Source organism: Coregonus lavaretus, assembly GCF_964263955.1.
Source record: "Coregonus lavaretus genome assembly, chromosome: 23".
In the NCBI taxonomy this organism is placed as follows: Eukaryota; Metazoa; Chordata; class Actinopteri; order Salmoniformes; family Salmonidae; genus Coregonus; species Coregonus lavaretus.
The window spans coordinates 5,055,752-5,127,840 of record NC_140010.1 but is presented as its reverse complement, the minus strand read 5'-3'; the positions used below and the strand labels follow the sequence as shown (position 1 = coordinate 5,127,840).

At 43.0% G+C, this 72,089-nt stretch overlaps 3 protein-coding genes across 3 annotated transcripts in view; 2 read left to right on the top strand and 1 right to left on the bottom strand.

Annotated features, from left to right (window-relative positions):
* LOC311098837 (kin of IRRE-like protein 1) overlaps window positions 1-8,447 on the top strand; it is a gene marked incomplete at its 5' end in the record, with an annotated part of 28,444 nt that extends 19,997 nt beyond the window's left edge. The window contains 6 exons of the mRNA XM_084139405.1: window positions 2,132-2,232; window positions 4,507-4,723; window positions 4,985-5,092; window positions 5,494-5,621; window positions 6,390-6,464; window positions 7,195-8,447. Of these exons, the coding sequence (XP_083995531.1) occupies window positions 2,132-2,232; window positions 4,507-4,723; window positions 4,985-5,092; window positions 5,494-5,621; window positions 6,390-6,464; window positions 7,195-7,977 (1,412 nt within the window). The 3' untranslated portion in view covers window positions 7,978-8,447. The remainder of the gene's footprint in view (window positions 1-2,131; window positions 2,233-4,506; window positions 4,724-4,984; window positions 5,093-5,493; window positions 5,622-6,389; window positions 6,465-7,194) is intronic.
* A 10,203-nt stretch (window positions 8,448-18,650) lies between these two features.
* LOC311099037 (NACHT, LRR and PYD domains-containing protein 1 homolog) lies at window positions 18,651-40,455 on the bottom strand. The gene is made up of 14 exons (XM_084139638.1): window positions 40,249-40,455; window positions 39,878-39,955; window positions 36,050-36,298; window positions 33,880-33,909; window positions 32,019-33,753; window positions 31,119-31,199; window positions 29,162-29,329; window positions 26,214-26,273; window positions 25,951-26,043; window positions 22,145-22,228; window positions 21,505-21,660; window positions 19,600-19,755; window positions 19,422-19,517; window positions 18,651-19,307 (listed from the first exon to the last, which is right to left on the bottom strand). The coding sequence occupies exons 2-14, from the start codon at window positions 39,903-39,905 to the stop codon at window positions 19,124-19,126; spliced, it is 3,120 nt and encodes a 1,039-aa protein (XP_083995764.1). The 5' UTR covers window positions 39,906-39,955; window positions 40,249-40,455; the 3' UTR covers window positions 18,651-19,123.
* Window positions 40,456-68,358: 27,903 nt separating this feature from the next.
* Window positions 68,359-71,920, top strand: LOC311099040 (uncharacterized protein). The gene is made up of 4 exons (XM_084139641.1): window positions 68,359-68,477; window positions 70,135-70,434; window positions 70,597-70,878; window positions 71,546-71,920. Exons 1-4 carry the CDS (start codon window positions 68,429-68,431, stop codon window positions 71,665-71,667), a joined length of 753 nt encoding a protein of 250 aa, XP_083995767.1. The 5' UTR covers window positions 68,359-68,428; the 3' UTR covers window positions 71,668-71,920.
* The last annotated feature ends 169 nt before the right edge of the window (window positions 71,921-72,089 follow it).

Below are 72,089 nucleotides of genomic sequence, written 5' to 3'. Positions count from 1 at the left end.
GTCAGTTGTTTGGAAAAATTGTTAATGCGGTTACTAAAATAGCTGTATAATTAGATTGGTATCAGATACAGTGGGGGAAAAAAGTATTTAGTCAGCCACCAATTGTGCAAGTTCTCCCACTTAAAAAGACAAGAGAGGCCTGTAATTTTCATCATAGGTACACGTCAACTATGACAGACAAAATGAAAAAAAAAAAAAAAAAAATCACATTGTAGGATTTTTTATGAATTTATTTGCAAATTATGGTGGAAAATAAGTATTTGGTCAATAACAAAAGTTTCTCAATACTTTGTTATATACCCTTTGTTGGCAATGACACAGGTCAAACGTTTTCTGTAAGTCTTCACAAGGTTTTCACACACTGTTGCTGGTATTTTGGCCCATTCCTCCATGCAGATCTCCTCTAGAGCAGTGATGTTTTGGGGCTGTCGCTGGGCAACACGGACTTTCAACTCCCTCCAAAGATTTTCTATGGGGTTGAGATCTGGAGACTGGCTAGGCCACTCCAGGACCTTGAAATGCTTCTTACGAAGCCACTCCTTCGTTGCCCGGGCGGTGTGTTTGGGATTATTGTCATGCTGAAAGACCCAGCCACGTTTCATCTTCAATGCCCTTGCTGATGGAAGGAGGTTTTCACTCAAAATCTCACGATACATGGCCCCATTCATTCTTTCCTTTACACGGATCAGTCGTACTGGTCCCTTTGCAGAAAAACAGCCCCAAAGCATGATTGTTTCCACCCCCATGCTTCACAGTAGGTATGGTGTTCTTTGGATGCAACTCAGCATTCTTTGTCCTCCAAACACGATGAGTTGAGTTTTTACCAAAAAGTTATATTTTGGTTTCATCTGACCATATGACATTCTCCCAATCCTCTTCTGGATCATCCAAATGCACTCTAGCAAACTTCAGACGGGCCTGGACATGTACTGGCTTAAGCAGGGGGACACGTCTGGCACTGCAGGATTTGAGTCCCTGGCGGCGTAGTGTGTTACTGATGGTAGGCTTTGTTACTTTGGTCCCAGCTCTCTGCAGGTCATTCACTAGGTCCCCCCGTGTGGTTCTGGGATTTTTGCTTGTGATCATTTTGACCCCACGGGGTGAGATCTTGCGTGGAGCCCCAGATCGAGGGAGATTATCTGTGGTCTTGTATGTCTTCCATTTCCTAATAATTGCTCCCACAGTTGATTTCTTCAAACCAAGCTGCTTACCTATTGCAGATTCAGTCTTCCCAGCCTGGTGCAGGTCTACAATTTTGTTTCTGGTGTCCTTTGACAGCTCTTTGGTCTTGGCCATAGTGGAGTTTGGAGTGTGACTGTTTGAGGTTGTGGACAGGTGTCTTTTATACTGATAACAATTTCAAACAGGTGCCATTAATACAGGTAATGAGTGGAGGACAGAGGAGCCTCTTAAATAAGAAGTTACAGGTCTGTGAGAGCCAGAAATTTTGCTTGTTTGTAGGTGACCAAATACTTATTTTCCACCATAATTTGCAAATAAATTCATTAAAAATCCTACAATGTGATTTTCTGGATTTTCTTTTCTCAATTTGTCTGTCATAGTTGACATGTACCTATGATGAAAATTACAGGCCTCTCATCTTTTTAAGTGGGAGAACTTGCACAATTGGTGGCTGACTAAATACTTTTTTTCCCCACTGTATTTTTGTTACGATTTCAGCAGAGAAGCAGAGGGAGATGTCATACCTTCTAACTTTTTGGGAAAGTGGTCAAAGTTACATTGTTTACAGTGAATAGAATAAAATGTTGGGAGTGATGATGTCACAATGGGCCCTTTAGAATGCTGAGGAAATCCTATGAAAGTGGATGGAGGACAGAAAGAAGGACAAAAAGCTTAATAGTTTAAAAAGTATAAAATATATCAAACAGTTGTATACAAGCAACTCAATCCAAAGTTTGAATGACGTTGCTAGCTTAAACGTTGCAAGAGGAGTACCGTGCTAAAGAAAGATACTAATAATAGAAGCATGACGAAGATTTAAAGTGGGACGTTTGCTTCGCAAGTCCCATTAATTACCACTTCCAACACTCAAATTCCACTCATTATCACATGTTCTCAAGACTGGAGTGTAAATAGCTGAAATGACTTCCCACCTGTCTCTCCCCCCCAGGCCCTCCCATCATCTCCAGCGAACCGGTCCAATACGCAGTGAGAGGGGAGAAAGGGGAGGTCAAGTGCTACATCGCCAGCACCCCTCCACCTGACAAGATTGTAAGTGAAGTGATCTCCTGTGAAATATCTGTAACACTTTATAATAACTTTAATGTATATGCCTTTATAATTGCTTATGAATTGGAAGGCTGTGTAAGTACAGTCAGATCAAAGACAAGAGAGAGTGAATGAATGAGAACTGTTGACAGATAGTGTGAGAGGGGGATGTCATGGGGTTGACAGATCGAGTGTGAGAGGGGAGGGGAGAGAGTAGAGTAAAATTCTGTACCTTTCAGCATCAATTATCCACTACAACAGCAGAGAGACATGACACAAATCTGTGGTTTAAAAAAAAGTATCCACCCCGCCTGTAGTGGCTGCATCCCAAATGGCACCCTTTTCTCTTTATAGTGCACTACTTTTGACCAGAGCTCTGTAGTGTAGTGCACTAATAGGGTGCTATTGGGATGCAGCCAGTGAGCGCTCGGAGCGTATAATGTGATACGACATTATAGTTTTAGCTTAACGCAGAGACAGAGGACCTATGAAATATGAAGTATGGCGTTGTGTGAGTGTCAGAAAGTAGACTGGGGCTGGGGCTGGGGGGAGGGAGGGGGGGTGGAAGGGAGGGAGGGGATGGAAGGGGATGGATGGGAGGGGATGGAAGGGAAGGGGATGGAAGGGAGGGGATGGAAGGGAGGGGATGGAAGGGAGGGGATGGAAGGGAGGGGAGGGAGGGGATGGAGGGGAGGGGATGGATGGGAGAGGATGGGAGGGAGGGGATGGGATGGAGGGGAGGGGATGGAGGGGAGGGGAGGGGAGGGGATGTATGGGAGGGGATGGAGGGGAGGGGATGTATGGGAGGGGATGTATGGGATGGAAGGGAGGGGATGGAAGGGAGTGGATGGAAGGGAGGGGATGGAGGGGAGGGGATGGAAGGGAGGGGAGGGGATGGAGGGGAGGAGAGGAGGGGTTGGAAGGGAGGGAGGGAGGGATGGGAGGGGATGGAGGGTATGGAAGGGAGGGGATGGAGGAAAGGAAGGGAGGGGGGGGAGGGGTTGGAAGGGAGGGGAGGGAGGGAGGGAGGGAGGGGATTGGAAGGGAGGGGAGGAAGGGGGGGGTAGGGAGGGAGGGAGGGAGGGGATGGAAGGGAGGGGAGGAAGGGGAGGGGAGAGGATGGAAGGGAGGAAGGGGAGGGGAGAGGATGGAAGGGAGGAAGGGGAGGGGAGAAAATGGAAGGGAGGAAGGGGAGGGGAGAGGATGGAAGGGAGGAAGGGGAGGGGAGAGGATGGAAGGGAGGAAGGGGAGGGGAGAAAATGGAAGGGAGGAAGGGGAGGGGAGAGGATGGAAGGGAGGAAGGGGAGGGGAGAGGATGGAAGGGAGTAAGGGGAGGGGAGAGGATGGAAGGGAGGGAGGGAGGGAGGGAGGGAGAGGATGGAAGGGAGGGAGAGGGTGGGATGGAAGGGAAGGGAGGGAGGGAGGGGGGAGGATGGAAGGGAGGGGGGAGGATGAGTTCAAATCTTTAGTATCTTTTTCCTCCCTCTTCTCCAGCTCCGATTTGCCTTTTTATTTGTTTTGGTTAAAAGGTACATTAGCACAACATGTGGGCAGTTGCATATTTCATGTATTCATACTCCATATTTAATAGTATAACTACTTCAGCAGATTTAAAGTAGAAAAACCTGCTAGACTCTTTATTGCTCTTGTACACCTGCCTCAGCCCGGTGTGTGTGTGTGTCTGTGTGTGTGTGTGTGTGTGTCTGTGTGTCTGTGTGTCTGTGTGTCTGTGTGTGTGTGTGTGTGTGTGTGTGTGTGTGTGTGTGTGTGTGTGTGCGTGTGTGTCTGTGTGTGTGTGCGTGTGTGTGTGTGTGTGTCTGTGTGCGTGTGTGTGTGTGTGTGCGTGTGTGTCAGTGTGCATGTGTGTGTGTGTGTCTGTGTCTGTGTGTATGTGTGCGTGTGTGTGTGTGTGTGCATAAGTGTGTGTGTGTGTGTGTGTGTGTCTGTGTGTGTGTGTGCATGTGTCTGTGTGTGTGTGTGTGTGTGTGTGTGTGTGTGTGTGTGTCTGTGTGTGTGTGTATACGCCTCTGTATACAGTATAAAGATCTTTTGTTGTTGTGTTTTGACACTTTCTTCAGACAGTAAGGAAATGAGAATGGGAGAAACAGTGGGAAAGAGACGCGGGAATAGAACCTGCTTGCGATAGTAAAGTCATATGACAAATGCTCACTCAACCACGACTCTGCACTTTTTTCTAATCTCCATTCGACTCCCTAATTGTATGCTAATGTATATGTCCATGCGTGTGTTTGTGTGTGTGTGTGTGTCTCCCTCCAGGTGTGGGCGTGGAAGGAGAACGTGTGGGAGAAGGAGAAGGGGACTCTGCTGGAGAGGTACACGGTGGAGCAGAGTAAGCCTCACTCCCAGGGTGGGGCTGTCCTCTCCACCCTCACCATCAACAACGTCATGGAGGCTGACTTCCACTCGCCATACAACTGCACCGCCTGGAACGCCTTCGGACCCGGGACCATGATCATCACCCTGGAGGAGAAAGGTGTGCCTTAAAAAGGGGCAATATTGGTTTTCGTAAAATGAATGAATGATATAGCCATTTATTCTTCAAGAGGGCACATACTTCTCTGAGAAGCTTTTATGATTACTGGCCATTATGTTGTTTGAAGATTTCAGTATTGAATAGTATGGGAGATAGTATAGTAGTATAGTAATAGTCTGCCTGGACAGAGATAGTACCGATAGTATGGGAAAGGTTTGGTATAACCATGTCTCTCTGTCTCTCTGTCTTCTGTCTGTACAGAGATAGTACCAGTGGGGATTATAGCTGGTGGAACAGTTGGATCCTCCATCCTGCTCCTGATCTTTCTCCTGGCTTTAGCCTTCTTCCTCTACCGCCAACGGAAGGGCAGTGAGTACTGTACCAACCAGTTACTACTCCCTCCCTCTGCATGGAACATGTTTGTGGTTGTGGCCCAAATAGCACCCTATTCCCCCATAGGGCTCTGGTCAAAAGTAATGCGCTATACGTGTATAGGGGATAGGGTGCCATTTGGGACGTGTGTGTGTGTGTGGCTGACATTCATGTAGTCATTCACAATGTACTGTGTAACCGCAGCTTGTTTAAAACTGAGGAAGAATGACTTGTTTTCTCTCTACTTTGTTGTACTGTAGATCCAAATAATATGTTATTCAGATGTCTGTCCCACTTTAAATGAACAACAGCTTATAAAGGCTTCATATAGCATACGTAAAGTCTTCATAAGCACTCTATAGGTTCTTCATGAGTCATCTGTCTTGTTCTGGTTCCAGGTCGTCGTGGGGTCACTCTGGGGAAGCCAGACATCAAGGTGGAGACGGTAAACAAGGAGACACACAGTCTGGAGGAGGAGTCAGGGAGCGTTTCCACGGCAACGCGCATGGTCAAGGCCATGTATTCCGTGAGTACCCAACACCCACCTCTATGAGTCAGATCAAACATTATTTAAAGTGCAATTGCTTTGACAAAGGTGCTCGTCTCCGAAATGCGTGAGCTATACACTTTTGAAGGGAACCGTCCTGAAACTTCCTCTAGTGTCGCAGTTCATTTTTAAAGGGCATTTAAAATATAGCAACAGACTTCATAGTAAAACAAAATGAGGGGGGCATCTGTTCTCTGTTGCCTTGGACTTCACAGACTGAGGTTGTGTCCCAAGTAGGCCCCTTTCCTCACATAGTTCTCTACTTTTGACCAGAAGTAGTACACTATAAAGGGAATTGAGTGCTATTTAAGACACCCTTAGACTTCTCTCATACTGAGAAAACCCTGTAATAGGCTACACTGAGAAAGCTCTGTATAAGATGTGATTAATGCCGTTGGTCACATGGGTTGTAATTTAAAATACAGCTATTATAACTGTGTTATTACAACATATTTAAGACAGAAATTATTCTAGAAGCTATGAGGTGCTGAAGCCTTTCATTGTTGTTTGAGAGCAAACCACTGATTGCATTCACCTTCATGTGCTTACATGGTCCTTTTACATCTTCAACTGTACTCACCAAACATTTGTCAAACAACATTTTCATCAAATGAAAAACCTGATATTCTGTTTTCCCCTCCTTCTCTCTCTCCCTCTATCTCCCTCTCTCTCTCTGTGTGTGTGTGTGTGTTTTGTTGTTTGATGGTTTAGTTTCTGCCCTCTGTCTCCCTCTCTCCCTCCACTCAGCCATTCAAAGACGATATGGATCTGAAGCAGGACTTGCGCAGTGAGCTCGATACCCGCGAGGAGTACGAACTCAAGGTGAGCAACTCTCTCTCTGCTACTCAATTCATACAACCTACATCAAACCAACAAACTCCTCATACGTACATGCAACACAATACACAACAACATATCACACCAAATATCACACTAACTACCTCACACTAACTACCTCCGACCAACTACCTCTCACTAACTACCTCAGACTAACTACCTCATACTAACTACTTCACACTAACTACCACATACTAGCTGCCACATACTAACTACCTCACACGAACCACCTCACACGAACTACCTCACACTAACTACCTAATACTAACTACCTTACATTAACCACCTCACACTAACTATCTTGCACTAACTACCTCACACTAACTACCTCACACCTCAAATATGCTAACACATCAAATTGGAACACTCTTGCATGTAATAAGCAGTAAAAATCTCACTATCGCCTCATCTGTATCCTACAACAATACAACACATAACATATCACAGAACATGACTACCTCACACCTCAAATATGCCCACACAGGGTTGGGGTGAATTGGAATTGGAGGCAGTCAATTCAGGAAGTAAACTGAAATTCTGATTAAATAATTGAAAAAATGTAATCTATTTTCAATGACTACATTTTTTCATTTTAAATTTCAATCACTTTCTGAATGCACTGCCTTTAATTCGAATTTACCCCAACCATGGCCACACCTCAAATTTAAACCCATGTAAAAATCACTCACTATTCCCTCATCATGTTTGTCCTTAGGACCCAACAAACGGCTACTATAACGTCCGTGCGACCACCCACGACGAGGCCAGGCCGTCCTCCCACTCCATGCTATACCAGGGAGAGTTCCGGACCTCCAACCCTCCAGGGGGAGCTACAGGTGCTACCTCCAGTGGCCCAGCAGGGGGTCCTGGCGGTGCGGTGGCTGCAGGAGGGGTCCCGGGAGTCCCAGGGTCAAGGGCAGGGTGCTATGACCCCCGAGCTCCATCCAGGATGTCTCACACAAACTACCCCCAGTTCAACACCTTCACCAGGGCGGGCCAGAGCCAAGTCCTGCCCAACACCAACCACCCTTCCCACCCCTCCCACCACTCCCACCCTGCCTCACAGACCAGCGACTTCCCCGGAGACTGCGGCCTATTGGACAACAACACTCAGCTGACATATGACAACTATGGCTACCCCGCCCAGTACCCTACCTATCGGATGGGCTTTGCCCCGCCCCTGGAAGGAGGGCCGGCCTATGAGGTGTACCCAACTGGACAAGGGGTGGGACCAGGGCCAGTGCAAGGACCAACCCAAGGCCAAGGCCCATGTCCGGGTCCGGGTTCTGAAACTGTGCTGGGGAAGTATGGGGCCACCTGCTTCTCTTACACCTCTCCTCCTGGTACTGACTACTCTCCTCCTGGTACCGACTACTCTCCTCCTGGTACCGACTACTCTCCTCCTGGTACTGACTACTCTCCTCCTGCTACTGACTACTCTCCTCCTGGTACTGACTACAATCAGAGACACACTCAGAGGATGCAGACACACGTGTGAGAGAGATGTATTCTGTAGTACACAGTGATACTTGTTTTCATACACGTGTACATACATATAAACACACACGCACACGCACACGCACACACACACACACACACTTGTTGGAGAGAAACAGAAAGATACACTTCTGCTCTCTATGCTTTCTCTATCGCATACAACACACAAACAAACGCAAACAATCTGACCCAGTTTCTCTCAAACGTTCTATTGTGTGCAATCTTCAACTCCAAGAACTGAAAAAGCCACAATCAAGAGAGAGAGAGAGGGGAGATATGACATGATAAGAGAGAGAGAGGGGAGATATGACACGATAAGAGAGAGAGAGAGAGAGGGGAGATATGACATGATAAGAGAGAGAGAGAGAGGGGAGATATGACATGATAAGAGAGAGAGAGAGGGGAGATATGAAATGATAAGAGAGAGAGAGAGAGGGGAGATATGACATGATAAGAGAGAGAGAGAGAGAGAGAGAGAGAGGGGAGATATGACATGATAAGAGAGAGAGAGAGAGGGGAGATATGACATGATAAGAGAGAGAGAGAGGGGAGATATGACATGATAAGAGAGAGAGAGAGAGAGAGAGTGGAGATATGACATGATGAGAGAGAGAGAGAGAGAGAGAGAGGGGAGATATGACATGATAAGAGAGAGAGAGAGAGGGGAGATATGACATGATAAGAGAGAGAGAGAGAGGAGAGATATGACATGATAAGAGAGAGAGAGAGGGGAGATATGACATGATAAGAGAGAGAGAGAGAGAGAGAGAGGCTGGGAGTATTTTCCTTAAACTAGGAGGGGATTCAACAGAGTTTGATTTACTTAAACGCTGCTGGAGAGCGTCCAGATCCATCTTTTCTCTATGGGACTCTCCATCCATCTCTCTTTCCTCTCACCCCATCTCTGTATATAATGTTATTTTAACCTTAGTATAACCTTGTATAAACATACTGTAGACAGATACAGCTGCTGAACTATTCTCCGTATTATGCATTCCTTTTACACTCCTTTAAATCCACAGAGAAACACACACACACACACACCCTCTTACATGTTGAACGAGACAGTGTTGCGTCCCTGCTGTGCTGAGGCAAGGCGACAGCTTGTACTCCGTATGTGGAGCTCTTTTTAACCTGCTTGTTCTCGATGCCATCACAAACTTCTCAACCGGCATGGCCAAAGGGCTTCAAGAAGTTAAGGAAAGTGAAATATGGGTTGTATCCCAAATGGCACCCTAATCCCAAATGGCACCCTAATCCCTATGTAGTGCACTACTTTTGACTAAGGCTCATAGGGCTCTGGTCAAAACTAGTGCACTATATATGGAATATGGTGCCATTTGGGACAAAGGCAAGGCATCATTGTATAACAGCCTTTACACCAATATGGCGATTTGACATCTGACAAGAAAGAGACAGAATGACCTTGTGCTTGACACCTAGAACGTACAGTGAGGTACCTCTCTCCATGGTACAGTCGGTACCTCTCTCCATGGTAACAGTGAGGTACCTCTCCAATGGTACAGTGAGGTACCTCTCTCCATGGTACAGTCGGTACCACTCTCCATGGTAACAGTGAGGTACCTCTCCATGGTACAGTGAGGTACCTCTCTCCATGGCACAGTGAGGTACCACTCTCCATGGTAACAGTGAGGTACCACTCTCCATGGTAACAGTGAGGTACCTCCATGTCCAGAAGAGGTGTATGTGTGGACTATATGGACAATGAAATATGTTTTTTTATACAGTATACCACTTACAGTATATAGGGTAACCTATAGGGGAAGAACGGCGCTGTAGCAGGCTTCTTCAAATGCTTCTTCCTCCTCTTCTGTATTTTCTATCTCATTGCAATACATATCTACCCCACATTTCACCCACCTGAGGTCAATACGGTGTGTTTGGGAAGCGGGGGAAAGAGCTTTTTGTAATAAAATGAATCTCTACAGTTTGTACAAATTCCCCCAACCCCCCCACCCTCAAATATTACTGTATTTGTCTCTGTCACTTGCACAGTAGAGTAGATATTTTTCCCATATTTATACCTAAATATAAAAAAAATATATAAAAAAAAAAGAATGGCATTTAGAAACATTTTATAGTATTTTTATAAGGGGTTGCAGTCCAAAGGTTCAGCGTTTTGGGTGACATTCACTTTTACAATTCGATGTTGTGAATCTTCTGTGTCAAGGTTCATTAGTTGTTGAGGTTTTATCTGGTCATGCTGTTGTAGACTGTGGCTGTGTCCCAAATGGCACCCTATTCCCTACATAGTGCACTACTTTTGACCAGAGCCCTATGGGCTCACTGGCTCACCATAGGCCTCTTGTCAAAAGTAGTGCGCTATATAGGGAATAGGGTGCCTTTTGGGAGGTAGTTATGATGGTAGTCTTGAAAGGAGGACATGGTTTACACGAAAGCATCAAGAGCTCTTGGAGGAAAGGAAAATTGTACTTTACTTTGATGCTGGATATGGTAGAGTTTTGAGATTGGTGTTGAGTGACCAATGCTGGTGCTGTCTGTTCAGTAGCCTTGCCAAAGTATTCATCCCCCTTGGCGTTTTTTCCTATTTTGTTGCATTACAACCTGTAATTTCAATGGAATTTTATTTTTATTTCATGTAATGGACATACACAAAATAGTCCAAATTGGTGAAAAAAATAAATTACGGAAAAGTGGTGCGTGTATTTGTATTCACCCCCTTTGCTATGAAGCCCCTAAATAAGAGCTGGTGCAACCAATTACCTTCAGAAGTCACAAAATTAGTTAAATAAAGTCCACCTGTGTGCAATCTAAGTGTCACATGATCTGTCACATGATCCCAGTATATATACACCTGTTCTGAAAGGCCCCAGAGTCTGCAACACCACTAAGCAAGGGGCACCACCAAGCAAGCGGCACCATGAAGACCAAGGAGCTCTCCAAACGGGTCAGGGACAAAGTTGTGGAGAAGTACAGATCAGGGTTGGGTTATAAAAAAATATCAGAAACTTTTAACATCCCACAGAGCACCATTAAATCCATTATTAAAAAATTGAAAGAAATATGGCACCACAACAAACCTGCCAAGAGAGGGCCGCCCACCAAAACTCACAGAACAGGCAAGGATGGCATTAATCAGAAAGGCAACAAAGAGACCAAAGATAACCCTGAAGGAGCTGCAAAGCTCCACAGCGGAGATTGGAGTATCTGTCCATAGGACCACTTTAAGCCGTACGCTCCACAGAGCTGGGCTTTACAGAAGAGTGGCCAGAAAAAAAGCCATTGCTTAAAGAAAAAATAAGCAAACACGTTTGGTGTTCGCCAAAGGGCATGTGGGAGACTCCCCAAACATATGGAAGAAGGTACTCTGGTCAGATGAGACTAATATTGAGCTTTTTGGCCATCAAGGAAAACGCTATGTCTGGCACAAACCCAACACCTCTCATCACCCCGAGAACACCATCCCCACAGTGAAGCATGGTGGTGGTAGCATCATGCTGTCGGGATGTTTTTCATCGGCAGGGACTGGGAAACTGGTCAGAATTGAAGGAAAGATGGATGGCGCTAAATACAGGGAAATTCTTGAGGGAAACCTGTTTCAGTCTTCCAGAGATTTGAGACTGGGACGGAGGTTCACCTTCCAGCAGGACAATGACCCTAAGCATACTGCTAAAGCAACACTCGAGTGGTTTAAGGGGAAACATTTAAATGTCTTGGAATGGCCTAGTCAAAGCCCAGACCTCAATCCAATTGAGAATCTGTGGTATGACTTAAAGATTGCTGTACACCAGCGGAACCCATCCAACTTGAAGGAGCTGGAGCAGTTTTGCCTTGAAGAATGGCTAGATGTGCCAAGCTTATAGAGACATACCCCAAGAGACTTGCGAAGGTATTGACTTTGGGGGGGGGGGGGGTGTTGAATAGTTGTGCACACTCAAGTTCTGTTTTTTTTGTCTTATTTCTTGTTTGTTTCACCCCAAAACATATTTTGCATCTTCAAAGTGGTAGGCATCTTGTGTAAATCAAATGATACAACCCCCCCCCCCCCCCAAAAAAAGCCATTTTAAATCCAGGTTTTAAATCCAAAATAGGAAAAATGCCAAGGGTGGGTGAATACTTTCGCAAGCCACTGTACGTATGATATAGTATTTGGTACTTTGCTTTACCCCATTTTGTATTGGGCACAGTGCTCTATAGTGGTGGATGTGTAGGCCTACACACAGTGACTCTGTCGCTGTGGGTCAACTCTGATCATGCAAATCACCATCATTATTTCACTTAGGACATTGACAATCATTGTTGATTTGACTTCACATGCAGCGGTAATCCCCTCTGTGGAGAAAAGAGGAGAGGAGAGGAGGTGGAGAGGTCTATCAGTAGGGCCCGTGTGACTGTCCCAAATGGCACCCTATTGCATAGAATTACATATAGAACCCATATATGACATATTGGATCTTTGTGCCCTATTCCCTATATAGTGCACTACTTTTGATAAGAGCCCGATGGGTCCTTGTCAAAAGTAGTGCACTACATAGGTAAGAAGGTGCCATTTGGGTTGCAACTATAATGTTGCTGCCAACCACGGATCAGAGTAATCAGAACTCCCTTTGATCTCTGTTTCTACCGGAGTCCTCTTGACTTTCTTTTAAACAGCTTTCTTCCAGATCTCACCCTTTCTTCCAGTTGTCATCCTTTCTTCCAGACCTCGTCCTTTCTTCCAGACTTCGTCCTTTCTTCCAGATCTCGTCCTTTCTTCCAGATCTCATCCTTTCTTCCAAATCTCACCCTTTCTTCCAGATTTCATCCTTTTTTTCAGATCTCACCCTTTCTTCCAAATCTCACCCTTTCTTCCAGATCTCACCCTTTCTTCCAAATCTCACCCTTTCTTCCAGATCTCATCCTTTTTTTCAGATCTCACCCTTTCTTCCAGATCTCACCCTTTCTTCCAAATCTCACATTTTCTTCCAGATTTCACCCTTTCTTCCTGGTCTCACCCTTACCCTTTCTTCCAGATGAAAACATAGGAGTAGATTAGAGACTATAGCTAGCTGTAAATAAACGTGTTTGATGGGGTAGCCCTCTGTTCAAAATATATAACTTCATTCATAAACTTCTTTCCTCATCCCTCATTTTATATTCAAAATAAATGCCTTCCATATATGAAGTCCGTATTATTGTCGTCATATTATATTCATGGTGTTATTATGTCACCAATGAAGGGACGGTTGTGGTTATACTAGGGTGTTTACACTTTTATACACATCCTGTATCGTTTACTTGTTGTCTATGTAGGCCTGTGTGTGTATGTAACGGGGGTCATGGCCACCCTATTCCCTATATAGTGCACTGCTTTTCACCAGGGCCCATAGGACTCTGGTCGATAATAGTGCACTATGTATGGAATAGGGTGCCATTTGGGACTAGCCACAGACGAAGGGAGTGGTGATACACGTACATGGCCAAAATGAACGCACAACCAGGCCACACAGATGTCTATCCTACCCTGGTCTAACCCAGATAGCTCTGCTATCCATTTTACATTTTAGTCATTTAGCAGACGCTCTTATCCAGAGCGACTTACAGTTAGTGAGTGCATACATTTTTGTGAGGAGTAGATCAGCTTTAATATTGCAGATAGATTGTAACTTCCATCAATGCAATTGTCTGCATCACTTCCAATCCCCCATGTTTTTGTTTTCGCATATATATATATATATATATACAGTGGGGAGAACAAGTATTTGATACACTGCCAATTTTGCAGGTTTTCCTACTTACAAAGCATGTAGAGGTCTGTAATTTTTATCATAGGTACACTTAAACTGTGAGAGACGGAATCTAAAACAAAAATCCAGAAAATCACATTGTATGATTTTTAAGTAATTCATTTGCTTTTTATTGCATGACATAAGTATTTGATACATCAGAAAAGCAGAACTTAATATTTGGTACAGAAACCGTTGTTTGCAATTACAGAGATCATACGTTTCCTGTAGTTCTTGACCAGGTTTGCACACACTGCAGCAGGGATTTTGGCCCACTCCTCCATACAGACCTTCTCCAGATCCTTCAGGTTTCAGGGCTGTCGCTGGGCAATACAGACTTTCAGCTCCCTCCAAAGATGTTCTATTGGGTTCAGGTCTGGAGACTGGCTAGGCCACTCCAGGACCTTGAGATGCTTCTTACGGAGCCACTCCTTAGTTGCCCTGGCTGTGTGTTTTGGGTCACTGTCATGCTGGAAGACCCAGCTACGACCCATCTTCAATGCTCTTACTGAGGGAAGGAGGTTGTTGGCAAAGATCTCGCGATACATGGCCCCATCCATCCTCCCCTCAATACGGTGCAGTCGTCCTGTCCCCTTTGCAGAAAAGCATCCCCAAAGAATGATGTTTCCACCTCCATGCTTCACGGTTGGGATGGTGTTCTTGGGGTTGTACTCATCCTTCTTCTTCCTCCAAACACGGCGAGTGGAGTTTAGACCAAAAAGTTCTATTTTTGTCTCATCAGACCACATGACCTTCTCCCATTCCTCCTCTGGATCATCCAGATGGTCATTGGCAAACTTCAGACGGGCCTGGACATGCGCTGGCTTGAGCAGGGGGACCTTGCGTGCGCTGCAGGATTTTAATCCATGACGGCGTAGTGTGTTACTAATGGTTTTCTTTGAGACTGTGGTCCCAGCTCTCTTCAGGTCATTGACCAGGTCCTGCCGTGTAGTTCTGGGCTGATCCCTCACCTTCCTCATGATCATTGATGCCCCACGAGGTGAGATCTTGCAATGGAGCCCCAGACCGAGGGTGATTGACCGTCATCTTGAACTTCTTCCATTTTCTAATAATTGCGCCAACAGTTGTTGCCTTCTCACCAAGCTGCTTGCCTATTGTCCTGTAGCCCATCCCAGCCTTGTGCAGGTCTACAATTTTATCCCTGATGTCCTTACACAGCTCTCTGGTCTTGGCCATTGTGGAGAGGTTGGAGTCTGTTTGATTGAGTGTGTGGACAGGTGTCTTTTATACAGGTAACAAGTTTAAACAGGTGCAGTTAATACAGGTAATGAGTGGAGAACAGGGGGGCTTCTTAAAGAAAAACTAACAGGTCTGTGAGAGCCGGAATTCTTACTGGTTGGTAGGTGATCAAATACTTATGTCATGCAATAAAATGCAAATTAATTATTTAAAAATCATACAATGTGATTTTCTGGATTTTTGTTTTAGATTCCGTATCTCACAGTTGAAGTATACCTATGATAAAAATGACAGACCTCTACATGCTTTGTAAGTAGGAAAACCTGCCAAATTGGCAGTGTATCAAATACTTGTTCTCCCCACTGTATATATATACACACACACATATACATGCATACACATACATATAAATACATATATATATATACATATCCTTTATTTAAAAAAATATTTCCCTTTATTACTTTCCAACCCCACCACCCCTCCCCTAATTGGAGTAAACTAGTGAACAATGCAGGGCCGACAGACAAGTTCCTTACTTTTTCCTCTTCCATTTTTGCGGTAATGCTGCAATTATTTGGTTGTAATTTTGGGTAGAGCAGACATTTCCATATCTTTTTGTTAGCTGCATGTGCGACATAACTCCACCAGTCCTAACTATGATATCATTTATGAAGATTATACCTTTTCAAAACATTTTTTCATTAAAGATTAAAATTAAAATTTAGAAAATGATATTTGGGAGATGTTTCCTTTTCAAATAACTGAAAGTGAGAGGTTGTAATCTGAATAAAGGGAAGAAGGCTATTCTTGAACATGGGGTGAGACAATTTTACTGATTTGCTAGAGAACCAGTTCGGATTTAAGTATAACTTTTGTATGACTGAAGCTTTTAGTGATAGGTCTAATGGTTTAATAATTTATTTCCTCCGAATTCAAATTCATTACATAATTAGGCCCATTTAATTTTGTCTTGCTTGCCGTTCCAAATAAAATTGACATTTTTTTCTCATATAATTTAAAAAACTGTTCGCTATGCGTAGGCAAGACCATAAGCAAGATTTTTCCACAAATAGACAGGGATTTACCTTTCCATTGTAGCAAGATCTTATCTATTTTTGCTAACTTTCTATTACAATTTATTGGAGTGAGATCATTTATTTCATTTGGGATATGTATTCCAAGTATATCCACATCACCATCAGACCATTTTATTGGTAAACTACATGGTCATGTGAAAATTGTATTTTTTAGTGATCCAATACGTAATATAGTACATTTATCATAGTTTGGTTGTAATCCAGATACCTTAGAAAATGTATCTAGATCCTCTATGAGGCTGTGGAGGGATTCAAGTTGTGGATTTAAAAGAAAACATGAATCATCAGTGTACAATGACACCTTTGATTTTAAGCCCTGGATTTCTAATTTCTTGATATTATTGCTGGATCTGATTTGAATAGCTAACATCTCGATGGCCATTATGAATAGATATGCCGATAGTGGACAACCTTGTTTTACTCCTCTTGACAGTTTAAAACTTTCTGAGAAATAGCCATTATTTACTATTTTACACCTAGGGTTACTATACATGTTTTGAACCCATTTTATAAGAGATTCTCCAAAATTGAAATGCTCCAGGCATTTATATATAAACTCCAGTCCTACTTTATCAAATGCCTTTTCAAAGTCTGCAATGAATAGCAGGCCTGGTTTCCCAGTTTATTCATAGTGTTCTATTGTTTCCAGTACTTGCCTTATATTATCTCCAATGTATCGTCCATGTAAAAAACCTGTCTGATTAGAATGAATAATGTCCGACAATACCTTTTTAATTCTATGCGCTAGAATTTTTGCATCACAACACTGAATTGTAAGGGGCCTCCAATTTTTTAAATGGACTAGATCTTTATATTTCCCACTTGTATCCTGTTTCAGTAATAATGAAATCAGACCTTCTTCTTGAGTGTCTGATAATCTAACATTTACAAAGGAGTGATTAAAACATGCTAATAACGGTCCTCTGAGTTTGGTATACCTCGACTGCTTTGCTCCACAACACATCTTGGATTGAATCCCGGCCATGTTGTGTTTGGAATCTCTAATCTAATGGTAGTCAAAATACAAAACAACAGAAATGATCAAAGCAGACAAACTAACGCAGCAGCCATTTGTGTGTACAGTACAACTGTGTGTGTGTATGTGTGACCTCTGACCCTGGTGTTTTGATCAGGGTGTGTGTGTGTGTGTGTGTAGAATGGGGACATTGGGCTGTGAAAATGTGGGGAAAGCGAAGTACGGAGAGACAGAGTGAAGGGGTGCATCCTAAATTGTACCGTATTCCCTACCTAGTGCACTACTTTTGTCCAGAACCCTATGGGCCTTGGTCAAAAGTGCTGCACTATATAAGGAATAGGGTGCTATTTGGGACACAATCATGGAGCCATCATGTGGCCATAGGAAATGAAGAATGAGCAGACTGAGTCCAGTCATTCTTCATGCTGCTGTTGAGTTAACAGAGGGCTCCAAAAAACATCCATGATTGACACAAATGGAACCCTACAGATGTAGGATCTTAATTTGAGCCAGTTTGCTAGAGCAGAAACATTATCCTGCAGCAACAGGAAATGTGAATTATTATGTGGATTATAATTAATGGAATTTTTTTTGTAGGGGTTGATCATTTTTTCGTTAGGGCAAATCAAGTCAGACATTTTCGAGTGGAAATTACAACTTTAGAAGTATTTTAAATCTTGAATACACAAGTTTGCATTTTTTGCTGTGCAGGAAATTTCCCAGCAATAAAAGTGATCAAATTAGATCCTACATCTGTATTCCCTATATAGTGCTGACCAGAGCCCTAGTCAAAAGTAGTGCTTGACTAGAGTACTATGGGCCCTGGGGCACTGTATGTGTGTGTATACCAGTGGAGGCTGGTGGGAGGAGGTTAATGGAACAGTATCAAACAAATAAAACATATGGAAACCATGTTTGACTCCATTCCATGAATTCCATTCCAGACATTACAATGAGCCTGTTCTCCTATAGCTCCTCCCACCTGTAGCAGGTGTGGGTGCACATGTGCTTGTGTGAGTGAGTGTATTTCCTCCATATAATTCCTTCCCAATCCCGTTTCTTTTCTATTCTGTCATTGGTCCAATAGGACTGTTTCCTGTATTATTGTCACTATGGGTTTCTCATTCAGCAATGCTCCTCTGTATAACGATTCTTAAAAAAAAAAACATTTACATTTGTTTTCATATTTTTTTTAATTCAATATTTTTTCAAATTGTATGTCATTATTTTTCCACAGTATTACAAAAAATAATAAAAAAGACACAGCTTTCATAAGAACAAGGATAAAACCTCCTTATTTCATTTTTAGAGAATGTATGAAATGCTAAGCAACAGGCAAAAAACACAAGACACATGTGTGTCCCAAATGGTACCCTATTCCCTATGTAGCGCAACTCTTTTGACAAGAGCCCTATGGGACATGATTGGCACTGGTCAGATGCAAACACGTGTAAGGGTGTGACAGAGACAGGGGAGACAAAGAGAGAAGGAGAGAAGAAGAGAGGAAGAGGAGGAGATGATGGGGGACTGATTCATCTTGGGTGGGTGTAGCAGTCATTATGCTACACCTCTTCTCAGTCTCCACCTCCTCTTCTCAGTCTCCACCTCCTCTTCTCAGTCTCCACCTCCTCTCCTCTCCTCTCCTCTCCTCTCCTCTCCTCTCCTCTCCTCTCCTCTCCTCTCCTCCAGCCCAGTGAGGAATAGCGACTAGAATAACCTTCAGCATTTTTCACTCTCGTTCAGACGAATCCCTTTTTCCTCTTTAATTCCCATTTGTATTCAATGGGGATATTGTGAATCCTACCATGCGGACTGTCATCATTCTCATATGTTGAGCTTGTGTCCTCAAAAGTGATTTCACTTTACCAGAAAGGTGAGATTTCAAGCGTTACTAGGTATTATGTATGGCCCTTATGATAAATAATTACTTTTGGGTCTATTTAAGCGGAAATCTACAGGTCAATTTGGCTAAATTATCTTCCATTTTGAAAAAACATTTCCAGTACGTATAGTTGGTATCAGTTCAGATCTAAGTGGTATCAGGATCAAAGGTATGCATCTTCACTCGTCTTTGTCCTCAGTCTGCTGTGTTTCTCACCATCTCTGTTGTCTTCATCATGGTCACTATGCAACAACACACCATCTATTACTCTTAGTATCATCACTAGGCCTATCGCTTTTCTTCCCATGTCTTATCACATTCTCTGTGAATGTTTCTCCATGTAGAGTGAGCCTAACAGAGTCGTTACAACAGAGACTCCAGTCCTTCCGGTCAGTGCACTTGTCAGCAGGCTTCCTGCATCTCCACCTGCGGAGGTGAGAGATGGATTACACCAATGATGATTAGCACTGCATCAGAAGAGATCAGCTGATGATTTGGTTTATGTAAGCTAACTGACAATACAGTACAGTACATGCATACCCGGCGACAAGTAAACTGCAATCTGGGCGCCTCTTTGATAAGCGTAAGAATTGTATTACTTCCTCCAATAACAAACCGTCTGCAACTACATGAAGGCTAAGAACGAAACAGAATAGAAGACATTAGTTACACTGAAACAAATACGAACACAGACACACAGAGAGTATGTTGTACTCACGATATCTTCGTCAGGTTTGGGCAGGCTTGGCTGAGACTGACTACACTGGCAGCACACCTCTCTGTCAAGCTGCTCACATACAGACTTATGTCCTCCAGAGAGGTTTGAGAGTGTAGCAGCGAGATCAGGGCTTCAGCATGCTCATCCCACTCCGAACTGGTAGTGACACAAACACATCATAATAAAGCAAATATTCTCATATATGTATGTTTGTGTGCAAGAGTATGCATGCATATACAGTGCATTCGGTAAGTATTCAAACCCCTTGACTTTTTCCACATTTTGTTACATTACAGCCTTATTCTAAAACTGATTTAATAAAAAATGTTCCTCATTAATTATCACACAATACCCAATAATGACAAAGCGAAAACAGTTTTTTGCAAATTTATACAAAAGATAAAACAGAAATACCTTATTTACATAAGTATTCACACCCTTTGCTATGAGACTCTAAATTGAGCTCAGGTGCATCCTGTTTCCATTGATCATCCTTGACATGTTTCTACAGCTTGATTGGAGTCCACCTGTGGTAAATTCAACTGATTGGACATGATTTGGAAAGGCACACACCTGTCTATATAAGGTCCCACAGTTGACAGTGCACGTCAGAGCAAAAACCAAGCCATGAGGTCGAAGGAATTGTCCGTAGAGCTCCAAGACAGGATTGTGTCGAGGCACAGATCTGGGGAAGGTCCCCAAGAACACAGTAGCCTCCATCATTCTTAAATGGAAGAAGTTTGGAACCACCAAGACTCTTCCTAGAGCTGGCCACCCGGCCAAACTGAGCACTTAGGGGAGAAGTGCCTTGGTCAGGGAAGTGACCAAGAACCTGATGGTCACTCTGAAAGAGTTCCAGAGTTCCTCTGTGGAGATGGGAGAACCTTCCAGAAGGACAACCATCTCTGCAGCACTCCACCAATCAGGCCTTTATGGTAGAGTGGCCAGACGGATGCCACTCCTCAGTAAAAGGCACATGACAACCCGCTTGGAGTTTGCCTTAAGGCATCTAAAGGACTCAGACCATGAGAAACAAGATTATCTGGTCTGATGAAACCAAGATTGAACTCTTTGGCCTGAATGCAAAGCATCACGTCTGGAGGAAACCTGGCACTATCCCGACGGTGAAGCATGGTGGCGTCAGCTTCATGATGTGGGGATGTTTTTCAGCGGCAGGGACTGGTAGACTAGTCAGGATCGAGGGGAAAGCTGAACGGAGCAAAGTACAGAGAGATCCTTAATGAAAACCTGCTCCATAGCGCTCAGGACCTGAGACTGGGGTGAAGGTTCACCTTCCAACAGGACAATGACCCTAAGCACACAGTCAAGACAACCCAGGAGTGGTTTCCCGAAATACAGGTGTGCCAAGCTTGTAGCATCATACCCAAGAAGACTCAAGGCTGTAATTGCTGCCAAAGGTGCTCCAACAATGTACGGAGTAAAGGGTCTGAATACTTATATCAATGTGATATTTCAGTTTTCTATTTTTAATAAATTAACACATTTCTAAAAACCTGTTTTTGCTTTGTCATTATGGGGTATTGTGTGTAGATATTTTTTTTAATCCATTTTTGAATAAGGCTGTAACGTAACAAAATGTGGAAAAAGTCAATGGGTCTGAATACTTTCCGAATGCACAGTACACTATGGCCAGGATTCAATCCAAGGTGCGTTATAGAGCAGCCCAACAGCCGATGATGCGCCTTCTATAGGTATTTTTTTTACAGCCATTCACAGAGATCTCATTCATGATAAACACTCAAGCGCAAATGACCTTAATGTAAAAAAGGTGCATTGTCAGCTGTCTAGTTAGGTGCCCCTACAACACACCTTGGATTGAAACCCGACCGTGTGTGTGAGCGTTGTGTGTACGGGGGAGGTTTTATTGAGGACAGAATGTCTTACTGTTGCTCCAGAGTGTGAACTAGCTGAAATAATTTTCTCCAGTCGAACACAGGATCGCCGCAGAGGGCAAAGTCAAAGCCTCTGAGTGCTATCTGGGACCGTAAACCTTCACTCACTGCAAACCGTCCATATAATTCTTTGTGTCGAAAGTTGAGCCTGAAATCCAAGATACATTTTCTTAAATCATGTACACATGAATGTGTACCAACGCATGATTATTCACAGTACGTTGAGCATAGTACAGCATGACAAATATCAAGGGTTTGTAAATGACATGTAATGCAATTAACAATTTAAATGTAAAGGTTCAAGATTTAATGGGGCAGCAGGTAGCTTAGTGGTTAAGAGCGTTGTGCCAGTGACCGAAAGGTCGCTGGTTCTAATCCCCGAGCCGACTAGGTGAAAAATCTGTCGATGTGCCCTTGAGCAAGGCACTTAACCTTAATTGCTCCTGTAAGTAAAATGTAAATGTTAGGTATTTGAAATTAGCTTAACTTGTCTACAGGGTGGATGATTGCTATATGGCAGCAAGTCACATAAAGGATTTTTTAATTATATGTAATGCAATTCATCAGTGAAAGGTTCAGTGTTAGGTATTTGAGATTTGCTAATTGAAGAAGTATAATCTAGACATCCTCACCTTAACTTGTCTACAGGGTGGATGATTGCACGCAGGTCATCCACGTCAGTGTCTGATAGGTCAGCCTCACAGTACACAGCCAACCTGTCACCAGGAGAAGAGAAACAGCTTTATTTACTTCACACTAGCCTTATATTATCTGGAACATTAAACTGTCGTTTATTTGTGATATAATGTTAGCCAACACTTTACTTGACACCATATTATAATATGTCATAACAGCTGACATAACCTGACATGACATTATAATAACACTGTCATGACACATATATTTAGATGTCTTGTGACATATATTGCAATATTTTATGGCTGGTTATGACACCTACATAAGAGTGTCAAAGCCCACAAATCCTACCACACAAGGCAAACCATTCCATTCTACTTGTAAATATTATGTTATATAACATTTCCTAAAATGTGCCATTTTATTACCATTGTAATTGTACACCCAATGACGTCAAACATGATGACTGGGATGAATGCAGGAGCAGGACAAAACACCCTCTTTTGGACTTATGACTGACATATGGTCATATACGTGATGGGCCTATCTGGCTTAATATTATAACCCTTACAAAAACAAATTATTTGTGATTGATTCCAAAATATGGAAATGTATAGAATCTAAGTTTGTTTGTTCGCAACATTATTAAATCATAGTTCTCCATGGTTTTCCTTTAATATAGCTGTACTTAGCGCTACCACTAGGGGGATACATTCGAACTGTAAGCTGCAGGCACACGCCTCATACATTGGAAGAAGAGAAGCAGGAAGAGAAGCCTTGTGGAAAACTGTCAATTTACTTATTCATCCTGTTTTCAGGTTTGCAACAATTATAAGCATGGTTTCCTTTTTTAAATCTAGAGGTAATGTATCTAAACTGTGATATATTTATATTTTCCCCTTCATATGAGTGTAACCAAGCTAGGCTAATTAACTTTGCATGTAAGCCAAGGAGACAAGATGGCGTCTCGGAGGAAATTTATTTTCGTTATAATCATTTTTGCTTTTAAATGTTTTTTGTTATTTATTTATTTTACAAATGGTGGCTCATATTAAGTGTATTGACATGAGTACATATGAACCACGCGAATGATATGATATCTACTTTTTATGAAATGTGTATCTAACGGTCGCATGCTAACCGTTAACGTTAGCTAGCTAGTTCAGCGCTGAACCAGTATCTGTGCGTTAGAGACCTCTCTAACGCCCAAAAAGCTCAGATTCAAACTCCCATTCACCAGATCTGCAAGCTTTATAAATGTCAAAACACATTAGTTGATCACCAGATGTGGAGTTTCGCTGATCATCTAACGTATTTAGATGTTATAATGCTTGCAGAGCTGGGTTTTCATTTATTTAATACACAGGCCTGTTCTATAATTCGTTTGTACAATAACCACTGTATACAGTATATAGTGAATCAGATGTACTGTTACCTCAATAATGCATAGTTGTTTTGCACACCACCATCTTTGCGCCTCGATCAGACAGACAGTGTGTTTGCATCAATGCTGCGTAATAAATTCTGCGGTCAAACTTTTTTCAGCATGTAATCCAACATTTTTACTGGATATGTGTGCAACAACAGTTCAACATTCACCTTTTTCTACTATTTCGGTCACGTCTACACATACAATTTGATACATACATACATACATACATACATACATACACAGAACGCACTGCAACTGCCTCTGCAATGCAATGTTGCAAGGCAAACGCAGCGTTCCATTGGAAATGAATGTACTTCTGGTATACCAAAACGCAATGACACTGTTGGTCTGATCGAGGCGCTAGTGATATGGTTACGTAGCTAACGTTAGCTAACATATAGTTAGTGTTTGTTTGGCTAACTATTAGCTAGCTAGCTACAGGCATAGTTGAGAGCTAGCTTTAGCTACAGTATGTTATGAAAACATTGAGGAAACGTGATTGTAATGTATTTAGAATGTGTGAAAGTGTTTGCTACTGCCATAATATACCAAACATTAGGAACACCTGTATTGACACTTTGCCTGTTTGATGATTCGTCTGAGGGCATAGCGGGATTTCTTATAAGCGTCCGGATTAGTGTCCCGCTCCTTGAAAGCGGCAACTCTAGCCTTTAGCTCGGTGCGGATGTTGCCTGTAATCCATGGCTTCTGGTTGGGAAATGTACGTATGGTCACTGTGGGGACAACGTCGTTGATGCACTTATTGATGAAGCCGAGGTGGTATACTCTTCAATGCCACTGGATGAATCCCGGAACATATTTCAGTCTGTGCTAGCAAAACAGTCCTGTAGCGTAGCATCCGCGTCATCTGACCACTTCCGTATTGAGCGAGTCACTGGTACTTCCTGCTTTAGTTTTTGCTTGTAAGCCGGAATCAGGAGGATATAATTACGTTCAGATTTGCCAAATGGAGGGCGAGGGAGAGCTTTGTATGAGTCTCTGTGTGTGGAGGAAAGGTGGTCTAGAGTTTTTTTTCCCTCTGGTTGCACATGTGGCATGCTGGTAGAAATTAGGTAAAAGGGATTTAAGTTTGCCTGCATTAAAGTCCCCGGCCACTAGAAGCGCCGCTTCTGGATGAGCATTTTCTTGTTTGCTTATGGCCTTATACAGCTTGTTGAATGCGGTCTTCATACCTGTGTCGGTTTGTGGTGGTAAATAGACGTGTACGAAAAATATAGATGAAAGCTCTCTTGGTAGATAGTGTGGTCTACAGATTATCATGAGGTACTCTACCTCAGGCGAGCAATACCTCAAGACTACCTTAATATTATACATTGCGCACCAGTTATTGACAAACCGACACACACCCCCACCCCTCGTCTTACCGGATGTAGCTGTTCTGAACTAGCATGTGGTTGAAGGTGTTTGCTGGCCTCAAAGACATTTTGAAAACAAGTTATGCTAATCCATTTGCAATCCCTTTAGCTTTGCTTGCTAGCTTGCTGTCTATCTGCAGAGGTTAGCTGGCTAGTTAGCTATAGTAATTAGCTACTGCCATCAAGTTGTTGTTGTGTGATCATATTTAGCCTATTCCACCGTTTGCAGAATGCATACTGGCATTTGAATACAGCACGGGTAAAGGGAATCCGGACACTATGTGGACGTGGTGGACATATTTAAATGTAGGTGTAGACGCATGACGTGTTTGGAATTCCATGATCAGAATACAAAAACTTAAACTGTCAAGTCTAGACACAGCCAAAGAGGGGGTATTGTCTGCTCTTGTATCAGCAACAGAGCATTAGGGTACATACATGTCTGACATCAATGTGTGCTCAATTACAATTATAATTAAATATGGTCAATTTCAGAAATTGTTATATAACATAAACATACTACGGTGTAATATAATGGTTTGCCTTGTGTGGTAGGTTTTGACACTCTTATGTAGGTGTCATAACCAGCCATAAAATAACACAATATACTGTATGTCAAAACAGGTCTAAATATATGTGTCACGACAGTGGTATGACCATATTATGACCGTGTCATAACGTGTTATGATGCTAGGTGTCAAATAAAGTCTTACCTAATATTACATCCTATAGTGATGTCATTGATGAACTAGAGTGCAACAAGTAAAGAGTATTGCTAAACTACAGCTGTGTTTATATAGCCATCTAGGATCGAAGCTAGGTCTCCTGGGCATCACAAGACTGTGTTAGCCCGCTGAGCTTAAGCCTACAGTAGGCATGGGTACTCGTCTTGAGTGTGCTTCACCAAACCACCTCCATAACATGTACAATAAATTTAAGATATCCACCGTAAAATGTGTGATATGTAGTATTAGTGATGATAAATTGTACTTACACTTTTTCACTCAAACTGTAGCCAGATGCCCTGATACAGTCACAGATCATTTTCATTTCCGACACTTTTAACCAAAGAGAAGTTTGGAGAGTCCTTCACAGGCAAGAGATTTTTGAATTATTACATGAATACTTTCATCAACAAAACATCTACGCTCAAATTGTTTTATTTTTACAACTGTACAGCATGCAATATCAATCCAGTTTACTTTTCTACCTCTTTTTCTACTGATAACCCTCTAAGACAATGTAGAAGATGCTCACCAATTGACTCCATTTTTCTGTAGATTGCCATCCAATGTAACATTCTCACAACCATGAAGCCTGAAACAGTAATATATAATATTGTTAAAAGTCCACTTAATTAACATTATTAATGCCATTTTTTAAATTTTGTCCAATCACAGGTTGAATTCAAATAAAATCGTATTTGTCACATAAACGTGTTTACCAGACGTTATAGCGGGTGTAGCGAAATGCTTGTGCTTCTAGCTCCGACAGTGCAGTAATATTCTAAAATTCAACCCCCAAAATGTCAAACGTCTGCAAACCAGTGCCAGTGTGACTCAGCACAGACTGAAATGGTCCAGTGTGACAATGAATAAGTTCCCTTTTTTGTCAATTGGGTGTACTAATTCTAAGATGAATAACTAGTCCTAAGTAACTACTGCTAACTTGGGTTTCTGACTCTCCAAGTCTAGTCTAAATATATACAAGATGTGATACACTGTTGAAATTAAGTGCTTTGTAAGTAACACCAACGCAAAGGAGACGAAACCTTAACTTTGCTGGAGTATTGAAACACATCATCCTGACATGTTTTGAAACATGACATGGTGTGTTGTAACACCACTTAATCAAGTGTTGTGCAACACCTTGCCAGGGTGTGGGAGCCCTACCGTTAAAGTGGTAATCAGCGGTTAATAACAAATAACAAAGCGGAGTCCCCACCCTTGGTTCGGTAAAAAGCTGAGGGATGGAGCTGGAACCACTCACATTCATTAGACAGAGCTGTGGATGCAAGGACTGACTGTCCATGATATGAAAATTATAGTTTTTAACCATGTTTTGAGGCTATCTAGTGTTTGCTTACATTTTCTTTGTTTACAAACATTGTAGTAAAACAAGTGTATATTTTGTGTTACAACAGTTGAATTAAGCACATGATGCATTGATAAGTTCTATTCCTCAATAATCAATGGGTACATATCATGAATTTATAAGTCCAAAAATGGATGTAGCAACTGCTGACTGCCTCTTTAAAGTTTGAAAACACAATTTTGTGCAGAATTAGATACCTTCTCTTTTGATGTTGTGAACAGGAAAGTGAAGATTCCAACACTGTAGCGGGATTTTACAATTCCAATATAGTGCCAGTATAACTTGTTGTACTGAACCTTTTTTGTATCACTTAAGCTATATAAAATGCCTTTGTTAATGTGTTAATCAATTATGTATTTATGTTCACTTCTACATTACCTACATGTTAATTAATTAACCCTTTTTGTAACAGACATTGCAGTACCAGTCAAAAGTTTGGACACACCTACTCAAACAAGTTTTTTTTAATTTTATTTTATTTTAAACTATTTTCTACATTGTAGAATAATAGTGAAGACATCAAAACAATGAAATAACACATATGGAATCATGTCGTAACCAAATAAGTGTTTAACAAATCAAAATATATTTTATATTTGAGATTCTTCAAATAGCCACCCTTTGCCTTGATGACAGCTTTGCACACTCTTGGCATTCTCTCAACCAGCTTCATGAGGTAGTCACCTGGAATGCATTTCAATTAACAGGTGTGCCTTGTTAAAAGTTAATTTGTGGAATTTCTTTCCTCCTTAAAGCGTTTGAGCCAATCAGTTGTTTTGTGACAAGGTAGGGGGGGTATACAGAAGATAGCCCTATTTGGTAAAAGACTAAGTCCTTATTATGGCAAGAAAAGCTCAAATAAGCAAAGAGAAATGACAGTCCATCATTACTTTAAGACATGAAGGTCAGTCAATACGGAACATTTCATGAACTTTGAAAGTTTCTTCAAGTGCAGTCGCAAAAACCATCAAGCGCTGTGATGAAACTGCCACGCATTAGGACCGCCACAGGAATGGAAGACCCAGAGTTACCTCTGCTGCAGAGGATAAGTTCATTATAGTTACCAGCCTCAGAAATTGCAGCCAAAATAAATGCTTCACAGAGTTCAAGTAACAGACACATCTCAACATCAACTGTTCAGAGGGGACTGTGTGAATCAGGCCTTCATGGTCGAATTGCTGCAAAGAAACCACTACTAAAGGACACCAATAATAAGAAGAGACCTGCTTGGGCCAAGAAACACGAGCAATGGACATTAGAACGGTGGAAATTTGTCCTTTGGTCTGGAGTCCAAATTGGAGATTTTTGGCTCCAACCGCCGTGTCTTTGTGAGATGCGGTGTGGGTGAACGGATGATCTCCACGTGTATTTCCAACCGTAAAGCATGGAGGAGGAGGTGTTATGGTGTGGGGGTGCTTTGCTGGTGACAATGTCTGTGATTTATTTAGAATTCAAGGCACACTTAACCAGCATGGCTACCAGCATTCTGCAGCGATACGCCATCCCATCTGGTTTGCACTTAGTGGGACTATCATTTGTTTTTCAACAGGACAATGACCCAACAAACCTCCAGGCTGTGTAAGGGCTATTTTACCAAGAAGGAGAGTGATGGAGTGCTGCATGCAGATGACCTGGCCTCCACAATCCCCTGACCTCAATCCAATTGAGATAGTTTGGGATGAGACGGACTGCAGAGTGAAGGAAAAGCAGCCAACCAGTGCTCAGCATATGTGGGAACTCCTTCAAGACTGTTGGAAAACAATTCCAGGTGAAGCTGGTTAAGAGAATGCCAAGAGTGTGCAAAGCTGTCATCAAGGCAAAGTGTGGCTATTTGAAAAATCTCAAATCTCAAATATATATTTGGATTTGTTTAACACTTTTTTTTATTTACTACATGATTCCATATGTGTTATTTCATAGTTTTGATGTCTTCATATTATTTTACAATGTAAAAAATAGTAAAAATAAAGGAAAACCCTTGAATGAGTAGGTGTGTCCAAACTTTTGATTGGTACCATATGTGTTCCATCTTAGTTTCCTAATTTATTATTCAATGAAATATTGTGTTATATATTAGAGGTTGATTGGGAGCTAAATGAAAAGTTACTTACACTATGCTTTCCAAGACTCCATGTGCCTTACTGATGAGGAACATTAATTTGTCTGCTGTACTACTGGTGATGGACTTCACTCCAATTTCAATGTTTCTGGGTTTGTGTTTAGTGAGAGCAACAAGCAAGTCCTGCACTTTCTCATCAGAGAAGTTGTTCTCAGTCAGACTGAAAAATACAGACAAATTGGAGTTAGGTACAGAAATATATATATATATGGTAGGCTAAAGTAATTCCCAGTTATATCATGTAAATGTATTCGGAAAGTATTCAGACCCCCCCCGACTTTTTCCACATTTTGTTACGTTACAGCCTTATTCTAAAATTGATTAAATTATTTTTTGCTCCTCATCACTCTACACACAATACCCCATAATGTCGAAGCGAAAACTGGTTTTTAGAAATGTTTGCAAATGTATTAAAAATAAAAAAACGGAAATACCTTATTTTCCCCAAGTATTCAGACCCTTTGCTATGAGACTCGAAATTGAGCTCAGGTGTATCCTGTTTCCATTGGAGTAGTCCACCTGTGGTAAATTCAATTGATTGGACATGATTTGGAAAGGCATACACCTGTCTATATAAAGGTCCAACAGTTGACAGTGCATGTCAGAGCAAAAACCAAGCCATGAGGTCGAAGGAATTGTCTGTAGAGCTCTGAGACATAATTGTGTTGAGGCACAGTTTTGGGGAAGAGTACCATAACATGTCTGCAGCATTGAAGGTCCCCAAGAACAGAGTGGCCTCCATCATTCTTAAATGGATGAAGTTTGGAACCACTAAGACTCTTCCTATAGCTGGCCTCCTGGACAAACTGAGCAATCGGGGGAGAAGGGAGGTGACCAAGAACCCGATGGTCACTGACAGAGCTCCAGAGGTTCTCTGTGGAGATGGGATAACTTTTCAGAAGGACAACGATCTCTGCAGCACTCCACCAATCAGGCCTTTATGGTAGAGTGGCCAGACGGAAGCCACTCCTCAGTAAAAGGCACATGACGGCCTGCTTGGAGTTTGCCAAAAGGAACCTAAAGGACTCTCAGATGATGAGAAACCAGATTATCTGGTCTGATGAAACCAAGATTGAACTCTTTGGCCTGAATGCCAAGCTTCACGTCTGGAGGAACCCTGGCACCATCCCTACGGTGAAGCATGGTGGTGGCAGCATCATGCTGTGGGAATGTTTTTCAGCGGCAAGGATTGGGAGACTAGTCAGGATAGAGGGAAATATGAACAGCGTAAACTACAGAGAGATCCTTAATGAAAACCTGCTCCAGAGCGCTCAAGACATCAGACTGGGGTGAAGGTTCACCTTCCAACAGGACAATGACCCTAAGCACACAGCCAAGACAACGCAGGAGTGGCTTCGGGACAAGTCTCTGAATGTCTTTGAGTGGCCCAGCCAGAGCCTGGACTTGAACCCGACCAAACATCTCTAGAGTGACCTGAAAATAGCTGTGAAGCGACGCTCCCCATCCAACCAGACAGAGCTTAAGAGGATCTGCAGAGAAGAATGGGAGAAACTCCCCAAATACAGGTGTGCCAAGCTTGTAGCGTCATACCCAAGAAGACTCGAGGCTGTAATCGCTGCCAAAGGTGCTTCAACAAAGTACTGAGTAAAGGGTCTGAATACTTTGAAAGTCCTCTATCTATCTCTATGGTGCTAGCCCATTTCTTTCCCATGGCTGCTATGCATATGTTATACGTTTATTTGCAAAAATCTCTAAAAAAGTGTTTTTGCTTTGTCATTATGGGGTATTGTGTGTAGATTGATGAGGGGAAAAAACTATTTATAAAATACATTTTAGAATAAGGCTATAACGTAACAAAATGTGGAAAAAGTAAAGGGGTCTGAATACTTTCCGAATCTACTGTAGCTGAGGTAGATATATTTAACAGCAGGAATTTGATGGATGACAAATAATGTATGATATTACAGTAAAGATCATGTGGTTCTTACTCAAGCTCCAAACTCTTTCCCTCTCCCAGCGCTGTCAGCAGATCATCTAAATCATCATCGGCTAGGCCATCTACCTGCAACCTACAAAAACAAATATAAAAAACTATTAAGTGACAAAAATTACAAAAATAATTAATTCAAGAGTATTAATTAAAACAAATATCCATGTCCAAACAACCTTTTATGAGAGAAACATTACATTGAGCATCAATCAGTTTCCATTATTAATTCAAATAACATTTGGGAAAATATACACTTCCGTTCAAAAGTTTGGGATCACATGTCCTTGTTTTCGAAAGAAAATGATTTTTTTTGTCCATTAATATAGCATCAAATTGATCAGAAATACAGTGTAGACATTCGTTAATGTTGTAAATGGCTATTGAAGCTGGAAATCTTTTGTTTCTGGCCATTTTGAGCCTGTAATCGAACCCACGATTGCTGATGCTCCAGATACTCAACTAGTCTCAAGACGGCCAGTTTTATTGATCTTTAATCAGCAAAACAGTTTTCAGCTGTGCTAACATATTGCAAAAGGGTTTTCTAATGATCAATTAGCCTTTTAAAATGATAAACTTGGATTAGCAAACACAACATGTCATTGGAACACAGGACTGATGGTTGCTGATAATGGGCCTCTGTATGCCTATGTAGATATTCATTTTTTTTTTTCTAAATCAGCCGTTTCCAGCTTCAATAGCCATTTACAACATTAACAATGTCTACACTGTATTTCCGATCAATTTGATGTTATTTTAACGGACAAAAAATTGCTTTTCTTTCGAAAACAAGGACATTTCTAAGTGATCCCAAACTTTTGAATAGTGGTGAATATATTATGTTATGTATAAAAATCCGCCTTGTTCTAGGGTGAGAAAGGGAAATGCAAAATATACTCACTCGAGATATTTACATTTTTCCAATACTGGCAGAAGGATTTTCAACTTCTCTGCAGTTAAGTTGCACCAGTTGAGAATTAGTCTTTGGATGCACTTGCAGTGCTGAAAACAGTAGTTCAGCACCCAACAGTCTGTGTTTGTCAGGGGAATGTGGGTCAGATTAAATTCTGTGTATGTATTCATGGCTTTCCCAACAAAATCATCTACATGTAGCTCATATAGACAATGAAACGCAAAAAGCCACATTGATGAAATGTGATAATCAATAGCGTTTCGATCCTCCTTTTCTTCTTCAATGACTTCCAGAATAAAATGTTTGAGCTGGGTCCTGATTCCTTGAGAGCACGATATGTATTTTTTATCCTCGAGTCGTTTTCCCACTTCTTTGTTTGCGATGCCAAAGAGAAATTGAACTATGGGTAGCAGGTGACTGTTTTCTTTTCCACGTCGAACCTTACAAAGTAGCTCTCTAACTTTCCCCTGAGCTTCCTCATCACCCAGTAACATGTACGAGAGGGCTGTGAAAAACTCCTGGAAGCTGAGGTGCATGAAGCTGTACATAGTGTTCTGACTCACTCTCTTCTTTTGGAGAAACTTGCACAAGAAGGGGACTTTGGAAGGATCTGACACTGTCTGTGAGACACTATCGTGGTCAAATAAGACTTGCTGCTCTTCCATTCCCTTTTCTGCCAGCTTGCCAAGTCCTTGGAGGATAGTAAGAGCTGACTGACCCATATCCTGACTGTGATGCTTCAACAGAGTGGCAACAAATTCAACAAAGATGGAGGTGGTGGTCTCCAGCGATTGGATCATCTCTGTGCCTTCTTCAAACTGCTCCCTATAAACTGTGCAAATGATCCAGCAGATGACTGGAATGAAACATGCGGTGAAAAGTGTTTCATTTTTTCTCACAGTGTCATAGGCTTGCTGTGAGTGTTGCTCATTCTTGAAGAATCTCTGGAAGTATTCCTCCACCCCTTCTTTAGAAAAGCCCACTATCTCAGCATATCTCACTGGATTTTTGACCACTCCATTCAGTTTGTCCAGCGCTGTGGACCTGGTGGTGACAAGCAGGAAGGACTCGGGTAAGATCTGCTTTCGTATCAGGCCACTCAGTGTCTCTTCGGGGGAGCACTGTGTCCACGGGTCCCTGGGAAGGGAGTCTTTCGGTACATCAAGCGGGAATTTGAGCTCATCAAAGCCGTCTACCAGGAAGAGAACCCTCTCAGGAGACTGGCGAAGGACCTGCTTGATCATTGATGATAAACTCTGATCATAGTTCAGCAGATCCATCACACTTTTATTTCCAGTGGCCTGGTTTAGCTCTTTGCACCTCAGGTGAAAAACAAAGTCAAATCGGTCTTGATAAAGTCTCTCACGCGCCCAGTCAGACATGATCTTCTGTGTGGTAAAGGACTTACCTGTCCCAGAGTGGCCCTGCAGTATAACAGTTCTCTGAATGTCTCCATGCTCGTCTGGGTCAAACAGCCTCTCCACTTTGGTGCTCTTGTAGGCCTTGCTGTCCCTCTGGCCCATGACTTGATAAAAGTTCTGTCCTCTGGAGCGGATCTCCTCCTCTCTCTCTCTCTGCTGACGGTGTTTCTGGATGATCAGGGGCTCAGTGTAGCGGTCATCCAACTTCACGTGTTCTCCAGGGAGAGAGTTGTACTCCTGCACTGTGGCATATTCACCTTCGATGACGTTCTTGTATTTCTTGGTTATTGTGCTTCTGTCCTCTACACATTGATACAATAAAAGTCAATACATGATTTTACAAAAGTGTTTCTGTTGAAAACATTATTTAAATCATATAACATAACAAAATGTATTAATAAAAAAAGGTGAACAAAAACATGGCCTACCTTGTCCACCTCTTTGTTTGACGTGGCGTTCTAGATAGATGATTGACAAATACATCATATCACATCACAAAAGCCTTTTCACAAGATATCGCTAATCTATACATCTTCATAATGTATTGAACATTTTATCACGCAACAGTTAGGTCGGGCACAAGATTACATGTCAGTGTGTCAGAAAGAAACGTCAGTACGTCAGGCATTCTTGACAGTAGGGAAAAATCCCTGTAATGCAAAGAAACATTATTTTATAGTTGAAAGAAAAAAAATCTGTAATTGATTAATACAATTACATATAGGGGAATTTTGTAAGAGCCATGATTTGTTTTTGTCATTTTCCAAATATTTTTAATATTGTACATTTCCATGTCTGCTTTCTGCCAGGAAATGCCCCTGTCCTGAGAAACTGATCAAAGGTTAAACATTCTGAAACTTTCAAAAATGTATATTCACTGTAAAAGGATATTAAGAAGTTTCTTTAAGAATTTCTTTCTTAAAAAACACTGACTCCTAAAAGATCAACTGTTTTTTAATTAAAATATTTTAATGAGGAGGTTGCTCCTTTATGTGGTGTGTAGAGAATCTGACTAACTATGTAAGTGGACTTTGTTAGGGTTAATCTGTGTATTCATTGTTACTATGTAATAACAGCCTTGAATAGCATATTTAACAGTACCTCTTTATGTAACTGTGCTTATATATGCTTACTCAGGTGTTTACATGTTGTAAGATCGTGTAGCATACCCTGGTTATCTGGCCCTTTTGGAATAGTTTAAGTGTGGCTACATGTGGCACACTCTCTGCCCCAAGATGGCTACAAGCCAGTAGTTTTTTATTACACAACCAATATGGTCGACCATTGACGTCATTGTTTACATCCTCGCATGCTACCGCTAACCATTAGCCCCCCCACTAGCCGCTAACTGTACTGTGCATGAGGTTATACAGCTCCCTATGCCGGCCTATAGCCTGAGGGCTACTAGCCTGTAGCCTAGCCTAGCGTGCTAGCCTTCAGCTATTGCCTGTTTATACTGTATGCCAACCCACACCCCGTGGCCCGCTAGCCTAGCATGCTAGCCGCTAAGTGTATCATGTTTATGCCTCATATGCTATCCTAGCCCCTTTATACAATATGCTATAAATCATTACTGCTATGTTGCGTGTTAGCCTACTAGCCTTTCTGTTCTGTATGCCTATTACCAGCTAATGCTGTTAGCACACTAGCTTCCTAGTGTGTGCTAGCCATAGAGAATGATAGAGGCCTCTAGTGGCCAAAAGGCCGTGTTAGCATGGGCAGCGCCATTGAGGGTTTCCAACATTTTAATGTAGTCAACTGGGTGGGACTTACAACTTCATTGGTTGATCCCGCCTGGTGAACCTGTTGGAGTCATGCCCAACCGGGTCATCAGGAGGAGTCAGCCAATCGTGAGAAAAAATATATACTACTTTAAAATGGAGAATGGCGCTGCCCATGCTGTCACAGATGCTATAATGTCCCAGATACAAAGATGAGTCCTCTATCTATCTCTATGGTGCTAGCCCATTTCTTTCCCATGGCTGCTATGCATATGTTACATAATTGCCATTCTCTTTGTACAGCCTAACATTGCTAGTACTCTGGTGTAATTCCCTGTTTCTTATGTTTTACAGAAACCATTATCACTTCCACTAGTTCCTTCCTCTTGTTTGCTGTGTGTGTGTGTGTGTGTGTGTGTGTGTGTGTGTGTGTGTGTGTGTGTGTGTGTGTGTGTGTGTGTGTGTGTGTGTGTGTGTGTGTGTTAGTTGTATTGTAATAAAGTGTGGATTGTATCCCTGTTTCCTACTGGTCATTTCAGTCCTCTAACTGGTAACCTGGGACAGTTGTACCTATATCTAAACCGACACCTCTTTCGGAGTACACAACCAGTCGGTGTCACTCTTTTTAATTGTGTGATAGCTAATAGTTGATTAGTTGGTCTGTAAAATATAGATATTTCAAATTTGGTTAATATTAAGACATTTTTTTTTTCATTGGCTTTCAAGAATGCCTGACCTAATCACAGCCCATATATCTAACTTCCCAAACATCTTCACTCACCCAATATCTTTTCAAATACGCAATAGTCAGTTTGGGCAGGGCTCTGTTTCACAACTTGACTCTCAGGATTACATGTATGTGTACATCTTCACTCACCCAAGTCCTGGACCAGATGAGGATCATTCTCCCTCAGCATGGAGAGAAAGGCAGATTTCACTTTGTTTCCTCCAGAGTGGAGGGCTTTAAAGAGCTGCCTCATTTTGTCCTCATCAGTTCTGGCAGCGCTGATGTTAGAGTACAGCTCGTTATGGATCATGCCTTCAGAGAGCAGCTCATCAGCTATAGGCATCACCATGGTGACCCTCTGAATGAGCTGGTGCCTGTGTTCATCCACAAACTCAGCACCTATGGAGGGCACAGGTTAAACTTGATTATTATCAAGAATATATAGATTATTCATCCTTTAACTGGCACACCAACAAAAAAAAATGATCTGCATTTTTTTTTTTTTCTGCAAATGTGTATTTAGTCTCAGTAGGCCATAAATTAATGTTGGTTTGCATTACTTAAACTTTGATATATAATGAATCGCAAGCATCTCAACCACGATGCAGGGCACATTGGGGAGAGACTGTCATCCTGTAAACCAACTACCTGCCACTCAATAAATATACATTCTATATAAACTTAATTATGATATTAATCATGTTTAATATCAAGTTTGATATTATTCAGATTAATGGAAAATGCCATCTTGGTTGACCATCTTGCTATCTTTGTTAAATGAGTAGGCTACATGGCTGTTCTGTGAATTGTGAGAACAATTTGGGGAAGACTCTGCACCATCAGAATTCTGCTCAGTTCAAGAGCTGACCACAAGATGGAACCAAATATTTCTATATCTAAGTCAAGATGGGACAGATGGGCCTTTTAACAATGGGAACCACTGTTACAGAGTGGGCAGAACAAGCAAGGAGGTGGGCAGAGCCAAGCACAAGCTAGCGAGATCTTATTGGTGCATTTCCGTAAGGGAACGGCTACTCTCTCAAGTACCCGTGTGCAAGATCTTCTAAACAACGTAATAAAAAATTAAAACAAGTTTGACAATGAGTCAAGTCTACAAAATGTGCACTCTGTTCGTGACACATTCTAGTTTCTAGATCGGACGTTGACGTCTATAAGAAAACAAGCAATGTCGTCATGCTCCTTCTCCTCTCTCTGGCGGCCGTTGGATTTACTCTCATCCTCATTACTGCTAGATGCTTCAGTTCATTTTACCCCATGTGACACATCTTGGTTTCCCCTTTTATCTGTTGAAGTCGGAAGTTTACATACACTTAGGTTGGAGTCATTAAAACTCTTTTTTTCAACCACTCCACAAATTTCTTGTTAACAAACTATAGTTTTGGCAAGTCGGTTAGGACATCTACTTTGTGCATGACAAGTAATTTTTCCAACAATTGTTTACAGACAGATTATTTTATTTATAATTCACTGTATCACAATTCCAATGGTTCAGAAGCTTACATACACTAAGTTGACTGTGCCTTTAAACAGCTTGGAAAATTCCAGAAAATTATGTCATGGCTTTAGAAGCTTCTGATAGGCTAATTGACATCATTTGAGTCAATTGGAGGTGTACCAGTGGATATATTTCAAGGCCTACCTTCAAACTTAGTGCCTCTTTGCTTGACATCATGGGAAAATCAAAAGAAATCAGCCAAGACCTCCGAAAAAAAATTGTTGACCTCGACAAGTCTGGTTAATCTTTGGGAGCAATTTCCAAACGCCTGAAGGTACCACATTCATCTGTACAAACAATAGTACGCAAGTATAAACACCATGGGACCACGCAGCCGTCATACCGCTCAGGAAGGAGACGCGTTCTGTCTCCTGGAGATGAATGTACTTTGGTGCAAAAAGTGCAAATCAATCCCAGAACAGCAGCAAAGGACCTTGTGAAGATGCTGGAGGAAACGGGTACAAAAGTATCTATATCCACAGTAAAACGAGTCCTATATCGATCGACATAACCTGAAAGTCCGCTCAGCAAGGAAGAAGCCACTGCTCCAAAACCGCCGTAAAAAAGCCAGACTACGGTTTGCAACTGCACATGGGGACAAAGATCGTACTTTTTGGAGAAATGTCCTCTGGTCTGATGAAACAAAAATATAACTGTTTGGCCATAATGACCATCATTATGTTTGGAGGAAAAAGGGGGTTGCTTGCAAGCCGAAGAACACCATCCCAACCGTGAAGCACGGGGGTGGCAGCATCATGCTGTTACACCAGCTCTGTCAGGAGGAATGGGCCAAAATTCACCCAACTTATTGTGGGAAGCTTGTGGAAGGCTCCCCGAAACGTTTGACCCAAGTTAAACAATTTAAAGGCAATGCTACCAAATAATAATTGAGTGCATGTAAACTTCTGAGCCACTGGGAATGTGATGAAATCAATAAAAGCTGAAATAATTATCTATACTATTATTCTGACATTTCACATTCTTAAAATAAAGTGGTGAGCCTAACTGACCTAAGACAGGGGATTTTTACTAGGATTAAATGTCAGGAATTGTGAATAACTGAGTTTAAATGTATTTGACTAAGTGGTCTTCTGTAGCTCAGCTGGTAGAGCACGGCGCTTGTAACGCCAGTGTAGTGGGTTCGATCCCCGGGACCACCCATACACAAAAAAAATGTATGCACGCATGACTGTAAGTCGCTTTGGATAAAAGCGTCTGCTAAATGGCATATTATATTATTATTATTATTATTATGTGTATGTAAACTTCCGACTTCAACTGTAGGTACTGTAACTACTGCTTGTATTTTAAATGTCACAGATAGGAGACTTCTTGAAAAACATAAACCACACGGATTTAAATGTCATTACATAGTATAAACATACAGTAAACAGCTGAGCGATTTGTGCTTTTTGAGGTCGGTTCGGATTCAGTTCGTAAAATACATAAAATAATACCGTTTTTTGGATTTTGGTTTCAAATCTTTTATACATGAAATGCAATATGAAATACGACCTTGAAATTATTTTTGTTGAAATTTCAAAGCCAAATATTGAGAAAACATTGAAACCATTCCATTGTCTCTAACAACACATTTTCATTTTAGTCATTTAGCAGACGCTCTTATCTAGAGTGACTTACAGTTAGTGAGTGCATCAATTTTTCATACTGGCCCCCCGTGGGAATCGAACCCACAACCCTGGCATTGCAAGTGCCATGCTCTACCAACTGAGCTACAGTAAGCCTACACAGAATAAAGCAATTAATAAAAGTCCCATGATGGTAGTGACTGTCCATTACTGCTTATCACTTATTAACCATCATTTATTCAAATTATTTCAGTTGTCTATATTACTTTTTTTATTTGATTACAATACTTTGGTATACTTTTTAGCCAGTAGTTCTGAAATATTTGTTACATTTTAGTCATTTAGCAGACACTCTTATCCAGAGCGACTTACAGTTAGTGAGTGCATACATTTTTTCATACTGGCTCCCCGTGGAAAGTAGCCTCACAAGCCAAAAGTGGTCCCCTAAAATTCTGTACAAAGTCACATATGTGCACCACATCGTTGCTTTCGCTTTTGCTCTGCTGTGTGTGCATCTTGCTAGATGTCACTCAAATGGCGAGGGGCTGATTGGAATTCGAATTGCTAGGGGGCTGCAGTTTGCCAGAATAAGAGTCGCTTTCAACCTAGGGATTTCGTGGCTAATTGAGGTAAGACAGTAATTCTACACCTTGACACATGCAGCCCAAAGATGTCTGCAAATTTCTGCTTGTTTAAAAAAATTTACCACAATTTCGTGATATCGCTGCAACTCCTGTACGGAGTCAATTAGTTTTTTAAATAATACATATTTAAAAAAAATCTGGTTAGACCGCAATAGGTTTGACTGTAACTACATTACTGTAGTACATTAGTATAGTTCAGTATATATGACCATATCCAGGTCTAACTTACTGTGTTCATACGACTCCATTTTGTTCATCAGGAAAGGTCACACTTCAGCATTAAGTCGTCTGACTCTTCACTGGTTGTCTACTAGGGAAACAATCAGTCAGGCTACACAATTATGTGCACATATGCAATAGCTGATGTTAATGCATACTTTATATGGAATATTCTCTATACTACAGATATTGAGACCACTTCCCTTTCTATAGTTTGAAATGTCTGTAGTATAATCATTTTTTCTTGGACTCTGCGGCCAGACAAATACTTTTTATTTTGGTTTCTACGGAAGGCACACCAAAACAGATTTTACTTTCTCTTTGTGTTGATAAAAAAACTGCAACTTTTCGTTTGCTGTGTTCAAGTGGATTTATACTCACCGCTCACATCCATAGCTGAAGTTAATGGATAACATCATGTCTTTCAGATCACATTAATCTAAAGGGTGTAACTGCAACCTGTTAAAGGTGTGGTATTCGCTGACTGGCGGTACGTTTGTCTCCCGTGGTTATTTATAACTAAAACATCTTCTAACTGCTGACTGACGACGAAGGAGTTCTTCTTCTTCTTCGATGAGGTTTAACGGCAGTTGGCATCCAATAAATGTTGCATTACCGCCACCTACTAGACTGGAGTAAAACCCCTTTATACTGTGCTTGAAAAAAAAAAAACACATCAAAAAATACCCTACCATCTAACACTACACTCACAAAAAAAAATAAACACCACCCTACTCCACTATTTAAATCTATTTAGTCCTACCTCAGGCCAACAGCCTGAAAGGATGGTTACACCACCACTTAACACACCCTGTAACTCTTCTGATGTCAAGTCTCGCACACCCAAATAGCTCTCTGCAGCTGCCACCACGACCTCAATTTTCTGACTTACGTTCCATCCCTGCAGTACAGTTGATAACCATTGCTATAAATGCAATCTTACTGAAACATATATCACTTGTTGGCCTATCCCTCTGTACTGGTACAGATCTACTACTCACACCACTCCTCTCAGGATCCCTCCCCCTTACATTTAAATTTTAGTCATTTAGCAGACGCTCTTATCCAGAGCGACTTACAGTTAGTGAATACATATTTTTTTTATACTGGCCCCCCGTGGGAATCGAACCCACAACCCTGGCGTTGCAAACACCATGCTCTATCAACTGAGCTACATCCCTGCCGGCCATTCCCTCCCCTACCCTGGGCGCCGCCCATGAGTCTCCCGGTCGCGGCCAGCTGCGACAGAGCCTGGATTCGAACCAGGATCTCTAGTGGCACAGTTAGCACTGCGATGCAGTGCCTTAGACCACTGCGCCACTCAGGAGCTTGACCCACCTTCCTCTACTTTCTTCACTACCTCAGCATATGACAACTTCTGCACTACTCTAACCCTGGAAACCTAAACCTGCCTCTCTCGCACGGGACATTTCTGATCCCCAGCCACATGGGCACACCTACAATTAACACATACCACTACTTTCCCAATGCTACACATTCCTTTGTCTCATGCCCTTCTGCACACTTCTCACACCTAGGAACCTCCGTCCTACACACTGCTGCCACATGCCCATAAGCTTGACACCTGTAACAACGTAATGTATTCGGCACAAAAGCTCTTACAGGATAATTTATATATCCTAACATCACTTTGTCGGGCAAAGACTCAACATCAAAACTCAAAAGAACAGTCAACGACTCTTCTGTTTCACCACTCACGCCACCCTGTCTGCGTCGCACCAAACGACGAGCATCACAAACACTGGGAATCTTGAATGATCAGTTCCCGAGGGAGATTGCAGAAAGACGCAAAGTTCTGTATCCAATCTTCAAGGAAAACAGATTAAAAGGGAAACGTGTTGCACTCGTGGTGGATAAACTATATATTGACAACCAAATGTTCAGAGACATAAAGACTACTCCATGGCTATTCTAAAAATTGTAATAGAGGAGTCGAATAATGGAGCACCCAATACTAGCAATGATAGGGATTGTAATATTAAATAACATTTATAGTAAGTATAGTATTTTATAAAAGGATAAAACGATATAACAAGAAAAGATAACAAGCAGAATAATACATCTTTAAATACAAATAATTAGAACATGGCTTTTTTGGCGGGAGGTTGTTGTTTTGGCAGATGGTTGTTGTGGTTGGTCCTGTGTTCTCTCTGGCGTCCTTTCCCCCTTGCGGCAGATGTGGATGCGGGTGCGTTTGCACGCTCGGCCCATTTCTTCCGCAGTCAACCATGTGGTGTGCATTTTTGTGTTTGAAAAGGTGCGGCGTTAAGTGAGTGAGAGGGGAAATGGTTGCATATCCCAGAGCCGACCGGGGGTCTATGAGCAGGGGTAGTGAGAGAGAGCTTTCAATTTTGTGTAGATGAAGGATATACATTTTTAAATATAGTATACATCTAATGTAATTTTTTATTGTCCTATCGTGATGGAAAGATCCCTAACCCTATATCCTAGACACCCACCTGAGCGACCCATACACCAAAGAGAAGTTCCCATCTCTTTTATGGACCTGCTGTGAGTATGCAGCCTAAACAGAGAAATAAATGCGGTCAGAGACCTACTTGAGCAGCACCGCCCCCTCAAGATTCTGAGCCTGCCTGGCAGGGTTGGTCCTACAAAGCCAGAGCCCCCTGATGGGAGAGCATAATATACAAGGAAATTCTCAAAGCTGCTAATGAGAACCTTGACGACCTTTTACCTAGCCGGTGGGGATTCCGGTGGGGTACGCCCACCCAGGTAGTGGCAGTGCTAGCAAAACTGGCTGCAGTAACCCATGGGGAGGGGGTCACACTCGGACAATCAGAGAGGGGGTTTATCATTGTGGCCCAGGTGGCACAAAATAATCAAAGGTCTGACCGCACGGAGATGCTTGGAAAAATGGTTACAACAGGGGATCAGAGTGTTTGTGTCTCAGGTGAAGAGGGTGGATCTGATCTCCATCACCTAGGACTTGACATAGATTAAGTAGATTAATCAAATCTCACATTGTTGTCAATTTCGGCTCAATCTGCATGCTTTCTCAAATCAAATCAAATCAAATTTTATTGGCCACATGCGCCGAATACAACAGGTGCAGACATTACAGTGAAATGCTTACTTACAGCCCTTAACCAACAGTGCATTTATTTTTAACAAAAAAGTAAAAATAAAACAACAACAAAAAAAGTGTTGAGGAAAAAAGGGCAGAAGTAAAATAAAATAACAGTAGGGAGGCTATATATACAGGGGGGTACCGGTGCAGAGTCAATGTGCGGGGGCACCGGCTAGTTGAGGTAGTTGAAGTAATATGTACATGTGGGCAGAGTTAAAGTGACTATGCATAAATAATTAACAGAGTAGCAGCAGCGTAAAAGGATGGGGTGGGGGGGCAGTGCAAATAGTCCGGGTAACCATGATTAGCTGTTCAGGAGTCTTATGGCTGGGGGTAGAAGCTGTTGAGAAGTCTTTTGGACCTAGACTTGGCACTACGGTACCGCTTGCCGTGCGGTAGCAGAGAGAACAGTCTATGACTAGGGTGGCTGGAGTCTTTGACAATTTTGAGGGCTTTCCTCTGACACCGCCTGGTATAGAGGTCCTGGATGGCAGGAAGCTTGGCCCCAGTGATGTACTGGGCCGTACGCACTACCCTCTGTAGTGCCTTGCGGTCGGAGGCAGGACAGTTGCCATACCAGGCGGTGATGCAACCAGTCAGGATGCTCTCGATGGTGCAGCTGTAGAATTTTTTGAGGATCTGAGGACCCAATCAGCTTTAACTGTATGTGCACTCGTAAATCAGGTCCTTTCTTGAGTTGGGCTCTGGGATATAACAGCCGTTGAGTATCTGATTTTATGGTGGATTGTGGAGGAGGGGGGTTGAGTGTGTTGGAGTATGTGAGTATGTGCGTGTGTTTATCCGGCATCTGTTGTGGGGGGGGGGGGGGGGGGATGTTGGGGGGGAGGGGGGGTATGGGAAGGACCACGGGAATTATTTGCTAGGATAATAATTGCTTGTCAATAAATTAAATGTAATACAATGGCAATCCGGGTTATATGTTAAAAAATCCTACGCATGAACTGCCAACATTATTACGCATATTAATTGATAATGATGGAAAATAGTATATGCATAATTATTTTATATATATATATATATATATATATATATATATATATATATATGAGGTGACAGCATTGGAAATGCTTTTGGCGGTTAATCTGCTTCTGTTTTGTGGGTGGCACTACTTCTCCCATGGGCAAAGAAATTCAAAAGGGGTGATGATATGAATTAATAGTAATTTCGATCCGAATGTGCATATTGTCCAAATAGATACACAAGGTAGATGGATTATTTTAAATATGTTATTGGACCATAAACAGATATGGCTCATTAACCTTTACGGACCAAATAATGATGATCCACAATTCTTTGACAATATATATAATAAATTATCAACCCTGCAAGCAATTCAAGACAATATTATTATGGTGGGGTATTATAATACTGTTTTAAATAGCTCAATGGACCGTAAAGGAAATCACACCACAAACAATCACCCACATGCTCTTAAGGAAATTGTGAATGTCATGGATACATTAGAACTAGTATATTATTTAACTAGTAGATATATGGAGGCTTAAATATACTGATCTAGTGAGATATACATGGCGGAGACTGAATCAAGCTAGTCGTCTTGACTTCTTTCTTATCTCATTCTTGTTGGCACCAAAAGTTAAAAAAAAGTGTTGATAGGGGACAGAATGCGGTCGGACCATCATATAATTGGCATATACATTACTCTTACTGAATTTCCACGTGGGCGAGGATATTGTAAATTGAATCAAAGCCTATTGGATGATAATTTATTTATAATTAGAACAAAGGAATTTATAACTGACTTTTTCCGACATAACATAGGTACAGCAAATCCCCTTATTGTATGGGATACCTTTAAATGTGCCTTTAGAGGCCATGCAATTCAGTACTCATCTCGAAAACAAAAGCAATTTAGGTCAAAAGAGTTTATACTAACAAAGGAAATAGAAAGTCTAACAGAACAGATAGATGGCAATAAAAACTGTAACATAGAGGCTCAGAATAAATTAGAGGAGAAACAAAAAGAAATGGAGAAACGTATTCAAGAAAGATCAAGTGTAATATATTATAAAAATAAAGCAAACTGGATGGAATATGGGGAAAAATGCACAAAATTATTTTTTAATCTTCAACATAGGAATGCTACCAAAAATAACTTAATGAAACTGGTTACAATTGACGGAGTCACACATGATTTACAAAATGATATTTTGAAGGAGGAAACAAAGTACTTTAAGCATATGTTTTATTTTCAGTCGCCTCCATCTCCTCTAACTGAAGCTAATTGTAGAGATTTTTTTTCTATTGATAATGTCAAATTAACAGCCACACAGAAAGACTCATGTGAAGGTGAAATTACAGAGGAGGAACTTCTGGATGCAAATAAAGACTTTAAGTCCGGGAAAACTCCAGGGTTGGATGGCATACCAATCGAGGTATACCAAACCTTTTTTGATATACTAAGAGGACCGTTATTAGCATGTTTTAACCACTCCTATGTAAATGGTAGATTATCTGACACTCAAGAAGAGGGTCTGATCTCATTATTACTGAAACAGGATACAAGTGGAAAATATAAAGATCCAGTTCATTTACAAAATTGGAGGCCCCTTACACTTCAGTGTTGTGATGCAAAAATCCTAGCAAAATGTATAGCGCATAGAATTAAAAAGGTATTGTCGGATATTATTCATTCTAATCAGACAGGTTTTTTACATGGAAGATACATTGGAGATAATATAAGGCAAGTATTGGAAACAATAGAACACTATGGAAAATATGGGAAACCAGGCCTGCTATTCATAGCAGACTTCGAAAAGGCATTTGATAAAGTTCGACTGGAATTTATATATAAATGCCTGGAGCATTTCAATTTTGGAGAATCTCTTATAAAATGGGTCAAAATCATGTATAGTAACCCTAGGTGTAAAATAGTAAATAATGGCTATTTCTCAGAAAGTTTTAAACTATCAAGAGGAGTGAAACAAGGTTGTCCACTATCGGCATATCTATTTATTGTGGCCATCGAGATGTTAGCTATTAAAATCAGATCCAATAATAATATCAGGGGATTAGAAATACAGGGCTTAAAAACAAAGGTGTCATTGTACGCAGATGATTCATGTTTTCTTTTAGATCCACAACTAGAATCCCTCCACAGCCTCATAGAGGATCTAGATACATTTTCTAACCTCTCTGGATTAAAGCCAAATTATGACAATTGTACTATATTACGTATTGGATCACTAAAAAATACAATTTTTACATTACCATGTAGTTTACCAATAAAATTGTCTGATGGTGATGTGGATATACTCGGAATACATATCCCAAAGGAAATAAATGATCTCACTTAAATATTAAAGCATTAGACCTATCACTAAAATCACTAAAATCTTCAGTCATCCAAAAGTTATACTTAAATCCGAACTGGTTCTCAAGCAAATTAGTAAGATTGTCTCACCCACTGTTCAAGAAAGGCCTTTTTCCCTTTATTCAGATTACAACCTCTCACTTTCAGTTATTTGAAAAGGAAATAATCTCCCAAATGTCACTATTTCTAAAACAAGCCATAGAAAGTTGGTTGCAATTTCAATTTAATCCTCCAGAAACGACAGAACAAATAATGCAACAAATATTGTGGTTAAATTCAAATATACTAATTGACAAAAAACCTTTATTTTTTGACAGAATGTTTAAAAAAGGTATAATCTTCGTAAATGATATCATCGGTAGGACTGGTGGAGTTATGTCGCACATGCAGCTAACAAAAACATATGGAAATGTCTGCTCTACCCAAAATTACAACCAAATAATTGCAGCCTTACCGCAAAAGTGGAAGAGGAAAGTTGAAGGGGGAGAAAGTAAGGAACTTGTCTGTCGGCCTTGCATTAAAGAACATAATTGGTTAAGGAAAACTGTGATAAATAAAAAAGTATATCAGTTTCACTTAAGGACCAAAGGATTGACAGCCGTCCCATATAGATTGCAAAATAGTTGGGAAAAGATCTTTGACGTACCGATCCCATGGCATAGTGTTTATGAACTGACACGCAAAACGACACCGGATTCAAAAATTTGAATCTTTCAATTTAAATTATTATATAAAATTCTTGCTACCAATAGAATGTTATTTATATGGGGGATACAATCTTCCCAGCTCTGCAGATTTTGCTGTGAAGAGATAGAATCATTAGATCATTTGTTTTGGTTCTGTCCATTTGTAGCTTGTTTTTGGACACAGGTCCAGGAATGGCTAAAGGATTGCAATATTTACCTGGAACTAACCTTGCAGATAGCATTACTGGGTGATCTGAAAAGTCATAGTCAATCAATCAATAATATAATAATACTTTTAGCAAAAATGTTTATTTTTAATTCACAATCTGTAGAAGCAATGAGAATAGAAAGGTTCAGAACTTTTGTAAAACATCACAGTATGGTTGAAATATATATGGCAAATAGAAATCCTATATGGATGGTGTTAAGAGATAGATGGGAGGTATTGAATAGAGTTGAAGGATGGGACTAATAACAAATAACAACAAATAATAACAAAGATAGCTAATAATGTAAGCATACTGTGTCCATAATAAGTATATAGGTTGTATGTTGGGAGCTTTTGGGAAAGAGCACAGTTAGAAAGATATGGCATTTAGAAGCAAACCGGATGGACATCATGAAAATGATTGGAGAGGTTTAGAGTAGAAGAAGTTCAGGAGCAAAAAAATAAATAAATAAATATATATATATATATATATATATATATATATATATATATATGGATATAGAATTATTGTAAAATTAACTCTGTCCATAAGGTGTAGATAGTAATTATAGACCGGAAGTAGAGGCCTGGGCGTTGTTGTTCACTAATTTACTCCAAGTAGGGAAAGGATGGTGGGGTTGAAAAGTAATAAAGGGGAATATATATATATAAAAAATAAAAATAAACATGGGGGATTGGAAGTGATGCAGACAATTACATTGATAGAAGATACAATCTATCTGCAATATTAAGCTGATCCATCCCCCCCCCCCCCCCCCAAAAAAAAAAAAAAAAAAAAAAGACTTTAAGTCTAGGAAGACTCCAGGGTTGGATGGCATACCAGTCGAGGTATACCAAACCGTTTTGATATACTAAGAGGACCGTTATTAGCATGTTTTCACCACTCCTATGTAAATGGTAGATTATCTGACACTCAAGATGAAGGTCTGATCTCATTATTACTGAAACAGGATACAAGTGGAAAATATAAAGATCCAGTCCATTTAAAAAATTGGAGGCCCCTTACACTTCAGTGTTGTGATGCAAAAATTCTAGCAAAATGTATAGCGCATAGAATTAAAAAGGTATTGTCAGATATTATTCATTCTAATCAGACAGGTTTTTTTTACATGGAAGATACATTGGAGATAATATAAGGCAAGTATTGGAAACAATAGAACATATGGGAAACCAGGCCTGCTATTCATAGCAGACTTAGAAAAGGCATTTGATAAAGTACGACTGGGGTTTATATATAAATGGCTGGAGCATTTCCATTTTGGAGAATCTCTTTTAAAATGGGTCAAAATCATGTATAGTAACCCTAGGTGTAAAATAGTAAATGATGGCTATTTCTCATAAAATGTTAAACCGTCAAGAGGAGTGAAACAAGGTTGTCCACTATCGGCATATCTATTTATTGTGGCCATCGAGATGTTAGCTATTAAAATCAGATCCAATAATAAAATCAGAGGATTAGAAATCCAGGGCTTAAAAACAAAAGTGTCATTGTACGCTGATGATTCATGTTTTCTTTTAAATCCACAACTAGAATCCCTCCACAGCCTCATAGAGGATCTAGATACATTTTCTAACCTCTCTGGATTGCAACCAAATTATGACAAATGTACTATATTACGTATTGGATCACTAAAAAATAAAAATTTTACATTACCATGTAGTTTACCAATAAAATGGTCTGATGGTGATGTGGATATACTCGGAATACGTATCCCAAAGGAAATAAATGATCTCACTTCAATACATTTTAATAGAAAGTTAGCAAAAATAGATAAGATCTTACTACCATGGAAAGGAAAATACCTGTCAATTTGTTGAAAAATCACCCTGATTAACACTTTAGTATTATCCCAGGTTACCTATTTGCTTATGGTATTGCCTACGCCTAGCGAACAGTTTTTTAAATTATATGAGAAAAAAATATTCAATTTTATTTGGAACGGCAAGCCAGACAATATTAAAAGGGCCTATTTATATAATGAATATGAATTCGGAAGGACAGAAATAATTAAATATTAAAGCATTAGACCTATCACTAAAAGCTTCAGTCATACAAAAGTTATACTTAAATCCGAACTGGTTCTCAAGCAAATGAGTAAGATTGTCTCACCCAATGTTCAAGAAAGGCCTTTTCCCTTTATTCAGATTACAACAACTCATTTTCAGTTATTTGAAAAGGAAATCATCTCCCAAATATCACTATTTCTAAAACAAGCCATAGAAAGTTGGTTGCAATTTCAATTTAATCCTCCAGAAACGACAGAACAAATAATGCAACAAATATTGTGGTTAAATTCAAATATACTAATTTACAAAAAACCTTTATTTTTTTAAAGAATGTTTAAAAATGGTATAATCTTCGTAAATGATATCATCGGTAGGACTGGTGGAGTTATGTCGCACATGCAGCTAACAAAAACATATGGAAATGTCTGCTCTACCCAAAATTACAACCAAATAATTGCAGCCTTACCGCAAAAGTGGAAGAGGAAAGTGGAAGGGGGAGAAAGTAAGGAACTTGTCTGTCGGCCTTGCATTAAAGAACATAATTGGTTAAGGAAAACTGTGATAAATAAAAAAGTATATCAGTTTTATTTAAGGACCAAAGGATTGACAGCCGTCCCATATAGATTGCAAAATAGTTGGGAAGAGATTTTTGACGTACCGATCCCATGGCATAGTGTTTATGAACTGACACGCAAAACGACACCGGATTCAAAAATTTGAATATTTCAATTTAAATTATTATATAAAATTCTTGCTACCAATAGAATGTTATTTATATGGGGGATACAATCTTCCCAGCTCTGCAGATTTTGCTGTGAAGAGACAGAATCATTAGATCATTTGTTTTGGTTCTGTCCATTTGTAGCTTGTTTTTGGACACAGGTCCAGGAATGGCTGAAGGATTGCAATATTTACCTGGAGCTAACCTTGCAGATAGCATTACTGGGTGATCTGTAAAGTCATAGTCAATCGATCAATAATATAATAATACTTTTAGCAACATTTTTTATTTTTAATTCACAATCTGTAGAAGCAATGAGAATAGAAAGGTTCAGAACTTTTGTAAAACATCACAGTACGGTTGAAATATATATGGCAAATAGAAATCCTATATGGATGGTGTTAAGAGATAGATGGGAGGTATTGAATGGAGTTGAAGGATGGGACTAATAACAAATAACAACAAATAATAACAAGATAACTAATAATGTAAGCATACTGTGTCCATAATAAGTATATAGGTTGTATGTTGGGAGCTTTTGGGAAAGAGCACAGTTAGAAAGATATGGTATATAGAAGCAAACCGGATGGACATCATGAAAATGATCGGAGAGGTTGAGAGTAGAAGAAGTTCAGAAGCAAAAAATAAAAAAATTAAAAATAATTATTGTAAAATTGACTGTGTCCATAAGGTGTAGATAGTAAGTATAGACCGGAAGTAGAGGCCTGGGCATTGTTGTTCACTAATTTACTCCAAGTAGGGAAAGGATGGCGGGGTTGAAAAGTAATAAAGAGGAGTATATATATAAAAAACATGGGGGATTGGAAGTGATGCAGACAATTACATTGATAGAAGTTACAATCTATCTGCAATATTAAGCTGATCTACCCCCCCCCCCCCCAAAAAAAAAAAATAAAAAAAAAACAAACACTGGAATCTTCCCCTTCAGTTGGCCAACTTTTACATTTACTGCTACCCCAGTAATCACTCCTTTCAATGGCACCCTTTTCTTGAGCGCGAAACAATTCACATCTCTTGCCCCCATTCGTTTAACGCGGAGCGCCTGCTCCCTCTGACGAGCAGAAACACAAACAATTATCACAAGACCACTTCTGGTTACCCTCACCGATTCCACAGCACCCAACTCTATTTTCACCCACCCTGAAACCAAAAATGGATCAGCCAAAAGACAAGGTTCCACCTTTTCCAAAAACTTCACTCCTACTGTCACATACTCATCTTCATTCTGACCCTCGGTGAAATCCTCAGGCTCCAAGAACTTCACCACACCTACCACCTCCGATACTTCGCACTTCTCCTGACACACATCTTGTCCTTGCCTTCTCAAAAGACGCCATTTAACCGGCTGTCACAATCTCTGCAACAATCAGCACGAACCTCTCGGGATGTAGCGCTCAACAGTGCATCCCACAGACCGCGTCTTGATGTTCTTCTTTATCAATAACCATATATTTAGATTGTAGGTAGGTAGGTATTGTAGTTAGGTATTGTAGGTAGTTTATCTAGGTAGTTATTGTAGGTAATTATTGTAGGTAAGTATTGTATTCGTCTGAGCCCGGTGAAGCACGAGGCTAGCTAACTCACTACCTGGACTAGCTAGCGGGTAGCTACTGGTAACTATTAGCAACTGTGGATAGTTGTTTCCAATGTTATTTCACGCTTAAGTGTACCTGTAATTATGCCAGCTAGCTACCTACCATTCAGCTGTTTTTCTAACGTCATTATCTGAAGCGTTAACGTTAGGTAGTTAGTAGCTACTATACTCGAAATGTATCTACCTGGATAGCTAACTAAACAATAGCTGGAACTACCTAGCTTTTCTATTTGGAGACGCTTTCTCTCCGTTGGGACAGACGCGAACTGGCTGAATCGATTCAGTGGCTAGCTTTGCACTTAACTGGCTAACAGTAGCTACTAAGGGTAAGTTATAACCTACATTTATTTTTGTTTTGTTTTTACATACTGGTAACCAGAGTCGTTTAAGGGAATTTGGGAAATGGGTGACTAGTTAACGTTAGCTTGGCTCTCTGTGTGTTCGTGCTGTGGGAGGAGGGGTTAGTTCGTTGGCAGAGAGCAATGGCTAGCTAGTATGCTAACTATTCTAGCTAACTAACTGGCTGAATAAGTTGACGACGTATTCACTCAAACTGTCAAAACTAACCCAAAACGTTACACAACGTTAGACACAGACCCGAATGATCTGCTTGGCGTGTTAACATACTGGTGGTTTGTTGTAACCGAGTATTGGTGCTAAACCGTGTTATTGGAGGCTGGCATGCTAGTTGGCTTTGGCGTCATAGGATTCGGTGCCCTGCACGGTTTTCACAAAAGAATACTGTACCAAGTTAGCTAGCTGAATAAACTAAGTTAGAGTCTATTCCTAGAAAACATTGAACCACTGTAGTTTACAACAATTATAATTTCTAAAGTGGAAGTTGGGAGATTTATATTTGAGTGTTTCAGTGAAATGTAAGTGAGGGAGGCCCCGCTCTCTCGCTTTCCCAGATGTTTAGTTCATTTCATTCCGATCTCCTTTGCATTATTGTAGCCTTTTTCTGTAGCCTGTCAACTATATGTCTGTCTATCCCTGTTCTCTCGTCTCTGCACAGGCCATACAAACGCTCTAATCTGGTGGTCCCTGCGCACACGACCCACGTGGAGTTCCAGGTCTCTGGCAGCCTCTGGAACTGCCGTTCTGCAGCCAACAAGGCAGAGTTCATCTCAGCCTATGCTACCCTCCAGTCCCTCGACTTCTTGGCACTGACAGAGACATGGATTACCACAGAAAACACTGCTACTCCTACTGCTCTTTCCTCGTCTAACCATGTGTTCTCGCATACCCCGAGAGCATCTGGTCAGTGCGGCGGTGGCACAGGAATCCTCATCTCTCCCAAGTGGACATTCTCTCTTTTTCCCCTGACCCATCTGTCTATCTCCTCATTCCATGCTGTCACAGTCACTAGCCCATTCAAGCTTAACATCCTTGTCATTTATCGCCCTCCAGGTTTCCTTGGAGAGTTTATCAATGAGCTTGACGCCTTGATAAGTTATTTTCCTGAGGATGGCTCACCCCTCACAGTTCCGGGTGACTTTAACCTCCGTACGTCTGCCTTTAACTAATTTCTCTCTGCCTCCTTCTTTCCAATCCTTTCCTCTTTTGACCTCACCGTCCCACCCTACTCACAAGGCAGGCAATATGCTTGACCTCATTTTTACTAGATGCTGTTCTTCTACTAATCTCACTGCAACTCCCCTCCAAGTCTCCGACCACTACTTTGTATTATTTTCTCTCTCGCTCTCCTCCAACACTACTCACTCTGCCCCTACTCAGATGGTAATGTACCGTCGCAACCTTCGCTCTCTCTCTCCCGCTACTCTATCCTCTTCCATCCTATCATCTCTTCCCTCTGCTAAATCCTTCTCCCTCCGATCTCCTGATTCTGCCTCCTCAACCCTCCTCTCCTCCCTTTCTGCATCTTTTGACTCTCTATGTCCCCTATCCTCCCGGCCGGCTCGGTCCTCCCCTCCTGCTCCGTGGCTTGACGACTCATTGCGAGCTCACAGAAGAGGGCTCCGGGCAGCCGAGCGGAAATGGAGGAAAACTAGACTCCCTGCGGACCTGTCATCTTTTCACTCCCTCCTCTCTACATTCTCTTCCTCTGTTTCCGCTGCTAAAGCCACTTTCTACCACTCTGAATTTCAAGCCTCTGCCTCTTACCATAGGAAGCTCTTTGCCACCTTCTCTTCCCTGCTGAATCCTCCTCCTCCTCCCCCTCCCTCCTCCCTCTCTGTGGATGACTTCGTCAACCATTTTGAAAAGAAGGTTGACGACATCCGATCCTCATTTATTAAGTCAAATAAAACCGCTGGTCCTGCTCACACTGTCCTACCCTATGCTTTGACTTCTTTCTCCCCTCTCTCTCCAGAGGAAATCTTGCGACTTGTGACGGCCGGCCGCCCAACAACCTGCCCGCTTGACCCTATCCCCTCATCTCTTCTCCAGACCATTTTCGGAGACCTTCTCCCTTACCTCATCTCGCTCATCAACTCATCCTTGACCGCTGGCCATGTCCCTTCCGTCTTCAAGTGAGCGAGAGTTGCACCCTTCCTCAAAAAACCTACACTCGATCCCTTCGATGTCAACAACTACAGACCAGTATCCCTTCTTTCTTTTCTGTCCACAACTCTTGAGCGTGCCGTCTCTAGCCAACTCTCCTGCTATCTATCTCAGAATGACCTTCTTGATCCAAACCAGTCAGGTTTCAAGACTGGTCATTCAACTGAGACTGCTCTTCTCTGTGTCACGGAGGCTCTCCGCATTGCTAAAGCTAACTTTCTCTCCTCTGCTCTTATCCTTCTAGACCTATCTGCTGCCTTTGATACTGTGAACCATCAGATCCTCCTCTCCACCCTCTCCGAGTTGGGCATCTCCGGCGCTGCTCACTCTTGGATTGCGTCCTACCTGACAGGTCGCTCCTACCAGGTGGCGTGGCGAGAATCTGTCTCCGCACCACTGGTGTCCCCCAGGGCTCAGTTCTAGGCCCTCTCCCATTCTCTCTATACACCAAGTCACTTGAATCTGTCATATCCTCACACGGTCTCTCCTACCATTGCTACGCAGATGATACACAATTAATTTTCTCCTTTCCCCCTTCTGATAACCAGGTGGCGAATCGCATCTCTGCATGTCTGGCAGACATATCAGTGTGGATGTCGGATCACCAACTCAAGCTGAACCTCGGCAAGACAGAGCTGCTCTTCCTCCCGGGGATGGACTGCCCGCTCCATGATCTCGCCATCACGGTTGACAACTCCATTGTGTCCTCCTCCCAGAGTGCAAAGAACCTTGGCGTGACCCTGGACAACACCCTGTCATTCTCCGCTAACATCAAAGCGGTGACCCAATCCTGCAGGTTCATGCTCTACAACATTCGCAGAGTACGACCCTACCTTACACAGAAAGCGGCACAGGTCCTAATCCAGGCACTTGTCATCTTCCGTCTGGATTACTACAACTCGCTGTTGGCTGGGCTCCCTGCCTGTGCCATTAAACCCCTAGAACTTATCCAGAATACCGCAGCCCGTCTGGTGTTCAACCTTTCCAAGTTCTCTCATGTCACCCCGCTCCTCCGCACACTCCACTGGCTTTCAGTTGAGACTTGCATCTACTACAAGACCATGGTGCTTGCCTACGGAGCTGTGAGGGGAACGGCACCTCCTTACCTTCAGGCTCTGATCAGACCCTACACCCAAACGAGGGCACTACATTCATCCACCTCTGGCCTGCTAGCTCCCCTACCTCTACGGAAGCACAACTCCCGCTCAGCCCAGTCAAAGCTATTCGCTGCTCTGGCACCCCAATGGTGGAACAAGCTCCCCCACGACGCCAGGACAGCGGAGTCAGTGACCACCTTCCGGAGACACTTGAAACCCTACCTCTTTAAGGAATACCTGGAATAGTATAAAGTAATCCTTCTTCCCCCACCCCCCATAAAAAAAAAAGAAGAAAAAAAGGTGGTTGTCCCACTGGCTATCATAAGGTGAATGCACCAATTTGTAAGTGGCTCTGGATAAGAGCGTCTGCTAAATGATGTAAATGTAAATATGAATATGCCAGGCACATCGGTTTGAGTTTGTAAAGAACTACAACGCTGCTGGGTTTTTCAGTTTTTATTTTGTGATATCCAGACCACCACCCAAAGGACATCCAGCCAACTTAACACAACTGTGGGAAGCATTGGAGTCAACATGGGCCTGCATACATAAGGAATGCTTTCAACACCTTGTACAATCAATGCACCGATGAATTGAGGGCAAATGGGGGTGTAACTCAATATTAGGAAGGTGTCCTTAATGTGTTGTACACTTTAGGAATATTTTTTGGGAACAAAAAGGAACATTATTAACCGGTTCTCAAGATTAGAAAACAATGATTCTGTTCCGGAACACTAGAGTGTGAGGACAGACGCTGAGAGATGAGAAACAAGTACAGGGAGTGAACATTTAATATATATAGACATGAAACAAAACACGGATAGTGTCTGGACAGGGGAAACATAACGACATTAATGCTGACACGGGGATCAAACTGAGGAACAGACAGATACAGGGGAGGTAACCAAGCAGTGATGAAGTTCAGGTGAGTCCATTGAAGCGCTGATGTGCGTAACGATGGTGACAGGTGTGCGTAATGATGGGCAGCCTGGCGCCCTCGAGCGACAGGGAGGGGGAGTGGGAGCAGGCGTGACATAGAGATTACTTTTGTTTCCGTTTCTGTTTCTGTTCCCTGAACCGGTTACAACCCCTGCTGTACACTCACCATGAACAACACCAGCACACTGAATAATCTTGATTCTTTTCAAAAAAATGTAATAGATTTAATAAACTAATGTTTCATAATCTATTTTTTATTTTATTGAGGACTCTTATTCCTCTCTATGCATCTCCATGCTGCTTTAACACATTAAGGTGTGTTTGTGTCTACTTCAAGTTTTAATGTCACATGCACAAGTACAGTGAAATGCCTTTCTTTGAAACTCAAAACCCAACAATTGTCACGGTTTCGGCCGAGGCTGCTCCTCTTCCTTGTTCGGGCAGGCTTCGGCGGTCGTCGTCTCCGGAGTACTAGCTGCCACCGTTCTATGTTTCATGTTCGTTTGGTTTTGTCTGTTCATAACACCTGTCCCTTATTTGTGTCTTAATTGTTTCCCTATTTAGTTTCGTGTGTTTGGGTCAGGTGTTATGCGTGATTGTTATTTGTCAGACTGCCTCTGTAGGGTTTATTTCTCTCGTTGTGGCGTGTTCCCGAGAGTTCGCACTGCGTGCGCTTTTCATGTGTATTTCGCACTGTGTTTTGTGCGTAATTGTTTTGCGCCACCCGGTTGGGTAGGCGACTATTTTGTTCACGTGTTGAACATTACTATAAAAGACAGTTGAAGTCATCCTGGTTCCTGCGCTTGATTCCTTCCACTCATCTACACACACACCTCTGACAGAATCACGCATCATCTCCATGGAATCAGCAGGAGCGACCGCGCCAACAGCCGAGATGGCTGAACGTCTTCGTGGTCAGGAGGACGATGGGAGACCAGCGGGGTTCCCACACCCCCACGAACCGAACCAGCCCCATCGGTCAGCCCTCCTGTCTCATCTCCGGAACCCAGTGGGATTCGGCTCTCGCTCCCGAGGGCGTACGACGGCTCCACTGCCGGGTGTCAAGGTTTCCTGCTGCAGGTGGAGCTCTACCTCGCCACCGTACACCCGGCGCCCTCGGGACACGAGAGTGTCTCAGCCCTCATCTCCTGTCTCACCGGCAAGGCGTTGGAGTGGGCCAACGCTGAGTGGAGGAGAATGGACGCCGCTACCACGAACTATGCGGAGTTCTCCCGCCGCTTCCGTGCTGTGTTCGACCATCCACCAGAGGGGAAGGCGGCGGGGGAGCGTCTATTCTACCTCCGACAGGGGATGAGGAGCGCCCAGGAATTTGCCTTGGAGTTTCGGACCCTAGCGGCCGATGCAGGGTGGAATGAGCGGGCCCATATCGACCACTTCCGCTGCAGCCTCCGGGAGGACGTCCAGCGAGAGTTGGCGTGCAGGGACACCTCGTTGACTTTCGACCAGCTTGTCGACATGGCCATTCGGCTGGATACCCTGCTCGCCACCCGTGGACGTCCCGGGAGGGGGGGTTCGCCTATTCCACTCTCCAGCACCTCCGAGCCGAGTCCTATGGAGCTCGGTGGTGCTGGCGCTAGGGAACGGAGGAGGAGGAGCCCGAGGGGACCCGGCCCTTGCACTAACTGTGGCCGTGGAGGGCACACCGCGGCTAGGTGTTGGGGCGGGTCCTCCGGGGAGGGAGAAGGCAGGCCACGCATTGGGGGGTCCCCCCAGGTGAGTAGGCGCCCTGCTTACCCAGAGCTTTCTGTCGTGCACCTAACCTTGCCTGTTTGTTTCCCACAGGTTGCACCTCGTTCCCAGCATAAGGCGCTGGTAGATTCAGGCGCAGCTGGGAATTTTGTAGATCGCCAGTTCTGTATAGAGTTAGGGATTCCCCTCCTTCCAGTGGATAAGCCTTTCCCCGTCCATGCCCTAGATAGCCGTCCGTTAGGGTCTGGGTTGATTAGGGAGGTCACAGCACCCCTTCAGATGATGGCGCAGGAGGGTCATGAGGAGAGTATTCAGCTCTATCTGATTGACTCTCCTGCGTATCCGGTGGTGCTGGGTCTTCCCTGGTTGATGACTCATGACCCTACTATTATGTGGCGAGAGAAAGCTCTTAAAGGGTGGTCTGCTCAATGTGAGGGGCGGTGTCTGGGTGTTTCCATAGGGGCGACCTCGGTGGAGAGTCCGAATCTAATGCCAGCACTGCAGATTCCCCCCGAGTATGAGGATTTGGCACTGGCGTTCAGTAAGACTAGGGCGGCGCAGCTGCCGCCTCATAGACGGGGGGATTGTGCGATAGATCTCCAGTCAGGAGCAGCTCTCCCGCGGAGCCATGTGTATCCCTTGTCTCAAGAGGAGAGAAAGGCTATGGAGACGTACATCTCTGAGTCTCTTAGACAGGGATACATACGGGCCTCCACTTCACCCGCTTCCTCCAGTTTCTTTTTTGTGAAGAAAAAGGATGGAGGTCTGCGCCCGTGTATTGATTACCGCGGTCTCAATCAGATCACAGTGAAGTACAGCTATCCACTTCCTCTGATTGCGACTATGACGGAGTCACTGCACGGTGCGCAGTTCTTTACAAAATTGGATCTGAGGAGCGCTTATAACTTGGTGCGCATTAGAGAGGGCGATGAATGGAAGACAGCGTTTAGCACGACTTCCGGACACTACGAGTATCTAGTCATGCCATATGGGTTGATGAATGCTCCCTCAGTCTTCCAATCCTTCGTCGATGAGATTTTCCGGGACATGCAGGGACAGGGAGTGGTTGTGTACATCGACGACATTCTGGTGTATAGTCCTACCCGTGCTGAGCATGTAGCCCTGGTGCGCCGAGTATTGAGGCGGCTGTTGGAGCATGACCTATATGTCAAGGCAGAGAAATGTCTGTTTTTTCAGAAGTCGGTCTCCTTTCTGGGTTACCAGTTATCTGCGTCAGGGGTGAAGATGGAGGTAGACCGGGTGTCAGCTGTGCGTAATTGGCAGACCCCAACCACTGTGAAGGAGGTGCAACGGTTCTTGGGTTTTGCGAATTATTACCGGAGGTTTATCCGGGGTTTTGGACAGGTGGCAGCTCCCATAACGTCTCTGTTAAAGGGGGGGCCGGTGCGCTTGCGGTGGTCAGCTGAGGCGGACAGGGCATTTGGGAGACTGAAGGACCTGTTTACCTCGGCGCCGGTGTTGGCGCATCCGGATCCCTCTTTACCGTTCCAAGTAGAGGTGGACGCGTCAGAGGCCGGGATAGGGGCCGTTCTTTCCCAGCGTTCTGGCACTCCACCTAAACTCCGTCCCTGTGCGTTTTACTCAAAGAAGCTCAGTCCGGCGGAGCGGAATTATGACGTAGGAGACAGGGAGCTGTTAGCCGTGGTACAGGCCCTAAAGGTGTGGCGGCATTGGCTCGAGGGGGCTCAACACCCTTTCCTCATTCTAACTGACCATCGTAACCTGGAGTACATCCGGGCAGCTAGGAGACTGAATCCTCGCCAGGCTCGCTGGACTATGTTTCTAGCCCGGTTTGTGTTTAAAATCACATACATCCCTGGGTCCCAGAACGGGAAGGCAGATGCTCTGTCTCGGCGGTATGACGCAGAGGAGAGGTCAGTTGAGTCCACGCCCATACTACCGGAGTCTTGTCTGGTTGCTCCGGTGGTGTGGGAGGTTGATGGTGAGATCGAGCGGGCGTTACGCACCGACCCGAGTCCTCCACAGTGTCCTGTGGGTCGGACGTACGTTCCGCTTGAGGTACGCGATCGCCTCATTTGTTGGGCTCATACGTCCCCCTCCTCTGGCCATCCGGGTATCGGCCGGACAGTGCACTGTCTTAGCACGAAGTACTGGTGGCCAACGTTAGCTAGGGATGTGAGGATTTATGTCTCCTCCTGTTCGGTGTGTGCCCAGTGTAAGGCGCCCAGACATTTGCCCAGGGGTAAGTTACAACCCCTGCCTATTCCACAACGACCCTGGTCCCACCTCTCGGTGGATTTTGTTACCGACCTTCCCCCCTCACAGGGGAATACTACCATCCTGGTCGTTGTGGATCGGTTCTCTAAGGCCTGTCGTCTCCTTCCCATGCCGGGTCTACCCACTGCCCTACAGACCGCAGAGGCTCTGTTCACCCATGTCTTCCGGCATTACGGGGTACCCGAGGATATAGTGTCTGACCGAGGCCCCCAGTTCACCTCTAGAGTGTGGAGAGCATTTATGGAACGGTTGGGGGTTTCGGTAAGCCTTACCTCGGGTTACCACCCGGAGAGTAATGGGCAGGTTGAACGTGTCAACCAGGATGTGGGTAGGTTTCTGAGGTCATACTGTCAGGACCGGCCGGAGGAGTGGGCGAGATATGTGCCCTGGGCCGAGATGGCACAGAACTCTCTTCGCCACTCCTCCACCCAACTAACCCCTTTTCAGTGTGTATTAGGGTACCAGCCGGTTCTGGCACCATGGCATGAGAGCCAGATCGAGGCCCCCGCTGTGGATGAGTGGGTGCGGCGCTCGGAGGAGACGTGGGACGCTGCACACGTCCATCTGCAGCGTGCCATACGTCGACAGAAGACGAGCGCCGACCTACACCGCAGTGAGGGGCCAGTGTACGCACCTGGAGATCGAGTCTGGCTCTCAACCAGAAACCTGCCCCTCCGCCTGCCCTGCCGGAAGCTGGGTCGGCGGTTTGTGGGGCCCTTTAAAGTCCTGAGGAGATTGAACGAGGTGAGTTATAGGTTAGAATTACCTATTGATTACAAGAACATTAACCCCTCGTTCCATGTGTCTCTCCTCAGGCCGGTGGTAGCTGGTCCACTCCAGGACTTTGAGATTGAGGAGACTCCTCCGCCCCCGTTGGACATCGAGGGGGCTCCGGCGTACACCGTGAGGTCCATCCTGGATTCTAGACGCCGGATGGGGGGTCTTCAATATCTCGTGGAGTGGGAGGGGTACGGTCCGGAGGAGCGGTGCTGGGTGCCAAGGAGGGACATATTGGACCAGTCCCTACTGACCGAGTTCCATCGGGGTCATCCTGCGCGCCCTGCTCCGCGTCGTCCGGGTCGTCCCCGAGCTCCGGGTCGGCGCACGGCTGGAGCCGCGCGTCAAGGGGGGGGTACTGTCACGGTTTCGGCCGAGGCTGCTCCTCTTCCTTGTTCGGGCAGGCTTCGGCGGTCGTCATCTCCGGAGTACTAGCTGCCACCGTTCTATGTTTCATGTTCGTTTGGTTTTGTCTGTTCATAACACCTGTCCCTTATTTGTGTCTTAATTGTTTCCCTATTTAGTTTCGTGTGTTTGGGTCAGGTGTTATGCGTGATTGTTATTTGTCAGACTGCCTCTGTAGGGTTTATTTCTCTCGTTGTGGCGTGTTCCCGAGAGTTCGCACTGCGTGCGCTTTTCATGTGTATTTCGCACTGTGTTTTGTGCGTAATTGTTTTGCGCCACCCGGTTGGGTAGGCGACTATTTTGTTCACGTGTTGAACATTACTATAAAAGACGGTTGAAGTCATCCTGGTTCCTGCGCTTGATTCCTTCCACTCATCTACACACACACCTCTGACAACAATGCTATAATCAATATCAATGTATTACTAGAAATAAGAAATAAGAATAAGAAATATGAAAGTCAGTAAGCATACTAAATACAGGAAATATTTAAAAAGTCAGTTCCAATACCATATTTACATGTGCAGGGATACTGGAGTGATGGAGGTCGATATGTATAGGGGTAAGGGGACTAGGCAACAGGATATAAGATAAACAGAGTAGCAGCAGCTTGCATGTGAGTGGGTGTGCGGGTGTGTAGAGTCAGAATCAAATCAAATCACATTTATTTATGAAGCCATTTTTACATCAGTAAATGTCACAAAGTGCTTATAGAGAAACTCAGCCTAAAACCCCAAACAGCAAGCAATGCAGATGTAGAAGCATGGTGGCTAGGAAAAACTCCCTAGAAAGGCAGGAACCTAGGTGTCTTGTTTTGTATGCTTTGTACAAAATAATAAAATGCAGGACATTTATAAACGTAGCTCTTTATTAACTAGCTATAACTTGCATGTCCATGTGTCTCTGGCCATGATCATCTTAGAATGACCTCACCACCTGGGTGGTCGTAACCAATCATAGCACAGTATGGTATGACAGTATAATGAATCCAATTACAATTCAGTATGCTGACACATATGAATATTACATCCCCCTTCTTTTAAAAAAAAAGAAAAAATATGTAGAGCAATAAAGCGTTTCTTTTGAATATATGCTCTGTAGTTTGAACTCGAGGTAAGTAACCATTTAAACTGCACCAACTGCATCAACATAACAGACAAACAATGATTCAGCATACTGTTACTTTTAGAACAAATATTTCTCAGCAACTCAGCTTTTCACTGTAGCAATGACATCTCAACATATCAAACAAATACCATACCAAAGCATTTCAAGTTAACTTTCAATAACAAGTTTACAGTCTGGAACTCTTTTAGGGCAGTGATCCGCCTACACCCTTTGACATTTCACAGGTCTAGGACAGCTCTAGGCTTGACCTCTCTTCCTGACCTTGTGTGATATGAAGCTGAGCATGCTTCTGTGTCAGTCAACAGTTCTTGTGGTATTGCAGGTAAGTATGGTGTATGTTGTGTTGTGTCTGTGTTTAGTCCACCCCGTTCTCTTTCAGGGGAACAGTTCATCTCGTCAGTGTGTTGTTCTTTTGTGTTCAGTAGGTGACGACGATTGCGGCGGTACACCGCTCCTTCTGCGGTGCGAACGAGATATGAACGTTCAGTGTCAGCTGGTTGGATGACGACTGCTGGCTTCCAGTAGCCATGCTCCTCGATTCTAACTGACTCTCCGTCGTTCAGTGGTGGCAGTGGTCTGGCTGACCTGTCGTAGTATCGCTTTTGCTGTTGTTGTCTCTGTGCACGTTTTGCATGCACTTCCTTGTAGCTGACGACCTCAGGTTGCAGCTGCTGGTTGGTGCTGGGAAGGATTGAGCGAAGTCTGCGGCTCATCAACAGCTGGGCTGGTGATTTGAAGTTGTCAACTGGAGTGTTGCGGTATTCAAGGAGACTGAGGTAGGGGTCTCTCTTGTCTGCTTTTGCTTTGTCCATGAGTGATTTAGCGATCTGCACAGATTTTTCAGCAAGGCCATTACTTTGAGGGTAATGTGGGCTTGTGGTGACGTGTGTGAACTCCCATGCTTTTGTGAAGGATTCAAACTCATTTGATTTGTAACAGGGGCCATTGTCAGATATTAAAGTCTCTACAATGCCATGCCTGGCAAAGGCTGCTTTCAGCTTGTGTATCACAGCTGCAGATGTGGTGCTGTGAAGCTTGTCGAGTTCGAAGTATCTGCTGTAGTAGTCCACTGTTATAATGTAGTCCTCGTTGTTCCACTTGAACAGATCGGTTGCCACGACCTGCCAGGGTCGGTCTGGGATACGGTGAGGTAACATTGGCTCTTTGGTGTTTGAGGGGCGTCGTTCAAGACAGGTGGGGCATTTACCAACCATGTCCTCTATTTGTTTGCACATTCCGGGCCAAACAAAATGTCCCGTGCTCTCTGTTTGCACTTTTCCATGCCCATGTGTCCAGCATGGATCTTTGTCAAAATCTCTTCTCTGAGACTGGTAGGAATGATGATTTTCTCTCCTTTGAAAATTATTCAGTTGATCTGTGATAGTTCGTCACGATGGTTCCAGAACTCTGAGACGCTCTGAGGGCATTTTCTCCTCTCCTCAGGCCATCCTGACTGTATGACTTTCCTCAGCTGTGTGAGTTGTCTGTCTTTTTCTGTTTCTGCTCGGATCTCCTTCAGTTTTGTGTCACTAACTGGTAATAATAATATAATATGCCATTTAGCAGACGCTTTTATCCAAAGCAACTTACAGTCATGCGTGCATACATTTTTTTTGTGTATGGGTGGTCCCGGGGATCGAACCCACTACCTTGGCGTTACAAGCGCCGTGCTCTACCAGCTGAGCTACAGAGGTACACAGTGTGGTACACAGTGTGCACCTGCATGTCCATGCCTTCACTGAGGCTGCTGTCCTTGTAGGTAAGGAACTTCCTGGAGAGTGTGTCTGCGACAGGGATGTCTTTGCCTGGACGGTGAGTGATTGTGAAGTCGTATTTTTGTAGTTGAAGGATCATTCTCTGTAGCCTTGGCGGGGCTGCGGCTAACGGTTTCCTCATGATTGACTCGAGGGGCTTGTGGTCTGATTCCACAATGACTTGTCGTCCATAGACATACTGATGGAAACGCTTACATCCGAACAGAATGGCGTACAACTCCTTTTTGATTTGAGCGTAGTTGATTTCACAGTCTGTGAGAGATTTGGAAGCGTAGCCGATGGGTTTTCCTTCTTGCAGTAGCACTGCCCCTAGTCCATACTTTGACGCGTCCACCTGGAGTCTGAGCTCTTTGTTGGGGTCGTAGTAGGCAAGGATTGGTCCTGGTTCTCTCGTGATCAAGTCTTTCACTTTCTGGAAAGCGATGTCGTGTTGGTTGTCCCAGAGGAACTCACTGGACTGCTTTAGCAGCTGACGCAGGGGTGTATTAGCATTGGAGAGGCTGGGTGCGAACTTGGCTAAGTAGTTGACCATGCCAAGCACTGTTTCCAGCTCTGCGCGGTTCTTTGGTGGCTCCATTTCCTTTATGGCTGAGATCTTCTGCGGATCTGGCTTGATTCCATTCGCTGTGAGAAGATGCCCAAAGTAGCTGACCTCTGTAGCGCCGACTGTCCGGTTGAGCCGGACTCTTCTCTCGCGGGACCTTTGCAGCATCGCGTTGAGGTTTCTGTCGTGTTCCTCTTTGGTTCGACCATAGACAAGGATGTCGTCCACAATTGCCACGACTCCATCGAGGCCTTCATACACCTCGTCGATCTTTCGCTGAAACTCGTCTTGGGCTGAGATAATCCCAAAAGGCAGGCGACGGAACCTGTGGCGTCCAAACGGTGTGTTGAACATTGTGAGCTTAGATGACTCTTCTGTGAGCTTGATAGCCCAGTAGCCTGATCTGGCGTCCATGACACTGAAGTAGCGTGCGCCCGCTAGCTTGTGTGTGATGCCATCTAGCGTCGGTAAGGGGTAATGGGGGCATTTGATAGCCTTGTTCAAGTCTCTTGGGTCGAGACATACTCTGAGCTTGCCTGTGCATGGTTTCTCCACCACCACTAACGCGTTGACCCAATCCGTCGGTTCTGTAACCTTGGTGACGATGTCAGATTGCTCCATGCTCTCCAACTCTTTCTTCAGACGGGCGCTGAGAGCAAGTGGAATCTTTCTCGGTGGGTAGACCACAGGGGTTGCGTCTGGGTCAAGGTGAATGGTACATTCTCCTGGGAATAGTCCTATTCCTGTAAAAACATCAGCAAACTCCTCCATGACATTCTCTATCTCTACTGGTGCTGTCACTGATAAAACTAGCTTGATAAGGTCCATGTCTAAACATGCTTTAAGACCTAGCACTGCAGGTGCTCGAGTGTCAACAACGTAAAAGTCCAACATCATGTCCCTTTCCTTGTATTTGCATTTGAGAGTGCATGTGCCTTTTACTGGGAGCTGTTCACCACCATAACCAGTCAGTCTGCGCATGGTGGGCTGTAGCTCACACTCAGATGTCAAGCTTCTGTACTTACTCAGAGGAATAATGTTTACTTGTGCACCAGTGTCTAGTTTGAATTTTAGCTCTGTGCCTTGTCTTCCTATCTCAATGTCAGCAAAGGCTTGCTCTGTCTCTGATATCTGACTTTTCTGTGTCACTGAATCAATAAACAGTTCATCAGCATTTGACTCTTTGATTGACATTTCATCTTCACTCACTGTATGTACTGTTTTTCCACGGTAAACTCTGCACACTTTTGCAAAGTGATTCCATTTTCCACATTTAGTACACTGTTTGCCTTTAGCTGGGCAATTCCCCTGTTCGCCATGCACTTTGTAGCCACAATATCCACATGTTTTGGGGCGTTTGGAGTCTGTGTCGCTCTGTTTTGGAGTTCTGTCTGTCTCCGTTCTGAAACATGCTCTCTGGGCACTGGAGGTGTGCTTTGATGTCTGCCTGACTGCGTGCACTGCTTGTTCACGTGATGCGCTCGTGCTGCCGCTTGAAATGGTTTTCATCTGAACCTGTGCTAGCTCGTGAGATCTGGCTATGTCGATAGCTTTGTCCAGCGTTAACTCTGATCCAACATTCAAAAGTTTCTCTCTCACTCGCGGTGAGTGTATTCCAAATACAATACGGTCCCTGACCATCTCATCCTTGTTTGCATAATCACAGTCTTTCACAAGCAGACGCAGCTCAGTGACAAACTGTTCAAACGATTCGCTAGCGCCTTGTACTTTCTCATGGAATTTGTACCTAGCGAAAATTATATTGGTCTTTGGCACAACATATGCTTCAAAACGATCGTAGTATGTTTTCAGTACCTTTGATTCAGCCTCGGTAAGTGTCCATGTGTTGTAAATGTCTCTCCCTTTTTCACCGATCCAGAGGAGCAGGTAGCTGCACTTTCCCTCTTCTCCTCTTTCCTTCAGAGGACCCGTGAACATCAGCTCCACATGCTGTTTGAACTTACGCCATGCATCGGGTAGATTTGTAGACCCCCAATCCATTCGAGGTGAAGGAACTCCAGCAAAATCCATCTTTTAGTCCTTTTACTCTGACACCATGTCTTGTTTTGTATGCTTTGTACAAAATAATAAAATGCAGGACATTTATAAACGTAGCTCTTTATTAACTAGCTATAACTTGCATGTCCATGTGTCTCTGGCCATGATCATCTTAGAATGACCTCACCACCTGGGTGGTCTTAACCAATCATAGCACAGTATGGTATGACATTATAATGAATCCAATTACAATTCAGTATGCTGACACATATGAATATTACACTAGGAAGAAACCTAGAGAGGAATCAGGCTCTGAGGGGTGGCCAGTCCTGTTCTGGCTTTGCCGGGTGGAGATTATAAGAGTACATGGCCTTTAAGGCCAGATTGTTCTTCATGATGTTCAAACATTCATAGATGACCAGCAGGGTCAAGTAATAATCACAGTGGTTGTAGAGGGTGCAACAGTTCAGCACCTTAGGATGTCAGTTGGCTTTTCATAGCAAAGCATTCAGAGGTCGAGACAGCAGGTGTGGGACAAGGTAGCACGTCCGTTGAACAGGTCAGGGTTACATCGCCGCAGGCAGAACAGTTGAAACTGGAGCAGCAGCACGACCGGGTGGACTGGAGACGGGGACAGCCAGGAGTCATCAGGACGGGTAGTCCTGAGGCATGGTCCTAGGGCTCAGGTCCTCCGGGAGAAGAGAGAGAAAGAGATGGGAGAATTAGAGGGAGCATACTTAAGTTCACACAGGACACTAGATATAACAGGAGACTTACACCAGATAGGACAGACTGACCCTAGCCTCCAGCACATAGACTATTGCAGTATGAATACTGGAGGCTGACAGGGGGGGTCGGGGGACACTGTGGCCCCGTCTGATGATACCCCCGGACAGGGCCAACCAGGCAGGATATAACCCCACCCACTTTACCAAGGCACATCCCCCACACCACTCAACAGACCAATTTACCACCCTGAGATAAGGCTGAGTATAGCCCACAAAGATCTCCTCCACCGCACAAGCCCGAGGGGGGCAAAACCGGACAGGAGGATCACGTCAGTGACTCAACCCACTCAAGTCGAGTATAGCGAAAAAAGCCTGGCACGACGTGACGTACCCCTCCTAGGGACATTATGGGAGAGCACTAGTAAGCCAGTGACTCAGCCCCCATAATAGGGTCAGAGGCAGAGAATCCCAGTGGAGAGAGGGGAGCCGGCCAGGCAGAGACAGCAAGGGCGGTTTGTCGCTCCAGTGCCTTGCCGTTCACCTTCGCACCCCTGGGCCAGTCTACACTCAATCATAGGATCTGCTGAAGAGATGAGTCTTCAGTAAAGTCTTAAATGTTGAGACAGAGTCTGCGTCTCTCACATGGATAGGCAGACCATTCCATAAAGATGTAGCTCTATAGGAGAAAGCCCTGCCTCCAGCTGTTTGCTTAGAAATTCTAGGGACAATAAGGAGGCCTTCGTCTTGTGACTGAAGCGTACGTGTATAGGTATGCACGGCAGGACCAAATAAGGAGAGATACTGAAGGGGAAACTTTTCCCTTCCGGCCCCTGTCAGTGTGGTTTAAGCCAGAAAAGAGAAGTTGCTCAACAGGAAACACAGACATTTCAAACGTTGATCTGTCCGTCCGTCCATCTACCCATCTATCATATTCATTGGAGCGTCACCTCAACACCATGTCTCTCCTTTTAGGGTTTGGATTGCTGTCCTGCATAGCATCATCAGGTAGGCTTGTGTGTATCTCTCAGGTTCTATTGTGTGGACCTCATAAAGAGCAGCAATGCAATGGTAAATGAAGACATACTGACAGGCAAATATTGGACGGCTTTTGATTCATCCATCTTGTAATTATTATTGTCTGAGAGGAATTCTGGCATTTTTATAATGAAAGGAAAAACATATTTAAGTATATTGTTTTAAAAAGATACTGGATGTCTGTATTAGAATTTAACTAATACTGAAGTTAAAGCCAAGACACCATTATTTGACAATTAGGACAGTATTTTTAAAGACTACAATCACAGTCCAGAAGCTTCTGTTGATGTGCAGGATTCTCTACTTTGTGCACAGTCTCTGCTCTAGTCATAGAGAACAGGCTACTCAGGCAAATTGTGCTCGTTTAATAAAGTCAGATCTAAGATGAATCAATGTCTGCAACATCACATAATGATAGTGTTCTACATAATTTAATATAATAGCATAGTATATTGTTACTGGAAGACAAAAACACCATCCCATTTCTTATGAGATTTTAGAATTGTGAACGCTTGCAGCGGACAACTAGGCAAAAGATCTGCTTTGATTGAAGCTAAACACAGGTAGGCTATGCTACATGATTGAAGCTAAACACAGGTAGGCTAGGCTACATGATTGAAGCTAAACACAGGTAGGCTATGCTACATGATTGAAGCTAAACACAGCTAGACTATGCTACATAATTGAAGCTAAACACAGGTAGGCTATGCTACATGATTGAAGCTAAACACAGGTAGGCTATGCTACATGATTGGGCAAAACACAGGTAGGCTATGCTACATGATTGAAACTAAACACAGGTAGGCTATGCTACATGGTTGAAGCTAAACACAGGTAGGATATGCTACATGATTGAAGCTAAACACAGGTAGGCTATGCTACATGATTGAAGCTAAACACAGGTAGGCTATGCTACATGATTGAAGCTAAACACAGCTAGACTATGCTACATGATTGAAGCTAAACACAGGTAGGCTACGCTACATGATTGGGCAAAACACAGGTAGGCTATGCTACATGATTGAAGGTAAACACAGGTAGGCTATGCTACATGATTGAAGCTAAACACAGGTAGGCCATGCTACATGATTGAAGCTAAACACAGGTATGCTATGCTACATGATTGGGCAAAACACAGGTAGACTATGCTACATGATTGAAACCAAGCACAGGTAGGCTATGCTACATGATTGGGCAAAACGCAGGTAGGATATACTACATGATTGAAGGTAAACACAGGTAGGCTATGCTACATGATTGAAACTAAACACAGGTAGGCTATGCTACATGATTGAAGCTAAACACAGGTATGCTATGCTACATGATGGGGCAAAACACAGGTAGGCTATGCTACATGATTGAAACTAAACACAGGTAGGCTATGCTACATGATTGGGCAAAACACAGGTAGGCTATGCTACATGATTGAAGCTAAACACAGGTAGGCTATGCTACATGATTGAAGCTAAACACAGGTAGGCTATGCTACATGATTGAAGCTAAACACAGGTAGGCTATGCTACATGATTGTGCAAAACACAGTGCCCTAATTAATACTTGTGGAATTATGGATTCATCCTCTTCATTTCATCCTCATCACATGAAGGCCTCTGTGTGTTTATTTCAGAGCCCAGTGCCGAGACCCCTGTGTTTGTGCTGAAGGGACAGGATGTTCGTCTGGATGTCCCGACAAATATTACACTGGATAATATTGATGTGCTATTTTGGAAGTTTGACACATCAATCATTGTTGTAATGTACAACCCAAAAGTAGCCTTTGTAGGGTTCGAAGGTAGGGCTGAAATTAGTGAGGGAAACTTCTCTCTGCTACTGAAGAAACTTCAGGAAGGAGACAGTGGATGTTATACTGCAGTAGTGTCTGGTGTCAAAGAGACCAACGTTGCTACATACATGTTGGTAGTTCAAGGTTTGTTTTCCCTCATTATTTGTTGTTGTTTTTCTTGTTGTTGTTTTGGTAGCACTTTGTTTGACTAAACGTTTTCTACTGGTATACAACCCTATTTATCCATCTGTTAAAACAAGTTGTTTTCTTTCCTGTTTCTTACCCTGTTTGTCTATGTGTTTTCAGAGAGAGTTGAGCCTCCGGTCCTGACAGTGGAGTCTGTCTGCTCCACTAATGTCACCTGTAATGCGACTGTGTCCTGCAGAGGCCAGAACACCGCTGTCACCTCCATCTGTAACAACAGCACCTGCTCTCAGGTGGGAGGAGAGAGTAGAGGGGCTGAGACCTCCACTGTCCCCCTGCTCTCTGTCTATGTGGCAGGGGGTTCCATCATCTGTAACCACAGCAACCAAGTCAGCTGGGCCAACGACACCAAAGATATAGTGGAACTCTGTCCAATGACATCTGGTAAGACACACAAATACACATCTCAAATATTGTATGTCAGTTATACACGGAGTGTACAAAACATTAAGAACACCTTCCTAATATTGAGTTGCACCACCACTTTTCCCCTCAGAACAGTCTCAATTTGTAAGAGCATGGACTCTACAAGGTGGCCCATGTTGACTCCAGTGCTTCCCACAGTTGTCTCAAGTTGGCTGGATGTCCTTTGGTTGGTGGACCAATCTTGATACACACGGGAAACTGTTGAGCATGAAAAACCCAGCAGCGTTGCAGTTCTTGACACAAACTGGTGCGCCTGGCACGTACTAACAAACCCTGTTCAAAAGGCACTTCAATCTTTTGTCTCACCCTCTGAATGGCACACATACACAATCCATGTCTCAATAGTCTCAAGGCTTAAAAATCCTTCTTTAACCCGTCTCCTCCCCTTCATCTAGACTGATTGAAGTGGATTTAACATGTGACATCAATAATGGATCATAGCTTTCACCTGGATTCACCTGGTCAAACTATGTCATGGAAGATCAGGTGTTCTTAATGTTTTGTACATTCTGTGTATTAATGGAAGAACTGTAACCTTGTTCCCAGGCTAATTGCAAACAGGAGGAAGTGTCTGATCTGCCAGACTAGAGGAACTGTAACATATTGTCTGTTTGTTGTAAACCAGTGTCTCCCCCTGCTGGCATGTCTGTGTACATGTCGAAGATCATCCTGCTGTCTGTGGGGCTGGCCATCATGATCTCTGCTGTCATCACTGTCCACATCAGGGACAGATTCCACAATGGATAGAATCGTGTGAACTGTATTATTTTCTACCATAGACAAAATTATTCCTGCTCTGTGTCACAGTAAGGTCATGAAAGTACTTTTTAAAATGTTTTAGTTGCTACATAATATAACTTAACATAACGTAAGGTAGCATAACATAAAATGGCTTGTCATAATATAGCGTAACATAGCACAGCATAGCATACCGTATCACATGTTTTTGGTCCATTTGTTTCTGTTTAATTCCCAGTATGATTAAATCAAATCAAAACTATTTTTTTTTTGTCTCATGCTTCGAAAACAACAGGTGTAGACTAACAGTGAAATGCATACTGACGGGTCATCAAGATACAAAACAAAAAATACACACTGACTTTAAATTTGATTAAAAAACTGATTTAAAAAGTTCTCTCTAACCAAGTGTATTATTTATCTTCAGGCTC

Excerpts from the sequence above, each read along its gene's own strand:
- LOC311099037 (XM_084139638.1), bottom strand. The coding sequence starts at position 39,905 with ATGAACAAAATGGAGTCGTATGAACACA. Across the intron at positions 31,200-32,018 it reads GAAAAATGTAAATATCTCGA|GTTGCAGGTAGATGGCCTAG; the intron begins GTGAGTATATTT and ends TTGTTTTTGTAG. Across the intron at positions 19,518-19,599 it reads CCAAACCTGACGAAGATATC|CCTTCATGTAGTTGCAGACG; the intron begins GTGAGTACAACA and ends TTTCGTTCTTAG.
- LOC311099040 (XM_084139641.1), top strand. The coding sequence starts at position 68,429 with ATGTCTCTCCTTTTAGGGTTTGGATTGCTGTCCTGCATAGCATCATCA. Across the intron at positions 68,478-70,134 it reads GTCCTGCATAGCATCATCAG|AGCCCAGTGCCGAGACCCCT; the intron begins GTAGGCTTGTGT and ends TGTTTATTTCAG. Across the intron at positions 70,435-70,596 it reads ATACATGTTGGTAGTTCAAG|AGAGAGTTGAGCCTCCGGTC; the intron begins GTTTGTTTTCCC and ends ATGTGTTTTCAG.